At 51.3% G+C, this 68,646-nt stretch overlaps 1 protein-coding gene across 6 annotated transcripts; it reads right to left on the bottom strand.

Annotated features, from left to right (window-relative positions):
- Positions 1 to 11,292: 11,292 nt before the first annotated feature.
- Jade2 (jade family PHD finger 2) lies at positions 11,293 to 59,333 on the bottom strand. 6 transcript variants are annotated; one of them, XM_038326175.1, is made up of 13 exons: positions 57,663 to 58,022; positions 55,237 to 55,320; positions 49,381 to 49,442; positions 47,155 to 47,249; positions 35,536 to 35,693; positions 30,907 to 31,067; positions 30,056 to 30,267; positions 27,460 to 27,627; positions 26,012 to 26,128; positions 24,438 to 24,902; positions 19,560 to 19,677; positions 16,624 to 16,755; positions 11,293 to 15,876 (listed from the first exon to the last, which is right to left on the bottom strand). In XM_038326175.1, the coding sequence occupies exons 1-13, from the start codon at positions 57,788 to 57,790 to the stop codon at positions 15,062 to 15,064; spliced, it is 2,715 nt and encodes a 904-aa protein (XP_038182103.1). In that variant the 5' UTR covers positions 57,791 to 58,022; the 3' UTR covers positions 11,293 to 15,061. The 6 variants fall into 6 exon arrangements, with proteins under 6 accessions (XP_038182103.1, XP_038182098.1, XP_038182097.1 ...); XM_038326170.1 differs by lacking the exons at positions 55,237 to 55,320; positions 57,663 to 58,022 and adding an exon at positions 59,259 to 59,333 and having other exon boundaries at positions 49,381 to 49,438; XM_038326169.1 differs by lacking the exon at positions 55,237 to 55,320 and having other exon boundaries at positions 49,381 to 49,438.
- Between the last annotated feature and the right edge of the window lie 9,313 nt (positions 59,334 to 68,646).

The raw sequence follows: 68,646 nt of genomic DNA, 5'->3' as shown, positions 1-68,646 counted from the left end.
GCCCTCATTTATCATCTTGCTTGAGACAGGGCTTCTTGTTCACCGCTGCATATACCAGGCCAACTGAGCCTCAGACTTCCACAAATTCTCCCATCTCTCCATCCGTAGGAATTTTAGCATTATGGAAGCATGGTCTTACTGTGTTCTGTCTTAAGCGGTTTTGCCTCAGGTCTTCATGCTTGCATGGCAATCACTTTACCTGCTGAGCCACCCCCTAGCTCTCCTGACTGCTTTCTTGAGTTAAAGGAAGTTTAATATAACTGCTCAGTGGTGGACCATGCTTCTAACCCCAGCACTTGGGAGGCAGAAGCGGGTGGATATCTGGAGTTTGAGGTCAGCCTGGTCTACAGAGAGAGTTCCAGGACAGCCAGGGCTACTCAGAGAAACTCTGTCTTACAAGAGCAAAAAAGAAAAAAAAAGGAAAGAAAGAAAAGAAGGAAGGAAGGGAGGGAGGGAGGGAGAGAAGAAGGGAAGGAGAGAGAGAGAGAGAGAGAGAGAGAGAGAGAGAGAGAGAGAGAGAGAGAGAGAGAGAGAGAGAGAGGTAGTTTAATATGAAATTCAGCAGGACTACGCTCCTATTTCATCTGGCACTGGCCATATTGCAGAAAGCTGAGAGGGCATAAACATTGCCAAGCACTGGCACCACCTTTTAGGTCTCATCTAGATCTGGGATTTTCACTGTACCCAACTAGACCTTAAGTTTGAGTTGGTTTCTAGTCCCACTTCCTGATTAGGAAACCAGACAAGGTTGGTTGCAGTCTAGAGAAAAACATGTTGATTTTGCTCCTGTTTAGGGCCTTCAATACTGAAGAGGGGCAGGGAACGTCAGTAAGTCAAGGCAGGAGAGCTTTAGCCCATTCTGGCTGTAGAGAATCTAATGGTCACTTGCCTATGGATAAAACCCCATGACCCCAGGACCCTGCTCAACAGCTCCCAAAGGAAGCCAGCTGGGGCTGCTTTCCTTCCTGACTGCCTGGCAGCAGATGGCAGGACATGGAGCTATTTAGAGAACAGTCTCAGAGTTTCACCCCACCCCAGATTCTATTTGGGGCCAGCCTGAGAATCAACAGGCCCCTTGCATCTTCTGGCGATCAGGTGGCTCCAGAGGCCCCCTTGGATTTGCTGGCTGTCAGGCTTGATTACTATCGAGAGCCTTTGGGGTCCAGTCCCAAGGTACTCTTCAGGGTTCAGAATCGGATGCTACAGCAAGCAAAAAGGACTTTTTCCCCTCTGGTTATCTGAGGGCGAAAGAATCTCTCACTCTGTGCTTTTCTGCATCCGTTTCTTTATTGTTCTGCTTCTGTTCTAATTCTCCTGTCCTACTACTGACTTCTCCGGTGTGGGAGGTCCTTCTGTCTATGTGTTGCCACGTCTGTCTGCACACTGCCACGTTCCCCTTCATGATCAACCACGTCTGCCTGTACACTGCCATGTTCCCCTTCATGCTCAACCACGTCTGCCTGCATACTGCCAAGTTCCCCTTTATGATCAACCACGTCTGTCTGCACACTGCCAAGTTCCCCTTCATGATCAACCACGTCTGCCTGTACACTGCCATGTTCCCCTTCACGACCAACCATGTCTGCCTGTACACTGCCATGTTCCCCTTCATGATCAACCATGTCTTCCTGTACACTGCCATGTTCCCCTTCATGATCAACCACATCTGCCTGCACACTGCCATGTTCCCCTTCCTGATCATAATGGGCTGAACCTCTGAAACTGTAAGCCATCCTCAATTAGATGTTTTCTTTATAAGAGTTGCCATGGTCATGGTGTCTCTTCATAGGAATACAAACCTAACTAAGACTCTGTGTGTGTGTGTGTGTGTATACACATGTGCTACTGCATACATGTGGCCAGCAGAGGACATGTTTAGGGATTTAGTTCTCTCCTTTCCCCTTGTGAATGTTGGGGTCAAACTCAGGCCACCAGGTGTGGCAGCACCTTTACCCCTGAGCCAGCAGCCCTGCCCCGTTTCTTAACCACTGTGATAAGTTCTTTAGGCCCAGTGCTGATTCCAACACCAGCTCTGTATGACATGATCTTGTTCTCTAAGCTTAGAGCCATCGCCCACTGGGCTCACAGGCACTTGGGCCATCGGATCAAGAGAGATCATTTGAAGTCAGGACTGTCCTGAAGCATGTCCTTAAAATGGCACACTGGGCATCGAGCTTGTGTACCGACATGCGTGGCACTGTGGAAGGTTCTAGTCTAAAGGAAGGCTAGGATGCACCCTGGACTGAGCACAGCAGAATGAGAGCAGGTGTAAGGCCTTGGGGTCAATCTCCAGCACCACAAACAAACAAACAGCCAAGCAAGCCGAAGTTACTGAAACAGTGGGTACGGCTCACCCACGAAGCATCAGACTGAGCCCTGGAGGTGAGGCTCCTGAGACAGCCGAGCCTATCAGTCTGGTCTTCATATTAACCTCTGGCCTGGGGCTGGCTTGGCCTGAACAAGGTGGGTGGCAGAGTTCATCTGTTGAGTAGGACGTAGCGGAGGCAGAAGAGGGGACACCGTATAAAGTGCGACATTTGGAAAGTCAGGCTGCAACGCACCTCGACTATGAGAAAATGTCCCCACGGCGAAATTGAACTGGATTAGATGTCTGTGATGTGAGGCCCCAGAGGCCCATGAGCGGGTGTGATTGGGAGCTTGGCAGCTCACACTTGTAGTCTTGTGACCCCTAGCAGTCCCTGTAGGACTGAAGCTGGCCTAGAGAAGCGCCTGCCCCTCCATTCGAAACAAGGGTACCTAAGAAATCTGAAATTCTCCAGAAGGAAGAGGCTGACGCCCTAGTGCCAGCTAAAGGGAAACTTGTTTCCTAGAGAGAGATTTAATTCTGACAACTGCCAGCCCACCTTAAGAGGACAGACAATGGGTTGGAGAGATGGCTCAGTGGTTAAGAGCATTGCCGGCTCTTCCAAAGGTCCTGAGTTCAATTCCCAGAAACCACATGGTGGCTCACAACCATCTGTGATGAGGTCTGGTGCCCTCTTCTGGCCTTCAGGCATACACACAGACAGAATATTATAAACATAATAAATAAATAAAAAAGAGGACAGACAATGATGGGTCAGTGGTGGGCGGACTATACCTACACCGAGATGGCTTGGTTATGCACGCCTCTTGCCTTCTATTTAAACCTGAACCTCATGTCAGGACCTGAAGATGGATTTGGGGGTGGGGGAAGGGGGACTATTGTCTGTGTTGGTGTACTATGGATGAATGGCAGAGCCTGCGTGGTTAGCCCTGGCAGAGACAGGCTTTGACCAGAACAACTCTAGCTACAATCCCAGCACTCCAGACTGTAGAAATAGAGTCGACAGCCACAAGTTCAAGACCTGCCTGAATGAGACCTTACCGGGAAGTAATGATGGGTTTCAGAATATAATGTTACAATCAAGCTGCTAGGTCTAGAGAAAAGGCTCAGTGCTTAAGAGCACTTGCTACTCTTGCAGAGGGGCCTAGGTTCGGTTCCTAGCAACCACATGCCAGCTCATAACCAACTGTAAACTCCAGTACCAGGAATCTAATACCCTCTTTGGCTCTCAGGATGAGTACCAAGAGTTTCCTGCTAAAAGACTACACTTCCCAGCTTCCCTTGCGGCCAAACCAAGCAGTTCCGGAAGGGAGGGACTGCGTTGTGCTAATTCCAGTCCCGTAAGAGGCCGCGTCCCACACAGGTGGATGACAAAGGTTACCTCTCGCCATGAATAAACATGATCCCGCCTAAGGTCAGACCAATCCTACCACCCCCCGCCCCCCCCCCCCCCCCCCCCCCCCCCCCCGCCTTCGGTCTCTCTACGGTTGCCTTAAATAATCTAACGTCCAGGTGCGCATACATTCATGCAGGCAAAACACTCAATACACGTAAAATAAAAATAAATAATGCTACTTTAAAAGTTCAGCGGCTGCTCAGGCCACAACATGGCAGCCTTGTCCTCTCACGAGTCCTGATAGGGTGTCCTTAGCTGGACGCCGTGAGTCCCTAGTTAGGACTAAGTCTCACCTGGGGAGGTGAATTAAGGCAAAGAATGCACTCCTGGCCACTTAACCTGCTTCTCACTCCCTTTCCCTTCCTCTTGCCCGGAAATTGGAGAGCCTGGCTACAGGCTTGTGTTGTGTAACCTCCCTCCTCAGAAAATTGTAAGAAAGCTAAGCATGGTAGTGTGTGTCTTTAGTCCCAGCACTTGGAGGTTAGAGGCAGGCGGATTTCTCAGTTTGAGGCCAGCCTGGTATCCAGAGAAAGTTCCAAGACAGCCAAGGTTACACAGAGAAACCTAGTCTCAAAAAAAGAAAAAAAAAAAAAAAAAAAGGAAAAGGAAAGAAAGTATATAAGAGCCCCCCCCCCCCCCGTCACGTGGGCCCCGATTTCCTCTCTTTAGAGCCCTCTTATGGTCTTAAGTAAATCTTTTGGCATCCAGAAACAATCTCTGTCTCAGTGTCCTGTATCATCTGCGAGAGAATTTTCACCAGAGGGCTGGGGCAGGGGCTAGAAATAGTCTACCCTGCTCCTCATTAGGCCCCACAGACCATCCACCAAAGTTCACCCTAGGGGGCCGATGAGTTACTTACCGGGTAGGGGTGTGTGGGTGATTCCGAGCAGCAGCACTACAAGGTATACCCCCAGAATGGATGATGGTTTCTGTGCTTGTATGGAAGGAGCCCCCTTCTTTCAGGCCTCCCAAGCCACTCCCAAGCCCCCCGAGGTGTGGCGCAATTAGGAAAGAACGCAACATGATTGGCTAGAAAGAGTATCTGGATAATCAGGGAAGGACCCCATGAGCCTCCCCATCTCCTCCTATGAGGGAACCTAACAATCAACAAACCCAACTAGGATGATTTTTTTTAAACATAGATTTTAAAGGTTCTTTCTTGCTGGATGGTGGTGGCGCACACCTTTAATCCCAACACCTAGGAGGCAGAGGCAGGCGGATCTCTGTGAGTTCGAGGCCAGCCTGTTCTACCGAGCTAGTTCCAGGACAGCTAGGGCTGTTACACAGAAACCTTGTCTTGAAAAACTACACACACACACACACACACACACGTTTCCTTCCTTCCTCCCTCCCTCCTTCCTTCCTGTGATGATCTTTCCCAGGGAGACCCATCTGCATGTCTGAAGTTGATGACTCTCACGGAGGATAGTCCTGTATAACAGTATCCAAGACCTTTCAGGAGGCAGGAAGACTTCCTTGGCAAGGAGTGGGCAGACATGTTGTGACTGAGGCAGGAGCTACAGTCTTTGCAGCCAAACAACTGATACCAGAACTAGCTAGCCTCTCAGATCCCGGAAATAGCATCAGCCAGTGCCCACGGGTGAAGGGAGGTTTTTGGCAAGCTGCTTTTCTCCCTTGCTTTCCCCTGCACGTCTCTAGCTGACCTTCTGAGTCTCGCATTGATCACAACAGTCAGTCCAAAGCAATGGAACATTCCTGGGCGGGGTGGGTGGGAGAAGGGCCAATCCATATTCCCCTGCCAGCCCTGCTCTAGGGTTACAAGGTTTCAGGTGCGCTGGGTGACCACAGCTGAGGAGAGCCTGAGACACTCAGGAAGCTGGCAGCTGTGTCTCTTTGGCTCCAGCAGCTGACAGTCACACACACCCCTTGGACTTCGTCTCTGGTCCCCACCAGCTGTTTCCAACAAGCCCCTATCAGGGAACTGCCCAAGGCTAGTACCTGCCTTGACCCCAGCTTGGAGAGGCCCCTGAGAATTCATAAACAAACAGGGCTGGCTACCAGCTCTGATTCCAGGAAGTACAAGTCAGTAAACAATCCTAGCGGGCCACCTTGCCACTGGGCCAGTGGCCAAGCTTCCAGCACTCTATACCTTTGGAGGAGCTCTCTCTCTCTCTCGGTGCCTTTGGATCACCATCATTTTGTCTCCTTTGTAAGAATGTAATGTTAAAGGGGCTGGCAAGATGGCTCAGCAGTTAAAGACATGCTCTGCTTGTGCAGAGGACACGTTGGTTCCCAGCATCCACTTTGGGCAGTTTACAGCTGCTTGTCACTCCCTCTTCAGATGATCTAAAACCCTGGGAATCCAGGGTCTAGGTGCGCAACCCACACAGATGCATACGTTATGGTTAAAAATGAAACAAATATGTATTTTTAAAAAAGAATCTGAGCCCAGACTGCTGCTCAGATCACATGACTGAAACAACCATTTCCCCCTCTACCCCCATACCACTTCTAGCTAACAGACTTCAGGTACCCGGATTTCCCACCTGGTGAAGTGAGTATCCATCGAAGGGGATGTTGCTGACCACACATCCTGCTCTCCTCCCCTTCCCTGCCTGAGTCCTGCTAGGAAACGACTCCCACTCTCAGAACAATGAGAGAAGAGACCCCCCACTCCACTTGAGCTAAGCAGACCTGAGTCCCATCTTCAGAGCATGCTGTCTGTAAGTGGCGTGAAGTCTTTTAAGAACTTTGACCCCAACAATCCATTTCACTGTCCTCAAATCTACATCTAGGTGGCCTCTGGGTTACCCTGTGCAAATGGCCCAGGCAGGCATCTAGCAAATGAAGAAACCAGCATGCAGGCTGTTTCTCCAGAAGTTCGGGGCCCACACGAGTCTATTTCTAGTGTATTCCCACTAGAAATCCATGCTCTTCTTTCTCCGTGCACCCAAACACATGCTCTATGCTCAGATGGCCACGTATTGTTTGATGGAAGCGAACGAGGGAGGGAGGGATGGGTGGAGGGAAGGATGGGTGGACCTTCCTACCGAATACCAGCACCAGCCTACCTTGGAATGGAGGCCTCTCAGAACACTAGTGTCAAGACCTGCCAGAGTGGCCCAGGCCTCACAGGTGTCAGCCTTCCTAGGCTCTGTTCCCTGTTTTCCTTCATCCCTCAGACAGCCATACATGGCTTTATTTTATTGTAGTCCAAGCTGGCCTTAAATTCAACACCTGTAGAGGATGACCTTGAGCTTTTGCAATCCTCCTGCCTCCACTCCCCTATCCCCACCCCAGTGCTAGGGCTGGGACGCAGGGCTTTCTATACTGTCCTAAGTCCTGTCCCCAGCTGCTCAGATGGCTTCACTCCCCCTTTTTTGCAATGCGGAGGACGGAACCTAGGGCCTCATGCATGTTAGGCAAGTACTCTATGATCTGGCAAGCATTTCACTACTAAGCCTACGCTTTCAATGGCCCTTTCACCCAGCAACAGATGAGTCAGGACCCATGCAGTGTTTTGATTGGGCAAAGACCCAGGCTGCATGGATTAAAATTTCCCTATCTTTTTTTCTGCCCACGTCTACTTTGGAGGTTCACTTAGCTCCATCTGTTAGCTAGCCCTCACCCCGCTGGTCTAGGTTAAAAACCCTTCATGGGGCCTGGAGGGCTGACTCGAGCTAGAAGAGCCCTTACTCTCGCAGAGAACATGGTGGCTCACAACCTTCCGAAACTCCAGTTCCAAGGGTTCTGACTCCCTCTTCTGGCCTCTGTGGGCACCAGGGATGTGCATGTGTTTACGGGCAGGCAAAACACCCACACACACACCACACACACACACACATACACCTAAAAATACCTATAATGTTCTCTCCTGATATGGTGATTTGAATAAGAATGCCCCCCATAGGCTCGTGTATTTGAATGCCCAGCTAGTGATGACCATGGGTCAACCCTCTGAAACTGTAAGCAAGACACAGATTAAATGCCTCCTTTTCATAAGTTCCATAGTCATGGTGTCTCTTCACAGCAATGGGACAGTAACGAATACCTGGTCTCCCTGAGCATGGGCTCGGCCTCAGGGGCTGGACTTTGGAGAGCTTCTCGAGAACACCTGGGGCAGAAGGGTTTTCGTAAAACACTGCTCAGAAAGCCAGGTAGGTGGATATGGGGTCAGAAAAGAAAAGGGAGCCTTGAGTGGAAGTTGGGAGACCGTAAGGGAGTTGCCAGTGTGCTAGGAAAGATCAGGTTAATTAATTGACTAATTAATTTTAAAAATTTCTTTTTGGCTGGGCATGGTGGCTCAAACCTTTAAGCCCAGCACTCAGGAGACAGAGACAATCAGATTTCTGTGAGTTTGAGGCTAACTTGGTCTACATAGTGAGTTCTAGGACAGCTAGGAAGGGGGAGAGGGAGATTTTTTATTTGTACGTCTATGTGTGCATGGCTGTGGAGGTTTTGTATCCCTTGGAGCCAAGGTGACAGACGCTTGTGAGCTCTCTGACATGGGGACTGAACTTGGGCCCTCTGCAAGCACAGCAAACACACTTAACTGATGAGCCATCTCCCCAGCCCAATAGTTTTTTTAAAAAAAACATTTGCATTCTATTTATTATTGTGAGTATGCATGCAAGTCATATGTGTGCACCAAGGCACATGTGTGGAGGTGGAAGGGCAGCTTGCAGAAGTCAGCTCTTTTCTTCCTCCACGCGTCAGGGTTTACAGCAGCTGCCTTCACCCACTGAGGATTCTCATTGTCTGTGAGGTGCTGGGAGCAGAACCAGGGCTTCACACATGCTACGTGATTCCTCTACCTTTTGGCTACACCCCAGTCTCCGGGATGAATTCTTTCATGTTTCAGGATGGTTTCCTTTGTCCAACATGTATTTGTCGTTGCAGCAAAGTCGTTGTGTGGCATTATATGTAGCAGAGTACTTTTTCTGTATAACGTTATATTTTTGCCTTTTAAAAAATAATTTATTTCAGCATGCCTTTAATCCCAGCCAGCACTCGGGAGGCAGAGGCAGGCGGATCTCTGTGAGTTTGAGGCCAGCCTGGTCTATAAGAGCTAATTCCAGGACAGGCTCCAAAGCTACAGAGAAACCCTGTCTCAAAAAAAAAAAAAACAGTTAATAACAATAATAATTTATTTCATGTGCATTCGAGTTTTGCCTGTATGTATGTCTGTGTCAGATCTCCTGAAACTGGAGCTATAGGTAGTTATGAGCTGCCATGTGGGTGTTGGGAATTGAACCTGGGTCCTCTGGAAGAGGAGTCAGTGCTCTTAACCTCTCTACCCCCATTGTTTCTTTTTTGTATTTTATTTTATGTGTATCGGTACACTGTTTGCATGCAGGACCCACCAAGGCCAGAAGAGGGCATCGGATCCCCTGAAAGAATTGTCAGTGCTCTTAACTGCTGAGCCATGGCTCCAGCCCCTACAACTGCTATTTTTACAAAACCGTGAGACAAATAATATAAAATAATCACTTCTTGGTGTTTTGGCTAACATCGTGTGTAAAATAATAGAACAGAAACTCAACGAGAAACCTAACGGTTCCTGAGTACAGCACAGTATTATACGTACACACAGGTGCGCATCAGCTACTTCCTACCGCTATGCCCACTACACACATCCTCACTTTCTCCTCCCAGTCCCCGGCAACCCCCGGCCTGCTTCTGTCTCTACTCATTTTGATGATCCTTCATAAGATCCTATATAGTGGCTTGTCCCTGTGTTCCCAGATACAAGCTAGACCTGGTCTCCAAAGAGGAAAAAATTATACATTGTATGTCATTCCGCCTTCCGTCACTGTGAGGACACACAGAGATGGACAACTTATTTTGCCTTATGGAAGTTTCAGTTTGGCCAGATGACTCTGTTGCTCTTGGGCCTGTGGAGAAGCAGGGAGGGCATCGTGGAGGGAGCGCACAGCAAAGCCTCAGCTTACAACCAAGGAAGCAACGGAAAATAGGAAGGGTTGAGGTCTCAATGCTCCCTTCCAGGGGTGTCCCCAGCGACTCAATTTTCTTCCTTTAGGCCAGCTACCTTCCAGTAGGGCCACGTGACTGTAACATGAGTCAGCACTGCTGGGACTGGGTGTACTGGTCACACTAATCCCAGCACTGGAGGGTTGGGTTCAAAGTCTTCAACTGTACAGTTCCAGGGCAGCCGGGCTACATGAGACCGTCTCAGAGGGAAAGAAAGCGGTACAAAGGGAATCCTAACACACAATGAACCTCAAGGGCACTATGCTAAGTGACGTGGAGCCAGACACAGACAACTGTTGCGTGGTACCACTTACATGATGTCATGGTTTCAATCTCCAGTGTCCCCTATGTCCCATGACTTAAGCAGGACTAGGAATCTGTGCACGCCTTCTGCCCAGAGCTATGGCGCCCAATCCACACCACTTCTGCTGTCTGTGTCACCTTCGGTTCAACATAACCCAAAAATACTAAATGGAAAACTCTAGAAACAAACAATTCACTTTATCTCACTATTACAGCATTACTTCACATCATCTCAAGGACACTGGTGGCTATGATACAGTAAGTTTTGGATTTTTAATTTTTTTTCTTTTTTTATAACCCTGGGATAGCCAGGTAGTTATAGTAAAAACCAGTCTCCAAAAAATAAAAAATAAAAATAAAAAAATGTGGAATCATCAAATTGATGCTATTTTGTTGTTGTTCAGATTTTTTTCTTTTTGGTTTTTCAAAACATCATTTCTCTGTGTAATTCTGGCTGTCCTGGAATTCACTCTGTAGACCAGGCTGGCCTCCAACTCAGAGATCCACCTGTCTCTGCTTCCCGCACCACCACCGCCTAGCTGGATTTTCAGTTTTCAAAAGTTGCGCGTCTAACAGTGCCCATGTGGAGGTCAGCGAACAACTGTACTCAGAATTACAAGCACACCAGGTCTGTCTTCTTTAAAGCAGTTTCTGTGGACTGATCTCAGACAAGTACCTCCCAGCATCCGTCCTAAACTTGCTAAGTCTCAGGATGACCTTGAACTTCCCATCCGCCCACCTCCACCTAAGTACTGGGACCACAACTATGTGCTACACCAATTTCTACCAATTCTTTGGGTCTCCAATGGGAGGTTGGGTGGACACAACACCTTAGTAGTACGCAGTCAATATACTAACCACCAAAGGAAGGAGTGATGCCCTTCCTCGGAGGCACCCTCCCTGTGCTGTGTCTGTCCCCACTGGACTGTGTGTCCTCTCCGCTGGTACCGGAAGCCATTCCCTAGACCCTCCCCAGTTCGCGGCCTGAGTAGGGGCCGAGCAATCAAACATAAACTGAGGCAGAATTCTCCACGGATTTCTGAGAAGATCCTCCCACACTTTTCAGCAGGGGGTGTCATGGAGCAGCACAGCAGCCTTTCATGGGCCCCTGTACCTCTCACCAGAGTTGTGATTTTGGGTTACCCCTTCATCCTTAACCCTGAATGCCAGGGGCTAACACTGAAGATCAAAGACATCCCATGAAGACACAGCCTGGCCACTGGAACTTGGGACTCTTACCAAGCACACTGTTGGAGACATGCAGTGGGATTCCCAGGTCTCCTGCCCACCCAATGCAACAGAACCTCACAGCAGGCAGCACAGAAAACATTGCTTTATTAACTGAATTCGCCAACACACAAGGAGTGCAGTGGGCTCCTTAGACACAGACCCTGGTGGGGGCTGCAATCCAGAAGCCCCAGTGAGTGAGCAGGACAGGACAGGGCTGGAAACTATGCAGCAGCAGCAGCAGCAGCAGCAGCAGTAGCAACACAATCATGCAGGGCACAGTGGGCACTGGCCACGCACGGGTGACCGGACATTCTATTGCTCGTTAAGGGTTGCGAACAAGGACAATGTACAAAAAGGAGAAATAGGTCTTTGCGGTAATGAAAAATACATTTTTCTCTACAAAGGAATCTTCTCTAATACAAGAAAATAAATATTGCAACATAAGCCAAAAATAATTTAAAATTGCTCTTTTCAATATATTTTCAATATTTCTCTTGTATATTAACAAATGGCACATCACTTTCTTTGAAACAAAGACAGAAGGTGTCTCCTCCTGTGACATTCATATCGCCCTCCCCACCGCCACCCCCAAATGATTTGGATGGAGCACAAGTCTGTGTCCGCGAGGGAAGGCAGCAGGAAGGGCCTTAAAGAACAACCAAAAGTCCCCGACTCCAACACCTCTGGCTCTTTGGCCAATGTGGCCAGCTAGGCCAAGGGCGCGGGAGAGTAGCCTCAAGGACCTTACTACAGATATCACATATTGTTCTGCGGAGCTTCAGGCGTGAGCACAGGTTGGCCATATGTGGCAATGGCGAGGAAACCCTGTCTAACCTGCTGCCGAGGTTCCTATAGAATCAGATAGTTGACTCTTTAGAAACCTTAGCAAGTCCCATAGGGTGTCCGCGCATGCTCACATATGTGCACAGTGCTCTGCTGTTCACACACACACACGCACACGCACACGCACACGTACTCACTCACTCACTCACTCAGAGTCCAACACTGATGCCCAGGAACCTGGGTGGCTGGTTTTCCAGCGAACCTGTGGCCCCGTCCATTGCAGATTTTCACACCATGTACGAAGTCAGAGCCCATTTAATAAAGTAAATGAGCATCTATCTTTTCCTTTACTTGTTTCAAAACATACCTAATGATACACAAAAAAATACTCTCCTTGCACGTTAGCCTGTGTCCTGTGGTGAGAGGGAATGAGGTGGAAGGCAGCCAGGGTTGGTGGGAAGGGGACGATAGCCAGAATGAGTTACAGAGCCGTTTCTGCCCCCCTAAGGAGGGGTAGTGGATGCGGGCAAGGGAACTGCCTCTGGCCTGAAAACGGTGCCTTGGTCATAGTGTGGCAAAGCCATCTACACCATGGACAGTGGCCTGGGAGGAGCTAAGGGGAAGAGAGAGGCTAATGGGGCATTCTCATCCTCCCTGTGGCCTGACGAACATCTCAGAGGTGGAGACAGCTGCCTGATGAAGACTGCCTTAGGGCTTGGTCTAGTGAAGGGGGCCGCTCACCAGCCATAGTAACAGACAACTGGGCTTCGTGGCAGGCAGAACCTAGTGGACAGATTGTGCCAGCTGTCAAGAGGCCCAGAACCCAGAGGTCAAAATAAACAGAGGCTCTCTGAAGCGCCTCTCTTGCCTGCCCAGCCCAGGCCCTGGGGAAAGAGCGCCAGAGGCCCAGGAAAAGGGGTCGAATTCACCCCACTCATCACTAATGTCTACCCACAGAGCCCAGCCCCTGCGCTGGGGTGGAAAGGAGTGGTCAGGGCCATGCCCTCCCTCGCCCTACAGTGTTTGGTTGTTCTTTAAGCCCCCATTCCTTTTGCGCCCCAAAGGTCAGACCACCAGGCAATCCAGCAGACGAGGTTGCGACCCGAAGTGACTGAAAGCACAGGGTTAAGGAAGGTCTGTTCAAAGGCAGTAAACAAGAGACTGGGGTGGGGTGCTGACGCCGACAGTACATTGTCACTACTACCAAGATGGGCAGGCAGACTAAGTCTAGGTGGTAGCCGATGCCATCCCGAGGCCCAGGATCCTTGGAGTCCACCCCATGCCCTCAGAGTCCATTGAAATCAGACATATTTGTCCAATCCACCAAACGGAAGTCATTATCTTTGTTTCTGATTTTGCTCAAACTCACCGTCGTACCTTGATAGTTTTGGGAGTCGAGGTGGGTGAAGGTCCCGTGTATTTGCTCTTCGTGTATCTGTGCAGTGGCGATGGGGGAACCACGCTGGATTCGCAGTCAGGATTCTCCCCCCCCCAGAAAAGGGGGAGTCCTCAAGGTTTAGGACCATACTCACAGCGGCCCAGCCCAGGGACCATAAATCAACAGCAGCAGCAGCAGCGGCGGCGGCAGGCAGCGGTCTCCTCCTCCGAGGCCTTGGGCCCTTTTCTGTAGGTGTGTGCAATAACCAAGTCTCGGAACTCTGTTGCTAATCAACTCCTTTGAAACGGAAGTTCAAGTCGACAGTTGTCAGGTCCAGGCTGTGCTGTATATTATGGTCAAAATATTCTTTGGCATTCTCAGGATGATTCGACTGGTTCACTGGACTTTTGCAAGGTTCTGGTTGGAGAAGTTCTGGCTTTACCAGTGGTGGAAGTGACCCAAGAGTAATTCGTAAAAGAAAAAAATCCAATGTTTTCACGGAATTCCTTTGTTCCCTGAGCTATCACCCTGGGGCCACTCCATCAAAACTCTTCAGAACTACCTGGGGACTTGGAGGAGGGGGGATTGAAGAGGGGTAGGAAAGAGGGTACGTCAGGGAGGAAAAGGGGGTTAAGGCGCCAAGGGACAAAGGGACACAGGAAGATCCAGCAATACTTCAACCAGCCCCAGCAGGCCAATAGTGGCCTGCCCTGGGCCCCGGGATCCCACTACACTTGTTGGAAGGATGTTTCCAGAAGGAAACCAAAGAGGAAGCTCATCTCTTAGCAGGACTAGGAAACTTCAAAAGGCAAACGGTCTGGTCTGGCCAGCTCCATGTGGAGAGAGCAGACGGTGGCCAAGACTGGCCCCAAAGGAAGAAAGGAAGTTGAAGCCCCAGAGTGATTCTCTGCAGTGGGCTGATCTGAGCCCCAAGCCCCAGGCTGGGCACTGGCCCTCCCTTGGAGCCTTCCACCTAGATGGGTGGTTGGCTGTTTGGGGAGTCCCCTGAGTAAAAGCACAGCTCAGGAAGGATTCTGGGAACCACTTCCCAGAGCTGCTTGGGCTGGGCACTGGCAGGGACAGAGCAGCAAGGGAGGGGGGGGTTGCGGGTGGGCGGGCGGGCCTCAGATGTTGTGGGCTATTCGGGAGCCAGCGGGCCCCCTGCACCCCTTCAGTGCTTTCTCATAGAAACTCGTTGTGCTTGTGACAGTGAAGAGACTGGGTATCACCCCTTATTCTTCCTTAGGGATCAGTGGAGTGCAGCAGGACACCTCCCCCACACCCAAAACAGACCCCAGTGCAATCTGGGGGACAAGGCGGGGCAGGCCCTGGAATGGCTCATCTGCCATGAAATAATGCCCAAACGACAGTCTGTGTCACCCAGTGGCAGTGGGCAGGAGCCCTGAGCTCTCCCTCACCTTGTCTACATCAAGCCAGAAGCCCGGCAATGTTGCGTGGGCTGGGACAGGGTGGCACATAGAACCTGGCATAGTCCCTGGCCAGGGCCACGGGAGGAATCCTAATGTCCTAGGCCAGCACAGAGGAAAGACAACGGAGTGGAATTCAGAACTCTCGCTATATTAAAAATAAAACCACGACAGAGTGGTGGGTCTGGGACACTCAGCAGTTGGAAATGGCAGTTGTGATTGGGCTGAGACCCTGTGGGGGGGGACCAGGGCAGGGCCCTGGTGAGTTAGGAGGCCAGTACCCCCATGCGAACCACCTCCTCTGCTCCTGCCTCCCTGGAAGCCCGTTGCACCCCACCGTGCTCTGCCTCTATATCAGAGTCGCTCATCTCCTCGTCAGAGAAGTAGCCGTCAGCCTCGGTGTCAAAGTGCAGGCTGACCTTTGGCCTCTCGGTCACAGCAGATGACAGTCCCATCCCAGCGTCAGACCTAGTGCCCGGAGGTTTCCGACTGACCTTGATCTCTCGGGGTGGCCGGAGCCTGCCCAAGGGTTTGGGGCTCACTGTAGGGCCAGGCACTTGGACATTCAAGTCGGAAGCCACGAGGGCTGCCTCATCCAGGGTCTCGGAGGCCAGCGGTGGGGGGCTTTCCAGTGCTGCTGGAACAGGACAGTCCCCAGCTGGAGGGCTGGACGGCAAATGAGAAGAGTTCCTCCGTGGAGGCTTTCTGGTGGGTGGTCCTTGCGTGCCCTTGCCACTGCCAGCATCCTGTGCCCAGGGCTTCTTGGGTTGCTTGTCTGGAGTGGTCCGTGCACTGGGCCCATCCTGAAGCGGAGGTGGTTTCTTTTTGGCAGGCAGGCGAGTGCGGCCTCGGGCCTTCCTGGCAGGGTCACCAGGCCGCAGTGAGGGGTCCCTCATGAAGCTGAGTAGCGTTTCCTCGTCCTGCAGCAATTCCTCGGAGAGCAGACCTGGAGCGGGATCCTCGCGGTGCCCACTGTTCAAAGACCACTCGCTCATGGCCATGTCTTCTGCCGTGATGTGCACCGACTGTGCCAACCAGCTATTGAAGAAAGTGCCGTCGATGGGAAACGAGGTGGAAAGACCTGACAGGTGGGAGAACGAAAGCAGGTGTGTATCACCCTTTCAGGTAGCCCAAGACAACCAACCCACCCAGGCAAGTCACCTCGTTCTGTCTACCCCTTCCACCACTGCCATCACCCTGCTCGCCAAGGTGACCAACCCCAGGACTGGATTTGCAAATTGTGGAGTAGAGTGGAGGGGAAGGGAAATGGTGAGTTCCTTGCTCAAACGCTAAGAATTTCAAAGTGGGAAGAGCAGAGAGGCCACCAGGGGGCGCTGCGTCTTTACGGGCTGTCCCTCCAGCGGCTTGGAGGAAAGCACCAGTCAGAGATGTCTCCCTACAAGAGGGTGGCCAGATTCAGTTTCAGCTTTGGGACCTATTTTACTGAGGTCTACTGTGACAGGGTATAGGGGGGGTCTGCTGTCACTCCTGTTGGTCTCTGGGTGGCTCAAGAAAGGTTGACTGGGGTTGAGTAAATACCCCGCGCGTGCGCACGAGTGTGTAAGTGGAGCCAGCAGGGTGGAACAGGGAGGGTCTTCCCCTCCCAGCATGGGGCTGATTTCTAGGGACCTCTGGGAGGATCCAGCACTGTGGTCAGGGCAGCTGACAGAACTGTCTCCATCCAGCTAGAAGTCTTGGGATCTCAGCTGAAGGGAGGCTGCGATGGTGTGGGCACCTGGCCTAAGTGGCTCTTCTCTGAGGCGGCCAACTCTGCTTCACGCCACTGGAAAAGCTGGTGCCTGCCAGCTCACAAGGGCCCCTCACTTACCCAGCTGCCCCAGGACAGATTCAGGCCCAGCCTTCATTTTCTCTTTCTTCTCGGGGCTACTGCCCTTGGGACCCTCTCGGCCTTTCCTCTTTGAGTCACTCCTCTTGCCCTTTGTTCGTCTCCCAGGAGGCTCTGGGTTAGAGAAAGAGTTAAACTTGAGAGGCAGCCCAGGGGTCCTCCATCAATTGTGTCTGTCCTCCTGGACACCAAGGTCACATCAGGGTGCCAGACACAGGCAGAGCTGGAGGAGAACAAACTGCCCACGGCTCTAGGAAGGGCCTTGAGGTAGGCACAGGGAGTCCTTGACTTGGACTTTAGTATGATCTACAAAATGGACAGTCCTTGCTGAGTCCTGCGGGGTGGAAACAGTGACTGGATGTTCTATGGACAGGGTAGGGCCTTGAATGTCAGGACAAGGAGCTGGACACAGGGCAGAAGACCATCACCTGGGGCTAAGAGGCTTAGTTTTGGGCCTGACACCACAGCCAAGCGCCTCTTGACCTGCTTCTGCGGTGACACAGAGGATGGGAGGTTCCAGTTTTGTACCTGGTACTTGCGCCCCCTTGGTCTACAAAAGAAGGTCTCCAGTTCCTCAGCAGAGGCGGGAGGGTTTCCTGAACAATGTTTTAAATAGGTGCAAGGCGTGTCCTGAGATGGTCTCACCCTGAGAGCCTTTAGCTGGACCCCAGTTTGCTTGCCTGTTACACGGTCCCCAGGCATGAGACCTCCCATGTCTCACCCTGGTCCCCACAGCCTCCTCTAGGCACCGTCCCTTCCCTAGGTTCATCCATTTCAAGCAGGGGTAAAGCAGTCTCCTTTGAAGAGGCACAGCCCCAAACAATGGTGCCTTCTCCTACCCAGGACGAGGAGCTGCAGCGTCTCCAGACCCTAGGTTGGGGTGTAGACTCTGGTGTGTAGAATTCTGTGCTCCAAGGCGCCACTCCTCCTTGCTAATCTTAGCTTCCTTGAACACAAGGACTTTGTGCGGGCTTTAGGAGTTCTTAGGAAGACACGTGTGGCCTCCTTCAAGTGTTCCCCCAATATCTGTCCTTGAACCGCCACTGACGGCACATCCTGGGGACACTAGTGTGGCTCTCAATACTTCTGTCCCCAAACCTCCACTGACTGTACATCATGGGACACTAGTGTGGCCCTCAATATCTCCGTCCCCAAACCACCACTGACCGCACATCCTGGGACACTAGTGTGGCCCTCAATACCTCTGTCCCCGAGCCGCCACTGACCGCACATCCTTGAACACTATTTTCTCGCCGCAGAGAGCAAACTGTAAGCGGGCTAGAAAGGTCTGGAGGCTACAGAGCAGACAATTCCCCAAATCCATGACTTGCTCTGACCTCTGTAAAAGGCAACAGTAATTTCCTTTCTTTTTTCCTTTGATTATGCTGGATTTAATTCCTAGCACTCATAGGTGGCTCATGACCATCTTTTAACTCTAGTCCCAGGAGATCTGACACCCCCTTTAACATCCCCAGGCACCAGGGATACAGGCATGGCATGTACAGATATGCAGCCAAAACATTCACACACATAATAAATATAGGTAAGAAAATGGTTCTTAGCCTGGCAGCTGCGCATGCCTTTAATTCCAGCCCTCAGGAGGCAGAGACAGGAGAATCTCTTGAATTCAACGCCTTCCTGGTTGACAGATAGCCAGGGCTATACAGAGAAACCCTGTCTCATGAAACAACAAAGAAAATGATTCTTATATAGTCAGGGATGGCCTTGAACTTACTACGTGGTTGTGGATGACCTGAAACTCCTGATCCTTCTGCCTCTACCTCCCAAGTGCTAGGATTACAGATGTGCACCAGAACAAACATCTGGTTCTATGCAGTGCTAAGGATCAAACCCCAGGACTTCATGCATGTTAGGCAAGCGCCCTATCAAGTGAGCTATACTCCCAGCCTCTGAGAGACCAGAAGAGGGCACTGGATCCCCTGGAACTAGAGTTACAGACAGCTGTGAGCCAGCAATTGAATCCAGATCTTCTTAACCCCTGAGTCATCTATCTCTCCAACTCCTCTTTTCTTCTTTTTTCTTAATTTAAATTTTCTTTCTTCCTTTTTCTTTTCTTTAAAAAAAGGAGCTCAGTATGTAGCCCAGACTAACCCTGAACTCAAAATCCTCTGGTTTCAACCTCTTGTGCACTGGGTTCACAGGTATGTTCCACCACATACCTGGCTTCCACGAATGCTGGTAATCCCAAAGGCTAAAGGGAACAACTCAGCTACTGGCAGAGAAGGGGGCAGCACTCCCTCTAATGGCACCCAGCAGCTCTCCTCCTCTTCCACTCGAGTCCCAGAATGACCCACAGGCTGAGTGGGCCGGGGAAGTCCACGTCTCCAAAGCTGTCTACCCAGTCATTTCTGCTGCATATGTTTAACATTGCTAAGCGCGTGATGGCATGTGTATGTGGGGTGCTAAGCATGTCTTCCTTAACGTGTCCAGAATCCGTAACTAACCAATGCAATCAACATCCAGACCTTGGCCCGTTTTCTAGATTTTGCTAAATGAATGTTATACCCAGAGAATGAAAGAGGACGAAGAAAATATAGCTGATTGGAGCTGCAATCTCATCACACGAGACCAGAGAGAAGAAACGCAAGGCCTCATCTCTGTGCAGCTGCCTCCCTGCGGACTGACCCCCAGGCATGCCAGGATTCAGGGAAGCTGGCCAGCCCCTGCCTATCTTGAGCCCAGCAGAGCCAGGAAAACTGTGGATCTGCACCTGTCCTTATGCAAGCAAAGCCACTGTTGATAGAACTGGGCTGTCCCAGGGAGCCAGTGGTGCCCGAGGGAAGCTTGAGAGCCACAGCTCCAACTCTGGCTCCTGGCCTATTCACACAACCAGGGCCGCGAAAGGTTCCCACACAGGTCTGATGACTGCAATGGAGGAAGAAAGGCGCCGCACCTACCTCGACACAGGTCTTGCTCCATAAGCTTCATCTGCAGGTGGAATATCTGCTCCTGGAGCTTGCAGATGGCATGTTTCGTCCTCTCGCGCCTCGTCACCATGTAGCACAGGTTCCTAACCTGAGGAGATGGAAGAGAAGTTCCTCACCATCTCAGACAGGCCACCGCTGCTACCTCCCGTCTGCCCAAGACATTTGAGAATTCACTACCACACCCTGAGTGTGCAGGGAGTATCTGGTCTCTCCGTCCCGTACCTTTCCCAGCAAAGCAACTCCTCAGAGACAAGCATCACTATAGAACTCAGCACCCGCCCCAAGGTCCCAGAGGCACTGTACTTTCAAATGAGCACAATCTGGCAGAATAGCTTTTCCAAGTCTACCTGCTACACCAGGACCTGAGCCAGGCTCCTGCCACTTCCGCCAATGCTCATGTATCCGCAGAGACACGATGCCTTATTTTATAAAGGACAGCAACCTCTTAACTCTTTCAAGCTGGCCAGGAGAGTCCCTACAGCAGGCTCTGAAGCCATCTCGCTTAGCCTACAGGACAGGGACACAGTCTTCAGACTGTCTGGAAGCATCTAAGGTCAACCTGTCAGTGCCTGAGGAGGGTGCCCTACGCCCACCCCTCCCCCCACTGTTCTCTCACACACTTCTCAGGCTGCTGAGGCCAGGATTCAGCCCTTGAGACACTCCCTTAATCTGGCATTTCCTTTGGGCTCATATGGAGCTTTCCCAAAACAGGGACAGCTGTTCAGCCTGAATCCTATTCCCACCGAGGTCTTCCTCCATCTAGTCCCACGTTGGTCTTCAGGTCTGACTCAGTTAAGTCTCTCTGTCCTTAAGCTGCCTGGGGTGGCCTTTAATTCAAACTCCTCCTTCTTGGCATGAACGCCTCCTAGCTCAAGGGAGCATGGCCAGATCTCTGTCGGGTATGGCTTTCCCCCTTTCCTTTCTGAGACTACTAGTAGTGAAGAAGATTCTAGAAGATCAAGTCAGCCTACAAGCATCAACAGGATGGATTCAGTACGGACTCTCCTGGGATTTCCCATGTGTGTACTCCCAATCTGCACTGTGAACACCAGGCCACCACGGTCCACCCATCACTGAACCCAGTTCCCATGTTCAGTCCCTTCCTCAAGGGACAGCCCGACTCTGACCACTTGGCCCACCTTCCAACCATCCGCCTTCTCCACAGTCCTGCATACCAGCCTGGCTCTGTGCCTATTGTTTGGGAGGAATTTGGTCAGGTTCTCTCTTTCCAGAGCAGAGGAACGCCCAGGACCAGGGGATCCTGACCCAGGACTAGAGGGTGGCAAGGCTTCCTGGATCAAGGGACAGCTAACCCCAGCAGGAGGCCTAGCTAGTCCTTGTGGTGACAGTGTCATGGAGGGGGGGGGGAGGCACAGCCAACCAGCAAGGGGTAGGGTGGGGAGCAGGCTCTGGGGGTACTCTTTTGGGCCCAGGACAGTTGTAGAAGTCACGCCATGACTCGGTCTCGGCCTCCACCCACAACTGACCCATCAGTAAGTTTACACCAGTCTGTCCTGGTGACTGACACCTTCTCCCTTCTCAGCCTGGTTCCACCCATCCCCCACCCCAGCCTTTCACAGGGACAGTAAAGCCATCCCTCAGCAATGCTCTTGAAATGCAAATCAGACCACTTCCTGGCGGACTTACACCTTCCAGGGCCTCTATATGGGTTGAATTCCCCAAGATTTCCTGCTGGGAACCTCAGAATGGGACATAAGGGCTCAGAAGATAAAATTAGCTAAGATGAAGTCATCCTGGGTTAGGGTGGGCCCTTTTGTCAATTGACTGGTGTCCTTAAACAAGGCTGAATGAAGACAAAGGGCCAGAGGATGGAGTGGTGACAGAGGTAGAGAATAGAGTGACTGTCCACCAGCCAAGTGCTGCTCAGGATTTTGGCAAGAGACCCCAATCTAGGGACTGACAAGGAGTAAAATGGCAGGGTCCAAAAATGACAGGATCCACCTCCCACTTGTCCTCTCCATCCCTCAGAGGGCAACAGGGGCGGGGCTCCCACAGGCTCCTGAGCGCCCCTGCCACCCTCCTGGCTCCCACACAAGGTCCGTTCAGCCTCTGGAAGAACTCATGTAGCAAGAACCACAATCGCATCCCTGCAGGGCCTGACAGCCAGCGTGGTTGCTAGGGGACATGAGCTGGCATTTGCAGGGCTGATGTCCACTACTGCAATTTTTCTGTCAGCCATGAATAACTCTGGAGGCTGCAGCGGCCGTGCCCATCCACACAGCGCCTGCCAAGGTCCAGGCCTGCGGCTGAAAGGTGGAGGGAAGCGCATGGTCTGGGTTGGCCATAAAATCAATTTCATGCTGGTGGCAGCCCTGCTCCTGAACCACCAGCGAAGACACCCATGCTGGAGCTCACCCACTCTGGGGACACAGAGATGAACTGCTTCCAGGGACAACACCGACAACTAAGAACCTGCAGTGGGCTAGGTAAGGGGCCTCACATCCCTCTAATTCCAGCACTAGGGAGGGTGAGGCATGGGTCTGAGGCTAGCCTGGGGTACAGGCTGAGACCTAGCCTCAAACATAATAAAACACACAGGCCACTGTCCTTGTGTGACCCCATGCCCAATTGGATCCTTACTTCCATTTCTCGGAAAAGGAAACAGAAACAGTCATAGAGCTGGGAGATGGGGGGGGGGGGGGGACTAGAATCAGTAAACGGCCAGACCACCCAAGACCTCCAACTCCAACTCACTCTAGAAGCAGGCCCGAGCTGGCCTGGTGCCAGGCAAAGGCGGGGCACTCTCAGCTATTGGCTCTAAGCCATGGTTGGAGACTGGGCCTGTTGGCCAGGCCACTGCCACCATGGGGCTTTGCAGAGACCACCCTCCCCTGCTTGGTGATTTTCATTGGTCCTGGGAGGGCCCAAGGTTGGGTGTCTATGCTATCTGATAGCTTTGTTCCACCCTGAGGCCTCTGGGAAGCAGTTTAGAAAAGGGGTTCCTGTCACAAGCTCCCAAGAGTCCCAAGTAGTTCCGAGTTCTCACACCTCTCTAGATGCTCAGATAGGTGTCACTCTGCCCTTGGAGTTGTCTGTGGTAGCCCTATCTGCTCTGAGCCTTTAGATCCTGACTTCTCAGGCTGCTGGCATACCAGGCCTCGCCAGCCTCAGACAGTAGCCCCTGTATCAGTTGACACCGGGGTGGGGGACTGAAAGGGTAAGGGGACACGCTTGCTCAGGAAAATCTACACAACTCTAACAGCCAATATTGCTTTTCTCGACTCCCATCCCCACCCTCAAAGTCCAAATCCAAGGCCAAGCTCCAGCCCAAGGAGACTGAGGCTTCCTATCAGTTTGCCCTCTTGAGCCCCAGTGGCTGAGCCTGCCTCCTGGACAGGGAAGGACTTTCTCAGGAAGTCAAGTCAGGTGGGGGCCGTACCCAGGCTGACCAGCGCAGATCGGCGGGGGTAATATCTGCTAGGTTCTCTGGGACAGTGATGTGCCTTGGAGACCTGGGGGTGGGGATCTGGAGAGGCCTAAGGACAACTTCCGTAGGAGCTGTGATCTCCTCGTGACAGGAGGCTGAACTGCCTGGGTAACGGTGGCTGCAATGCAACCAGCTTTCCCCTCTGGCCTGGCTGAACCAGGGACATGTGATTCTTACCACACGGCCTCCTGACCTGGTGACAGACTTAGTGGCTGTTAGGCAGTAGGGTTCCTCTCAGGCCACCAGGGCAGGGCATATGTGTAAAATGGGGAAGCCGAAGACAATCACTATCACTCTGTACAGCGTACCACCCATCTGATGGGTTCACTGAGGCACAGAGAGAAAAAGCCACTCCACAGAGCACTGCACCCATCTGAAAGACCGGCTCACTGAGGTGCAGACAAGAAAAGCAGTCAATAACAGAGTCCCTCTGAGGCTTCCAATCATGACTGTTTTCTAACACAGCCCAGGAAGAGATGACATGTTACCTGGGCCCATGAAGGACACCGTGACATGATTCTACAGTTCTCCGAACCCTAGAATTTAACGTTCAGAAAGGGAACGCCAGAGCAGCTCCTGGGATTCAGAGGGCTGCTCTACGGATCCAGATATGTTCACCTCCCTCAGCCCCACAGGTACCACCAGGGCCCAAGCCACACCTCTATGCTGTGTCCTAGAATGAAGATGAAGTGTTTGTAGCTCTCTCACTCAGCCGAGGCCTGGAATACCTCTGTGGGGGAATGTCTGATGTTAGGTGTCACCCATCCCTTGTTCCCTGTGCTCTGTCTGGCAGTCACATCCACCATTCACCCCTGCCCGCCCGGGTCCAGCCAGGACAAGCTTGCCTGGCAACCAGACAATTACGGCTCTCAATGCCTCAAGACAGAGATATCCCGGGTAATACTGACGCCTCTAGTCCTAGTCACCTTTCACAGATGTCAGAAGCGGGACTAAAGGCAGTGGTTACTAGAATCCTTCCCTCCTGTCCCCATAGGCCACCTTCACCAAGGCCTGGGAAAAGGCTGGAACAAGAGAGACTCAGAAGCCGGGTGGTGGTGGCGTATGCCTTTAGTCTCAGCACTCGGGAGGCAGAGATCAAGGCCAGCCTGGTCTACAGAGCATGTTCCAGGACAGCCAGGACTGTTACACCGATAAACCCTGTCTCAAAAAACCTCTCAGAGAGAGAGAGAGAGAGAGAGAGAGAGAGAGAGAGAGAGAGAGAGAGAGAGAGAGAATCAAAGACCAAGAGTTGGCAGAGTGGGTCTCTGTGAAGCACCTCATCCCATATTGTCTTCTAATCCTGGCAGCCTTCCTGCCCGAGCCCTGGCTGCTCCAGGCAGGGCACATGGAGTCTTAGACAAGGTCTTAGGCAAAGCCTCTGACCCACCAGAACCACTTACCCTCTCCAGGTCCTGCCGCAGATGGGTAAAAAGCTTCAGGCGGCGATAGAGGACATCCTGCTCCTGTTGGGCCAGGTTGTCCACCTCATCGGTCTTGGGTGTGAGCAGCGGTTGGTTGGCATTGGCTCTCCTCTTCAGCTTCCAGTACTGGTAGATGAAGTCCACGAGCGCTTCGGCCAGGTCCAGCCGTTCGGCTACCTCAGCCGGCTCTACCAGCTCGTAGAAGTTTTCTTCTAGCTGCTGCAGCCGCTGCTTGCGTAGGGTCACCTTTTCCAGGTCCTCGACGGCCTGGCCGGGCTCCACGGGCTCAGAAGTAGGCTCGTTCCGAGGGCCCCCGTCACTGTGCTCCTGGCAGAGTGACTTGAACTTGACCTCATCGTTGTCCGCTAATATAGTCCGCATTTCCAGGCCTCGGTCAAAGGCGCACGTGACGTGGAACGCTGTGATGCAGGAAGGCATGGAACACTGGAGAGGGGGGAAGGACAGTGTCAGGCATCAAAGGAGCCCCAGGAACCATGTAGAGGGCTCCATCCAGGCACGGTGGGTGCTGGGGAGAGCCTACATAGAACGGCATGGGCTCCAACATCTTAATGTGGAAGGAGCTTTGGCAGGAGAAACCCAGGAGCCCTGGGGCAGCTGGAAAGGTAACGGAACAAATCTCAGATACCCCAAGGGAGCCAACAACAAGAAGGTGATGACTCTTCTGGGGACAGATGCGCTGTGCTGTGGGAAAAATGACTTTATGATGGGGGGAGGGGGCTAAAGAGGGGGAGGCCTTCTTTATTACATTGCCATCAAAGTCAGGAGTCTGCCCCAGTTCTGCTCTCTGGGAGCAGATGGAGCCCTTCCTTCTCTTGTCCAAACAGTCAAAGGGTGGATGGACCACTCCTCCCAGCCTTGGATGGGGACTGGACCACTGGAACCAGTTCATCAAGAGCATACCCAACGTAGGTACCACGGTCACAGTGTCCAGAGTCCTTCTGGAGGGCTGATAAATGGGGTGGGGGCCTATCTGCAGGGTTCCTGGGGGAGATGAGAGGGATAAAGGAGGCCTTCCATCCCCACAGCAGAGACCAGAAGCACCACAAACCCTGCTTTGTGAGAAAAGCAAATCCACAGCTCCCTCCAACATCTGAAAACCTTGGGTTATCCTAATGATCACCAAGAAGGGAGCCATCGTTACAGGTAGACCAGTAAGCCTGTCTTTTGTCAGAAAGGCCCATTTGCTGAGCTGGAGAGAAGCTAGATTTCTACTCCTCTCATCTGTCAGGGCTGCAGTCTGAAAGACCAATGTATTTTTCAAGTCCAGAGACACTTGCTCTCGTAGGGAAAGCAAAGTTTTTAGCACTCCACGGGTAGGGTCTGTCCCTATTCCTTGGAAGCCTGGGGATATAGGGAATGTCCCTTCCTGATGGGTGAAGAACCAAGCATGGCCCCAGTAGTGACCCTCTCAGGCCCATCAGTGGTGCAGCCACAGGCGACAGGCAGTGGTAACGACTGGGGCCTTAGGTCCCCCAGGCACATCTGTCTGGTGTAAGAAGTTGGCTTGGGGTAGCAGGAAGAAGGCCACATACCTGGATGCAGGTGCCTGTGCACTCTTTGCAGAGGCTGCAGGACAGGGCCCAGCGGCTGGCTGGAATATGTGAGATCTTGGTAATGGGCTCCATCTTCTCTGGACAGCCAATGCTGACCTGGGCAGAATACATGGAGCTGCATCAGTGCCAAGTGGGAAGCTGTCTGTTGTAACCAGATAGCGCGCAGACATAGCCGTGGTTGAGCACCCAGATCCCAAGTCCTCCCTTACTCGACACCGGCAAAGTTTGAGGTCTGGGTTCCCTACCCTGGCCCAATCAGGTACCTGCTCACTTGGATCTTGTCCCTGAGTGTGTATGTGTAAGAATGTAGCTGGCTAGAAGTATGTTCCTGGGAGAGCAGGCTCTGAGACAGAGGTACACGCGTGCCTGTGTATGTTCATGGATGACCCAACACAGGTGTGGAGGTCAGAGGACAACTTGCAGAAGTTAGTCCTCTCCTTCCCCTATGTAGGTCCTGGGGATTGAACTGAGGCCGTCAGGCTTGGCAGCAAGCACCTTTACCTGCTGAGCCATCTCACCAGCCCGAGGATGGGGTTCTTAATAGGTCAGTCTGTCTCTGTTGTAACCAGGAGAGAGGGCACTGTGCAGCAGTCCTGGCAGATCTGACACAAACAACCACTACCCCAAGAATGGCAAGGTGAACCCCAGTGGTTTGGAACCTCTGTATTGAGAACCAGGAAGGGAAGAGCTACATGCTAACAGGGTCTCCTAGCTTGCTTCTAGGCACTGTCAGCAATGGACAGGAGTTTCAATACAAAAGAGCTGACCAAAACCCTGGGGGGATTTTAGCATCTCTCGTGTTAAAGAAATGGATGGCTACTGTGGACCCGGCCTGATGTCCAAGGCCTTCCCACATGACCCCAGCCTCTGCACCCCAATCCCAGCCAGAGGGCAGGCCCACCCACTACCTGACTCCCGGCTGTTACCCTCTAGACCAGGGGATTATCTGTGTACCCTTGCTTGGTTTTGAGACAGGACGTCATATAACCCAGGTGAGCATCAAACTCAAGATGCAGCTAGCTGATGACCTTGAGCTCATCATCTTCTACCTCCATCTCCCAAGTGCTGGATTTGCAGGCATATGCCAACAAGTCTGGGTTCACTCTGATTTTAACCAAAGCCTTCTTTCGATGGATCTCATAATCTGAGTCCTTCCTGTTTGACTGAAGTCTGGACCTCAAATCATCCCTCCTGAACGTCCAAGTAGCTGGTCACCTGACTTCCCAATAGACATTGCACCTAACCTATGACCAGGTCCACAGACAATATTCCCAGTTATCCCCTGTCACTGAGTCTTCACGGGAGCCCAGCAGCCCCTTCTTTTCCTATACGCTCACCTAAATTCTGCCAGGCCCACCCCGAGCTCTCCACACACCACTTCCCCATGTTCTAGTCATTGAAAGCTTCTAGGGCTCATGGTTACACACCTCAGGAATCCACAGGGCACAGCTAACGTGCACCCACTTGGTCCCACTTCTGGTGGGCTTCAAGGCTCCTCCTCGCTTGGGGCAGAGCAGGCACTTGGGCTGGACTCCCAGGGCACATGTCCGGCACAGCCAGCTGCCCGTAGGCACCTTGAGGATCCCATAGCATGCCTGGGAAGAGAGCAGATCGTCATGGGTCAGGGGCACTGGCAAGCTGGCTATGTCTGGTCAGCAACTTGCCAGTGGTGCCAGCTCTGTCTCCAGGCAACAATGGGTAGCAGAGCGTACCTGAGGGTGTACTCATCCTCTGGTAAAAAGGTGGGGGCTGCTCTCTGCTGGAAGACCCGTGTTAGCCACAAGTTCCTAACCAGCATGGGCTATAGGGAAAACCTCAACTGCTTCCTAAATTGACCACTCCCTACTTCCCCTGTCATGCAACAGTGTAGGAGAGACATATTGACCCAAGAGTTTCTGCGTAGCTCAAGTCCCTGCACCCCAGCTCCCCAGGATCTGTCTGGTTCAGCTGTAGTGGGTACATGTGCCTCAAAGTTGGGGGCCAGAGTGGGTCCCCTGGCTACAAATCTGGTCTGGGAACAAGGCCACAGATACAAAGGACCTAGACCTCAGGACCTGAGATTGAGAAAGGGGAACAGGTTGGAGAGATGGCTCAGCAGTTAAGAGGGTTTTTTGCTCTTGCAGAAGATCCAAATTCAGTTTCCAGCACCCACATTGTGACTGACAAGCACATTTAACTCCAATTCCAGGGGTTCAATGTCCTTCTCTGGCTTCCCTGGGACTCAGGTACACATTGGGGAATATTATTTTCAGGTGTGTGACTTTAACTTTCTCTGCACTTGTTTTTACTCTGTAAAGTTGTGTTACTGTGCCTGTCTAAAACACCTGACGGTCCTAATAAAAAGATGAATGGTCAATAGCGAGGCAGAAGCAAGGATAGACGGGGCTGGCAGGCAGAGAGTATAAAGAGAGAAAAACAAGCACACAAGGAAATGAAGACACGGGGCGGGGGGCAGCTACCCAGTTACACAGCAAGCCATGGAACAAGAAGTAAAGAAAGGTATACAGAATAGAGAAAGATAAAAGCCCAGAGGCAAAAGGGAGTCAGGATAATTTAAGAACAGCTGGCAAGGAACAAGCCAAGCTAAGGCCGGACATTTATAAGTAATAATAAGACTCCATGTGTGTGATTTACTTGGGAGCTGGGTGGCAGGCACCCCAAAACCAAGAGTAAAACATCCCACAACAGGCACACCCCTAATTCATTCACATACATGATGCAAAACACCCTACACATGTAATAATATAAAACGATTTTTAAGAAATAAAGAAAGGGTAACTGTGGGCTGGGGAGATGGCTTGGCAGTTAAGAGCATTTGCGGCTCTTTCAGAGGCCCTGAGTTCAGTTCCCAACACCCACATCAGATAGCTCACAACCGTCTTTAACTCTAGCTCCAGTGGGACTGGCTGCCTCTGGCCTCCACAGGGACCCATCTATACACGCATAAATACCTACCTATCCCCACCCTACCCCCCCAAAAAAGAAAAGTCTTTCTTAAAGAGAAAAGAGACCCTGGCTTGCTCTGTTACAACAGTAAAAAACACTCTAGTACAGTTGTACTGTATGCATTTCCTAATTTATTGGGGACAGAATATGGCAAGCCACAGGCTACACGTGAAGGCAAAGACAGTTTTTTTTAATATTTATTATTTATCTATTATGTATACAATATTCTGTCTGTGTGTATGCCTGCAGGCCAGAAGAGGGCACCAGACCCCATTATAGATGGTTGTGAGCCACCATATGCTGGGAATTGAACTCAGGACCTTTGGAAGAACAGACAATGCTCTTAACCACTGAGCCATCTCTCCAGCCCGCCAAGACAGTTTTGTGAGTCAGTTCGATCCTTCCACCTTATATGGGTACTGAACTCACATCACCAAGCTTCTAAGCAATTGTCTTTACCCACTGAGCCATCTCACACGCTCGGCCCTACTATCTTTCACTAAGCAAATAACTTGCCACAAACAATTCACATTTTGGGGGGTGCTTGGGGTAGTGCTGGGGATGAATCCAAGGCCTGATGAATATTAGGCAAGCACCCTACCAGTAGGTCATCCTTGCATCTCTGCTCTGACTGTTCACATTTGTTTGCAAAAACAGAGCCCCCAGAGAAGCCAGGAACTTCTTCCTGAGCCTCCTGAGCTGTGAAGGCACAACCATGCTGTGAAATCAGGCAGTTTGGCTCCCTCTCCATCACTACCTGATGCCGCTGTCCCTTTGCAAGGTCAGCATGGGAGGAGCTGGGGACAGTTTTCTGAGGGGAAGACCCGGGAAAGACACAGAGAAGACAGACTCCCCAAAGGACACTTGCTTAGGTCTGGCTAGCAGGACTGAGCCAAGGAGGCCCTGGATGTCCCAGGGACTGCCAGGCATTTGTGTTACTAACTTCTCTGTCTCTAGTCCTCCTTAAGGCTCTTGGTCCACAGTGCGCATGCTCCTATAGCCAACTCAACCAGCCTCATCAGGGCTCAGGCAGTGTGCCCGCATTCAGTAAGGGAGAGGGCGATAGGGTCCACCCACCTGGTGCACACAGACGTTGCACTTGTCACAGAAGACCATCTCGTTGCCATCCTCGCCTTCAGGGGAGCGGCACACGTCACAGACGACGTCCTCATCGTACTCGATGCCCAGCCCTTCCTGTGTCTCAATGGCCTGTGCCATATTCTGGTGGCACAATGTCTCTAGCTCTTCTAGAACGCGCTCTAATGTTAGCTCATCCAGCTCGGGCCTCTCTGTGGGCGGGACAGCAGAGGACACCATTAGGAGCTTAGCAGGCTTTGCGGCAATCAGGGCAAAGGTATCCGTGGTGTCAGGGGGAAGGCTCCGTCCAGCCATCTACAGTACGACGAGGCCTCAGCTCCATCAAGGACAAGCGAATCATCCAATCCCAAAGGTTCCTGCCCATCACGGCTGCTTCACTGTCTACTCAGAGGGCCTGTGACCACTCCCTCCCACTATATGGGAACAATGTAGGGTGTTTGTGGGATGCAGCTGGCTTCATGAGAAATCTGCTGCTTACACTGTGTGTATATTATCTGTGTCCACTCAGATAGTGGCCAGGCTGATCTTTCCCGGGGACATGTCAACAGGCTTCATCCAGGAAGCTTCACGCCCATTAACACTGTTTCTACCAGCACGCTAACTTCATGTGTCACTGAGCCCTGTGAATTACTTCTTATTCTTACCTCGGCCTGACAACTGTAGATACCTGGGAGACAGAGACAATGAAAGACCCACAACACAGGAAAGCTGTAAGGATATCCCCCAGTTACAGCCACGGCCTTTCTAGAGGCGTAGACACTATCCGGGGCTGGGAAAAAGAATATCCCTGCCGTTTGCAATCATACACCCGGCGTGGAAGGATCACCTACCCATCTCCTTGAGTTCTGAGTTGAGGAGTTCCAACCAGTAAGCATCGATCTCATCCAGGTCATAGCGGCTGCCTCCTGGCCAGTCAGGATGGGTACCCTCACCAAGTGTGGGGCTGTCTGGGGACTGCTGTGTAGGGGGACCTTTCAGTGGTGGGAGGAGCCTGTGAAACCAAGAGAGGGAGTGGTAAAGGGAGGGGCCTTAGCTGGTTCTCCTCAGTCAGCCCGGCTTAGGAGGTGGTGACCCCAGGTCCATGAGACAGATGCTGATGCCCCACGGGGCCCACCCCTTGTATCCATCCCCTCTTTCCATTTTTTTCTATGTTGCCAGTCTGCCTTACAGACTCAATTAACTATGCATCTACAGGAAGAGCAGACCCTACGGGCCATAAGGCAGAGTGAGGTCCATGTGGGAATGACATGTAGTCCCGGCCAGTGTAATATCTGCCCTGCCCAGTCAGGGCCATTCTCACCCTGGACCAGCCCCTGCCTGGGGCTCCAGGTGTCCCAAGCGCCATCCTGGGCAATGCCCTGTGCCAACTACTTGGGGACAAGTGAGATAGAGCCAACTGGACTCTAGACATTTTGGCATACCCCTCCAGGCTAGGACCAAAGACTATCTATCTCCATGGCTTCATAACCCCCGGCCCCTCCTCACCAACAGCCCGGAGGTGTCATGGTCATAAGTTAAAATGAGTCTGCTTTTTTCAGAAGTTGAATCTCTGTACAGTTCCACTGTGCAGTCCAGGAGAGGGCTTTCTGGATTAAAGGTCTCTTGCCACAGTGAAATGCTAGCCACACACCTTGACCCTCCCCATAGACCACATAGGCATCCTGCTTCCTACTGCTTCAGCTTGCCTCCCTAAACCTCCAAACACTGTCTCAGATCCCACCCCAGATCAGCTTTGCCTCGGGGTCAGGGACCTGTTACAGGCACCAAAGCTCCATCTGACTCCCACTCGGCAAACAGAATCCCACTAACACAATCTACCTTAGGTACTTGGTAAAAAAGAAAGCCCTTAGCAAAGTGCTGGGTAATGAGGGAGGTGTGTGTGTGTGTGTGTGTGTGTGTGTGTGTGTGTGTGTGTGAGTGAGAGAGAGAGAGAGAGAGAGAGAGAGAGAATGTGTTAAGATCTCTAGATGTCAACCATCTCTCTCCTCCCGAAATGGGAAGGGGCATTTGGCCTCAGATGGGTGGGGTCCTCTTCATGTATCTGTGTGCTACCACCCATCAAATTTTGAGGCCAGTTCAAAATGCCAGCCCTTCCCATACCCCACTGGTTGCCATGGTTATTGTCTGGAGCCTGGCCTCCATCTGGCCAGCCCTGCCAGGCCTGAGAGGCCTCACACTTGCCTGGGAGGCCTCCTGGGGTCGGAGGCAGGGCTTGCCAAGGGCTGTGACTCAGCTCAGGCTGGGTAAGATGGCATGGGGACAGGGCTGAGTTTCAGGGAGGGCCCCTGGCTTCAGGAAATGCCCTGGTGTCAGCAAGGGGACAGGAAGGATGCTAGGCACAGGGAGGCAGGGGTGCAAGCAGGGGGAAGACTGTAGGCTTAGAGGTCATTCAGACCAGGGACAGGGAAGGGGTCAAAAGTTAAGAGTCAGCACCACCATCCCACTTCAGAAGCCCTCATGAGAGTCTTAAGTTACAATGAAGGCAGGACCCTCCTCCCACACCAAGTAGATGATTCCAAATAGAAGCCAACACTATGCCCTTGGTCTAACCAAATGCGGCCTTTCCCAAGAAACTGTCGCTCCAAATGAACATCTCTTAAAAACATAGCCTAGCATTCGGTCACACTCCAGCTTCGTGTGCCTGAAGCACACGCTTACTCAAGCGTCTCAGCATCCTTATCCAAACAGCCACCTACTGTGTAACACACCTGCCTGCTTCACCAGTGCCACCTGGGGATCCAGGGCTGAGGGACACACACGAGAAAGAGCATCCCATAGCAGTCATAGACTGACCTGACCCTAAGCCAAGGCTTCACCCTCAGACACAGCCGGTAGCCATGGGCTGGACGGGGTGGAAGAAAGTGCTAAGAGCTACAGGGGAGAGCAAAGACTCGAGCCCAGAGAAGCAGACAGACACCAGAGGTGGCGTTTGCCCTGGGCCAAGTCTAAAGGTCAGTGCAAAATCCTCAGCGGCAGATTTTAGTCCACGAGGTAGGCAGAACCGCCCAATGGACTGTTTGGAAGGGGCAGAGAGTCGGGCTGGGATGTACATGGGCGAGAGGAGTCAGGCTATGCTTCTTGCTCTCACTCTAGGCCCTCGCAGGGACAGCCCAGGGTTTGTCACTGTGGTCTGTCATTTCCTGGCCCAGCGGCAGACTAGGCCCCATAGGAAATTCCCCAGAGTTTCCCAACTTCCTCATCTATAAAATGGGGACAATACTGTATCTACTCTACAAGTGCGATCACCGGATGACGGGGAGAGGCTTGACTTGGGAGGCTCTCAGTGTCCCTCCCAAGGTAGCTGTCACAAAGGCTTCCAGGGGGCTGTGCAGTGGGGAGGCACCAAGGCAGGTGATCTCGGGAGACTGGGAAGCAGGGATGTGGTACACCTGAGGACACATTTGCCCACTTCAATACATCTTCCCTGAGTATGGGGAGGGATATCACTCCTGTCAGCCCAGTACAGCTGTGAGAATCGGGGCTGGAGAGACAGCTCAGGGGTTAAGAGCACTGACCGCTCTTTCAAGGGACCGGGGTTCAATTCCCAGCACCCACATGGTGGCTAATACCATATGTAACTCTTAATTCCAAGAGGATCCAACACCTTCTTCTGGCCTCTGTGGGCATACACATTCATAAAACAAAAATAAATCTTTCTCTCCCCACATCCCCCAAGCAGAATGCTGTGGGTGTACTATATCCTTGGATATATACTAAGTTCAAGACTGGCATATGAGACCACGTATCATGAAAAAAAAAAAGTGGGCTACACCAACCAGATCAGATGAAGGAAGCCAGGAGGTCAGGACAGCAAGGCCCCCCTCCATGGCATCAGATAAAATACCCCACACAGAAACCGAATAAAGCCAAGTCGCAGGGGGTAGAAGCAACCGTAATAGACGGTGATCCCAACAGATGTTCCCAGAAGCACCTGTCATTGACATCAGGTGCAGAGGTAACGCTCCCGGGTGACTCCAATCAGGACTTGCTTCTCTGTTTGAGCAGCTAGCCTGTCCCTCTTCATCCCCCTGGCCTTGGCACATAAGGGGACAAGCTGGAGTGAGAATTCTCATGAAATCCTGAGTCCCACATCATTAGGTGGCCACTGGTATTAATATCATCCCAGTTTTAGAGGAACAGACTGCCTCTGAGAAGTCGGGCCATAGTTCTCCTGACTGAAAAGGTCAGGGCAAGAAACTTACTACATTTTTGGCCTATGTTACAGGCCCCAGACGGGATGAAGATAGTAAGAATGGATTGATTCATCCATCTACCCACCCGCCCACCCACCCACCTGTCCGTCCATCCATCCGTCCACTCACCTACTCATCCATCCATCCATCTGTCCACCCGCCTACCCATCCACTAACCCACCCAACCACCCATTGTATACTCCCAGGCACTCCAGATGGGCCCAAGCTTCCCGACACTGGAGAGCCCTAGACTAATTCACGTCACTGGAAGAAAGGCCTTCCCACATCCATTCCTTTAGAGTTGGTCTGCTTCTCCACTGCCTGCAATCCTAGCACAGGACTTGCATGAAGCAAGCTCTTCATAGATGTGGTTGCCAGGAAGCAATGGTTTCAATGTCAAAGGAACGGACAGCTGTGACTTATGCCCCCAGCTTCATCTCTCAAAAGCCATGAAGCTGCCAACACCAGGAAGGGGCACTCACAGAAACCGCCCAACTCAGGTTAGCTGGTGGGACAAGGAGGCCAGGCCACCAGTCCCCTCAGGTTCAGAATGGAGCACTGGAGCATAGTCTGTAGTTTAAGGCAAGACCATTTGTGGTTACACCCAGGCAACAGTCTCTGCCCACAAGACCAGCAGGTTATGAAGCCCTAGAGAACTCTAACCCAGCCCTACAGGACAGACTCCTCAGCGGGTGACACCAGCGAGTACTTCCTAGGCCCCTACTGGGTGATGGGCACCAGGCTCCTCCCTGTAAGAGCTGCTTTAAAGGGTAATGACATAGAACAATTTTAGGCATGGCCTATTCTCATGTAAGGGATGGTCAAAGTCTGGAGATTTGCCTGGCCCGCTCTGCCTGCTGTGCAGAATGGCAATGTTCTAACCCTAGCCGTATCTGTAACATCTGCTATGCACGTTTACTACACCTCCTCCAACCACAAGGAATGCAGCTTTCACCCTTATTCAGAAGCAAGAAAAACGAGGCCCAGAAAGATTACATTTCTGGTTCAAGGTCCTACTGAAGATAAAAGGCAATTTGGACCAAGGTACTCTGGCTTCAGAGGTGACTTCAAGCCCAAAGCCTCAAAGGTAACCCTACCAGTATTTCTGAACCAATGTATATGCTGTTGTTATTTTTATCTGGCAAGAGAATTAACCACTAAGAGAGACAGGCTGAGAAGGAATCCCAGAACAGATATGTCTCTTACCTAAACCAGCCTCCCCTTCATGCCCTGCCCCGATGGTCCTAGCCTGGCCACCTGGCTCACCTCACCACAGGCTCTGGAATGGCCTCCGCTCCAGCAGGTACCTGCACACCTTTCTCCCATTCTTGTCGCCACGGGTCCGCCAGAATATAGTAGTCATCCGGGCTGAGCTGGTACGAATCTGGGATCTTCATGGCTGTGATCAAGTCTGTCCGGAAAACCTGGCAGAGGTGAGAGGGTAAAGTCTTCATGCTGCCTCGGAGAGGCCAGTTTCACAGGTTAGGGCAGCGAGCAAATACGGCAGCTCAGAGTGGGACCAGTGAACGGCCAGGCAGGTATTGGACCTTGCCGCCAAGCCTGGTGACCTGAGTTGATGCTCACACGGAAAAGGAGAGATTCCTGCAAATTATCCTCTGTCTTAAAGAATGGAAACAGACAACAGAGATATAGAGAATAGAGAAAGAAAGGCATGCCTGGCAGGCCCCTCACCAAAACAGTCGCCCCTTCATTTCCAGGCCTGATGGTCTTGACCTGGCCTTCTGGCTCCTGTAGCCAGCCAGGCACGGACGGACAGACAGACAGACAGACAGACAGACACACAGAAACTCCAATGGCTACCTGCAAACACAACACACTCCCCGCTATGTGAACGTTCCAGGGCTTGCCTGTGGAAGTTTAAAACTGTGCTACAGACTTGCACCCAGAGGCACAAGCGTATGTATAATATGAGGTACTGGTCCCAGGAAGGAAGACGTGGGCCTTCTATGAAGGGTAACGCTGGGGCCTGGCGCAGCCCAATGAGAAACTTCCATGAGCTGTGACTTCCAAGTTCTCTCAGAGACACTCTGTGTCCCCCACAGAGCTCAAGTGCCGCCCTTCACTGGTATACGTGGCGGGGAAGAAGACTTTTGTCTTCGGTTGTCCTTAAGCCTGTCTGGGAACTGCCACGAAGTCATGTTTTGGGGTTTCTTCTGCCACCCGTCTGCTCCCTCACTAGGAAAACTGTTCTCTGCATTGTTCTATCTGTGGCTTCTCAACCTTACCCGGAATAACTTCTGAACCCCCTCCCAGCTGGCAGCGTCAAAGCCTCCTGCCTCGGCACCCCACCCACAAAATGTGGCTACGGAATACAGTGGTACCTCTAGACACCACGTGACTTACTCAAGTCCCAACCTTCCCAGCGGTCATCACTTGAGAATCACAAGTTAAGGACTAGCTCGAGTCAATGAGAGAAGAAGCCACTTCAAGGACACTTGAGGCCTAAGCCCCGCCTCCCACCCCAGCCCTTTCTCGAAGTTAACACCCCCAGTTGAAGTTAAGTCCTGGGGCTCAGTCAGTTCACCTGGCCCTCTGGAGGCTCTTGACAAACCCGTTCAACTGCGACCCACTGCCTGCTGGGGCCAGCTCACTGGCTGTGTATGCTTCGTGGAATCGAGGACCATAACCACAGGAAAACAGCTGAATGGGTTCATCAATGGTCCTGAAGCAGCATCTCGCAGAATCTAATTAATATCTGCATCTAGCTGGAGAGGGCTCTGACTTCAAAAAAGGTCAAGTTTCCTGAAGACTCTATTTGCCAATACAATTTAATTGTTAAGACTAACACCCTAACATTTAATTAGGGTGCCAGTGTGAAAAAAATTAAAACCAGATTAGATTAAATGCTAATTAAACAGAAGATGGAATGGGTCTAGGATTTCACAGCCCTGATAATTTGCATATCTTATTAGCAAGCAGCAAGAGACCTAAGACAAGAGTGCAGACCCAGGCGCGGCACTTTCGAGAGGCCTTCGGCAGCCTGTTTTACACTAGTGAGGTTTTCCCCACTGGGGCTTCTGCTGACTGCGTGTCACAACAGTGCTGTGACTGGGTTATTTCCCTTGGGGCTTAAGCCCAGGGTCTGGGCTGATATAGAGCCCCCTCAAACTTCTCAGACCCCGCAGCTCTGAACCGCCCCATCCAGAATCAACCTCTGAAGAGACCATGTGGTTAGAAATGTCCCGCTGGGACATGGCTGAGGTCCCAGTTGTCAGGAGGACTGCCTAATTTCCAGAGTGAGTTCCAGGCCGGCCAGACCTACACGGGGAGCCTACCTCAGCATCAACCAACGGGTTGGGGATGTAGGGAAGATGCTTGCCTCATGGGAATGAAGCAGCCCTGGGCTGGATCTCCAGCACCACATAAAACACAGGTGTGGTGGGAGGTGCTTAGAACCCAGCATTGCAGGGTGGGGATGGAGGCGGGAGTCCATTCAAGGCCATACCCCTCTACAAGGTTCAAGGCCAGCATGGACTACAGGAGACCTTGTCTCAAAAATAAAGCCACCCTGCGGTTGGTTTCCTCATCCTGGCCTCTACCTTAACTGTTCCTGCCCCTGGGACCTTTACTCACAATCAGCCCTGGGACTGCAGGACAGGACACCTTCCCCGACCTCCCCACCCCAGTCACTGTCTGACCATTTCCACACACAGGAGCTGTTTGCTCTTCTTGTGCAATGTTTCTTTCCCTCTCTCCTGTCACACGCTGTCCTGATGTCAGGTGTTCCCAGTGCCTGGTTCCGGGCACAAGGACTTTATAGATAAGAGAGAGGCAAACGAGAGAGACCCCAGGGGCAGAGACTCTCAACCACATGGCCCTGCATGAGGCTTCTGCGTGTTAAGCTGTGCCCCCCACCTTGCATTCCTTCAGGGCCTGATGTCTTATGGTCAGTGAGGACCCTGTGCTGCATTTGGAGTGACGTGTGCCAGGTCCCATTGGCAGAGAGGCAGCCCTGACTTCAGACTCTACAGTCCTCAGAGCAGGGAGGGATCTGGGGTTCAAGTTGGGGTCCTTTAGCACTGTGGGCCAGGTTCTAAGACAACTCTAAGTTTTTTCCCTGTCACTAGGGAAGAGGTGATGGGATACCAGGGGCCCTGTTAGGCAGGACTCGGGAGAACTCAAAAAAATAACCCCGCCTGTTATCAGTCACCCCACAATAGATACAGTGATAGTTTAAGAGTTGTGCTTGGATGTCTGGTTTCAGCTGGGGATATAACTCAATAGGTAGAGTATGCACTTAGTACACCTACAGGCTTGGGGTCAATTCCCAGCACCACTAACACCTGTAATCTAAGCACTCAGGAGTTGGAGGCAGGAAGATTAGAAGTTCAAGGTCAGGCATAAAAGGTGGCCCAATGAGTAAAAGCACTTTTCCACACGGGCCTGATGACCTGTCTTCAATCCACAGGGGAACGAGTAAGTGATTCACAGAAGTTCTTCTCTGACCTCCACATGCATGGGGTGGCCCGTATGGGCCTGGTGTACACACACCTGCACACACTTATACCCACCCACCCACCCACACTTCAAGGTCTTCCTCAGCTACAGTAGGGCTGCATGAAAAGCTTCTGGGTTTTGAGACAGACACTTCTCACACGGGTGAAATTGGTCCCAGCTTCCAAAGCCTCTTGCTCTAGCCTCCCAGACTCCCTACTGATGGATGTGTGCCATCACACTCAGAAAGCACTGTCTTATACTCAAAAGATGCAGCTGGTCAGCGGTGCCCATAGGGCCTGGCACATGCTAGGTGCCGACTCCAGACGTCTGAAGGAATCCAGGCTCTAGCTGAGTACTCAGTGGCCTTCCCAAGTAAGGTGACCCCTGACCACCCATATGGCGGCCTGTTCCCTAACCTACATATTTTCTGTTTGAACAGCCAGAGGTTAGGCTTGGAAACAAGCTTAATGATTTCCTAAAACGCCTCTGAATAACTTATGAAAACTAACTATAGAATAATACAGACACTGATGACCAGAAGTCTTGCTGCGGCGAGAAAAGTTGAGGGGGCTGGAAACAAGCAATTTTCTTAGAATATGAATGCTTACTACTCGTCTCTCTTCTGGTTGTCTTTAAAGGCCTGCTGCCTAGCAACCAAGTTCTGCCAAGCTGCCAAGGGACATAGACTATAACTTCCTCTAACCATACAAAGGATGCTCAAAGCCTTCAGACTATCAACCAGTTCAAGGCCAGTTCAAAAGGCTACCCTAGAGGGAACCAAAGACCCTTGCTCTTCCCACACTTATAAGGACGTCAACCTGGGGCTCGTGACGTGATCCTGACGCACAATTCCTTTTTATGAGACCATAGGTTACTTATTTTCTGTATCTGCTGCACAGGAAAGGTTGAAAACAGGTTCCAAGGGGTACCTATGCAGCTAGAGTGACTTCCAAAATCCAATAATGACAATGGGCAACTTTCAAAGTACACGGACACCAGGCAACTTTCAAAGTACACGGACACCAGGCCAGGAGGCACAATGTGTGTTCTGCCGCTTGAAACATCTCACCCTGGAAACTTGCTTCTCTGCTTCCTTTCCTTCAGGGCTGAATGGCTGAGGAAGTCCGTTTAAAGACAGCACTGAAAGACTCAGCGCGTTACATAATTACAAAGGGGCTAGGGGTGTAGCTCAGCAGACGGAGCACTTGCTTAGCACACAGGGAGCTCTGGGTTTGATCCCCAGCACTACATGCCTGTACCTCTCAGCACTGGAGTATGGAGGCACAAGCCTAAGTTCAAGACTGCCCTTGGCTATATAGTTAAGTCTGAGGCCATCCTAGGCTACGTGAGACCATTTCAATAAACTCAACTAAACTACACACACAGATTTAATGTCAATCTCATGTGACAAGCCACATAAGACAAGTACTGAGTGTATCCTGTATGTCTAGTCCTTCTTGTGTCTGTTCTGTAGCACCAGGCCGCCTCATCCTCGCAACTTCGAAGGAAATGCTTGTGGAATGGGTAGGGTAAATAAGCAAAAAGCAAAACAAAACACCGAAACACCCCCAAGAATTCCCTGAAGTTCGGCTAACTGTGGAAAAGTTCTTATCAGGCAGAGAGCTTTCGTATGTGTGTAGGGGGTGGCGGGAAGAACTTGGAAATGGGTCCTGAGTACCGCCCCCAAAGCCAGCGTAAATGGGTCTGGCCAGGATTAATTCTCCTCGCTTCTATCCTTCTGTCCAAGAGAGCTTTGACATCTGTCCTGAACCTCATTTTATTTACTTATTTTATTTCTTTTGAGATAGGATCTTATGTAGCCCAGGCTGGCCTGAAACTTTCTTTGCAGCTGAGGATAATCATCAACTGTCCATCCTCTTCCCTCTACCCCTTGGGTTCTAGGATTATAAGTATGCACCACATTTTTATGGAGTGTCAGGAATCAAGCCCGGGGCATGCTAGGTAAGGATTCTATCAACTGAGTTTTACTCTCTGAAACTCGTATTTTAAAAGACGAGTACACACACACACACACACACACACACACACACACACACACTGTGAGCAGGGGCCCGTAGAGGCCTGAGAGAGTTAGTTGCTCTGGAACTGGAGTTCCAGGGGGCTGTGAGTCATCCATTGAGTGCAAGGGACCAAACTCGGAAAAGCACACCATGCTCCTATTTGCTAAGCCAGCTCACCAACTCCAGGAACCTTAGTCAGTTGTTTCCTGAGACTCCTATCTTGTCGGAAGTAACACTTGTAAAGCTAAGGCACAGTTCATGTGCCAAACACTCTCCCTACACAGTCCGCTCTGGTGTCTGCTTCCCCATTTCACAGCTGTGGAGGCTAAGACCCAGGAGTTAACAAACCGCTTGTTTCAGCTCTGTCTTCAACCACCCCCGAGCCAGCCAGATACTTCATCTTTTCAGTAATCTTTCTAAGCTGTACCTGAGATGGTTTTTCAGTCAAGAACCAATTTATATATTGCTTATTAGGTACGTAATCCCAGACAAGGGTTCAGGGAATAGTCACCTCTACCCAGCTCCAGCCTCAAGCTACCACGGAGCCAAGCTGGTCAGGTGCTCAAAAACATTGAAAAAAAAAAAAACCACTCAACATTTCTTTCTCTTATTTTCATGAGGATAACAGCGCTTCCTGCTCTTAAAGAGAATTTATGACACACATTTTGCTTGCAAGACAAGTCCCAGAGGCCGGGAGGCTTTTCCAGCTGGCGGCAAGAGCTCCATTTCTGCCTGTACGAGAAGCGGGTCTGGCCTTAACTGCCACCCCAGAGTGGAGTCTCAGAGAGCAAACGCCTGGCCCTGGAGGAAGCGCACCTGTAGCCACCCCCCACCCGACTGTCCTGGACAGCTGGATCTAATAGGGATAAGCAGGGGGCTTCTTTGGGGCTCTCCTGTTTTACTGAAGTGTGTGGGCCATGCTGCATGTGACGGCTCATGACACTGCTGGTTTTGTCTGTTGAATCAGGGTCTCAGGATCAGGACCAGGCTGGCCTCCCACTTCATTACATAGGAGAAGATGACCTTGAATATCTGATCCTCCTGCCTCCACCTCCTGAAGGTGCCACCATGCCCAATTGATTCAGTGCTGGGGATTAAACCTAGTGCTCAGTGCATACTGTGTGGTCATTCCACTAACTCTACCCCAGCCTGTTTGTCTGACTGTTTTCAGACAGGGTCTCATGCAGCCCCAGACTAGCTTGGAATTTGTGTATGGTCAAGAATAACTGAATTTCGCGTATGTTTGTGTATGTGCTGTGTGTGGAAGGGGTGTGAGTGTGCTGTGGCACTTGTGTGAAGGCCAGAGGACAGCATTTTGCATTTGATTCGCTCCTGCTGTGACTCAGGTGGGCAGGTTTGCCTGGCAGCCACTGGAACCTGCTGAGCCATTGAACTTCTAAACTTATTGCCACTGTAACATGTATGAGGTACCAGGGGTCAAACTTGGGACCTCAAGCATGCCAGGCAGATGCTCTACCAACTGAGCTGTATCCCCAGCCCCCACTGCTGTTCTTCTGATACAGACTATCTTATTCCAAACATCTGGGCATCGTCTCTGCATCTCCAGGATTATTTTCTGGTTTTGACCCAACAAATTGTTACTATCTTTCTCTCAGGGTAGATCTAATCTTTTATGTTGTTTTAAGCAAAGCTGCAATTCTGGGACGGGGGGGGGGGGGGGGGGGGGGGGGGGGGGGAATCCTCACACAGCTCTTTAGGAAACATCTGGGGAATCCTATTGCTGATGGTAGAGGTTGTTTTCACATTCTCGGCCAGACCACGTGTGGACATGAAGCAGGACATAGGGAAAAGACCTCCATAGAAGGTGTGAAGCCCCCTCCCCACTCCCATCCTCTCTTCTAGAAACATTCACTTCTCAGCAGAGCCTATAGAGGAGGATCCCAACTTTTGTCTTCCCTGTTCTGGGACCATTCCAAGTGGCCAACTTCTCCTGACATCCATCCATCCCACTATCTTCTGGAATCTTCCCCTCTGTGATGGTTTGGATGAAAACAGTCCCCCACAGGCTTGTAATTGGATACTCGGTCCCTAGTTGTGAATTGTTTAGGAAGGATTAGGAGGTGTGGCCTTGCCGGACGGGGGCGGTCACTAGGGGTGGGCTGAAGGTTTCAAAAGCCCACAGGAGGCTCAGTCTCTCTGCCATGCTTGCAGATCAGAGTGCTCACCTATGCTCTAGTGCGGTCCTGCCTGCCACCAAGCTTCCCAACAGATGATCACGAACTAACCCTCTGAAACCGTAAGGCCCTAATTAAACACTTCCTTTTGTAAATTGCTTAGGTCATAGTGTGTCTTCACAGCAGTAGAAGAGTAACTAAGACACCGTCCCACAGGGGCCACAGAAAAAGATCCAGGCAGGGGTCCCTACAGATGTTGATCTTGAGACTCAGAAAGAAGAGTCACTTGCCAAGGGTTCCAAAGCTCCTCAAGAGGCAAAGCAGCCTGTACTTGCCCCAGCAGACAAGCCCTGAAGTATCCATATCTAGCCAGGTTTCCCAGGGCCCCTCAGTGCTTGCTCATCTTTCTCTGATCAGTCAGTGAGCGGGGACTCACTGACTGACTTCTGTAGGTGCTGACTTCCTGGGGCGCCATTTCACACCTCCAGGGGACATCCCCACTGCTCAGGTTGTCTTTCAGCCACAGGGCATGAGGAAGACACCAACCACAGGTCAGGCCTCCAGCTCTCCCAGAACCATCCTTAGCACTTAGGTAACCCCTGTCCATTGTAAGTGTGTGTGTGTGTGTGTGTTGGGAACAACATGACACTAGCCAGGGGGGAATGTGCAGGAAGGCCACTTTACTGGCTCTCAATTAGATGTTGTCTGCTACTTAAGAAGCTTGCTGGGAGCAAGAAGCCTGGACCCCTTATCCTGGGGGAAATTTAGGTTCAGCTCTCAGCTTGTTCCCCAGCAGAAAGGTTCTTAACTGCCTACATACTAGCCTCTAGCTGGGGCAGATCGCTGGTGTTGGAATATCAGATGATCTTGGGCTGTAGCTGGTATCTGATTCTACGAAGTCGCTATGCACAAAGGGAGAAGCAGTAAGACGCCAACGTTATCAGGTGGGAGAGCACGAGCCAGAACTCCAGACTCTAGCAGAATTTACACCAGTACCGTAAGTTTCTCAGACTGGGGTTCCCCTCTCTCTGAATTTAAGGCCCAAGGGACAGACTTCAGCTTTGCGGGCATTTACCTCACAGACAGGCCTATGAGAAGGCTGAGACACTGGCCCAGTCCCCACTAAGGTAGATTCTAACTCAGCCTGGAACTCCCCTTTCCCTTCAGCTCGGGGAGAGGCCTGGGTAAAAAGCCCTAAGGGAAAATTCGCTTCAGCTCTGTCCAGGGTCCTGACTGTTGTTGTCTGTGCTCTTCAGCCCCTGGACCATGTTGGTGTGAAGAGCACCCCCCCAGACAAACAAGAAAGCATGTCTGTTTTTTTCTAATCCTAGCCCACAGCCCAACTTACAGCTCACTCCATTCTTCCACAATTTGTGCGATGCTAAGCACCATGGTTCCTCAAGCTCCCAACTCTTACTACTGGACACACAGGAATAAAAACGGAGTGAACACAGCTTCCTCAGCTTGCAGCCACGGGCAGTGGGGGTGGGGTGGGGTTGGGGGGTGTTTCCTGTACCTCTCTGCCACAGTGAGAGCCCTGATGTGACCAGCCTGGCAGTTATCCCACAAGGCGCCAGGCAGTTGGGGCTCCCAAGAACCTGTTTTGTTAGGGTGCCTGGAACCTTTGCCTTTTAAACCAGCTCACTAGCAAGGCCCTTGCTTCCAGTTCATTCACCCGAGCATGCGAATGTTCTTGCAGTCAAGTCCTAGCTCCTCTTCCTCTCCGCCCTCTCACGCGCCAAATCATTTGGAAGCTTTCATTGATGCTTTCTTCTCTGCCCCACCATAACTCAGAATTTATACCGGCCACGGCTCAACCCTCTCACTCAAGAGGACGGGGAAAACCTCTCAGGCTGTTCTCCAGCCTGCTGTGGGAGGAAAGGCTTGGCTGCAGTTCAAGGCAGGGAAGACTCTTCAGCCCTCCTGGGTGGACATCACAAGCCACCTGCAGGGGCTCCTGTTCTGGGCCTGGGCTGTGCACAGCTAGTCCCCCAGAAAGGGCCTTTTGAGAGGTTCAAGTCTATTTTGGGTACAAAGCCTCTGGGCTGGAAAACCCAAGAGGCAGGGGAATTTTCTGCCCCCATGCAAATTGCTCTTTCTTCTCAGCCTTGCTGAACACCTGTTTCCTCCTAAGGTTGATCCAGCCAGTGTAGAAGGTTCGCCCCATCCCCCACGAGCTGGGGAGGGAGGCAGGGGACGAGTTTCCTATTTCATGGCAATACATCTCATGGCAAATACACACAGAACCACAGGGAAGCTGGAGACAGGCAGGATTCTCAGAGGCAACATCCTCAGGGTCCCAGAGTGCATGGTAGTTCCGCCTCCCAGGGCCAGGAGGGCCAAGGAAAGGGGACTACAAAAGGTACTCACTCCATGAAAAAGCAGAACCTTCCAAAGTCCTACCCTTTCTTTTCCTTCCCACTGTGTTTGGTACAGCTCTGTCCTCCCAAGTAGCCAGCTAAGAAGGAGGGTATAGACGTGCCCACAGTGTGCTCTTTAGCCCTTCAGCCCCCACATCCAATTCCATCCTTCACTATCAAACACCCAGAACACCTCCACATCGCTTCCACCCAACCCAGGTGTTGGAAGGCATGAAGGCTGGTGCGATGGCCCAGCAGGTGCGTTGCTTGCCAAGTCTAAGGGCCTGAACTTGACCCTGGTAACCCAAATGGCATAAGATTCAACTCCTTCGAATTGTTCCCTACCCTTCACATGCATGCCATGACATAGACATGTACTCACGTGTACCTATGGGTTAGCTACATACACGAAACGAATCACTGATAACTTGACATGGTTCCTTCACCCACAATCAACTGCAAAAGCAGGCTGCATGCATAGCGACCAGGTTGGAAATGCAGACCCCCAAAGTTCTCCCAGCCACTTTATTTATTTGTTATAAATTTATTTATTTATTTTCAAAACAACAGGGCTTCTCTGTGTTAACAAGCCTTAGCTTGCCCTGGAACGTGATTGTAGATTCTGCCCTGCCTCGGCCCTCACAGAGTGCTGGGATTAAAGGGTGTACCACTATGTAGTGATGAGGTGGAGCAGGCCTGTTTTTTTTCATCTCGCCCGGACTCAGCACGGGCTTAGCTTAGCCCCGCAAATAACGCATGTAAACGCAGGAAAACTGTACTGTTTAAAACATGCCTGGCCCATTCATCTCTAGCCCTCTTCTTGGCTAACTCTCACATCTTAATTAACCCACTTCTAATAATTTGTGTATCACCGAGGTGGTGGTGCTTACCGAAAGATCCTAACCTATGTTCGTCTCGGGTCGGAGGATCATGGCATCTGCCTGTCCCTGCTTTCTTCTTCCTCCCACGATTCTGTTCTGTCTTCTCCCCGCCTACCTATGTTCTGACCTCATCAGGCCAAGCAGTTTTCTTTATTAATTAACCAATGAAAGAAACAGATAGATAGAAGACCCTCCTACATCACCCACTACGTCTGGCTGGCATATTGTAGCCAGCATTTAAACCAAGGGCCTCTTCTCTGCCCAATGCATTGCCAGTGAAGTCCTCAGAAGGAACAGTAGGGCCCCGGCATGCAATTTTTCATAGGCCACGAGGAGAGCAAGGTCTTAATGCCAGTTCATGAACTTCAAGGACTCCTCCACAGAAGCACTAAACATCCTTGCTACGGTCAGCAGGTGAAAGCATTACCCTGGGTCAAAGCAAGGAAGGCTTAAAATGTAGGTAACCACTAAATATTGCCAGAAGCATCCAGAGGGTTCTGAACACTTCTATCCCTTCTGTCTAGCACCAGCAACCTTGTCACCCTCAGTTCTGTTTGAAGCACCCGAAATCCCTTTACTCTTTAATCTGTTGCCACCAGCTCTAAATTACAAGCTGCAAGTGATCTACTTTCTTCCACAGCAGCCAGTGGAACCTTTTTTAAAACTATCAGATTATGCCTGATGTGGTGGCACATACCTTTTAGCGCTCGGGAGGCAGAGGTAGATGGATCTCTGTGAGTGTGAGGCCAGCCTGGTCTACACAGAGAGACCCTGTCTCATGACAACACAACACAATCAGATATATCACTGTCCTATTATGACCTTTAAAAGGATTCTCTCAGGTCAAGAAGAACAGCTCAGATGAAACTAGTCCCCCAATCATTCCATCCTGCCACACTGGTCACCTCTGACCCTCTGCCAAGAACACGTGGCCTTCATACATCTGCTCAGCCTGCTCTCTCACTCCCAACAGGTGTCACCTCCCTACCTCAGCCTCACGCGCTCCAGAAACTACGCCATCACTACCTACCTCGGAGGGCTCTTTTCGTTCCTGTCGGGGCCAGCCCAACTTGGTACTGCTGGGCAGTTTGGACACTCTTGATGCTGATGTGGATGTCACGTGACATGCAGATAGCCACAGGCCATGAAGGGTCCTGGAGGGTCAGAATCAGCACCCAACCACATCAGAGGATGGCAAGTCTCGAGAAGAAGCCCCAGCTTGAAAGGTCAGGAGCAGGAAGCACTGTCCCTGTTCTGGGCCCCAGCCTTTCCACAGACCAATGGAACTATAAAGGCCCCCTTCACTCACCACTGAAAAGGGGCTGAAGAAATCAAAGGGCATTTTTTGTGGCTCCAGAGAAAAGTCCCTGGACCTTCTGAGTCTCTGCTTCCTACTTGTCAAGGAATGCCCCTGTCCTCCCATGTCTGCCCCAGGGTTAGGTGTAACAAGGTATTTCTGCAGGTCCCAGTAAGATACAAAAGTCGGGTAGGTGCATGTGAAAGTAGCAATCTGGGCAGACCCAAGTTAGCCTCCTACTTACTGGTCACCACAGGCAAATGATTGATCCCTGTAAGCCTGGAAGGGGTGAAATGGGTGATGTTAGTGTTAACTACCACGGTGATAGAAGCCAGAATCACCCAGGAGGTAGGTAAGCCTCCAGCAGACCTGTGAAGGACTGGTTAACTTCTGGCTAAGAGCCCAGAACTATTTTGACTATTCCTGGGTTAAAGAGAGAAGACCCACACTAAAGAGATCACACACCCCAAGCTTGGGTCCTGGACTGTATCTCTCTCTGTCTGTCTCTCTCTTCTCAACTGCAGAGACAACCTGTGACCCTGCGCTCTGAGCTCTTGTCACCAGCCTTCCCCGTCGTGATGGACTGGACCCTGAACTGTGAGCCAGAATAAACCCTTCCTTAAGCTGCTTTGTCAGGGATTTTATCCCAGCAACAGGAAATGACACCAAGACAGGCTGGCCTCGAACTCATGCTTCTTCTTCAGCCTCCTCAGTGTGGAGATTAGCTAGCTATCTGTTCGCTCTTCTGTAACATGAGTGATGATTTAGGAGATCCTCAAAGGTCTACATGTCAAAGACTTAGTCCTCTGGCTAAGGTGAGAGGCAGCATGACTTTTTAGAACCTGGAATCTCACAGGGATTGTCACTGAGGACAATTACTCATGCATGGTGAGCTAAGCAAACCTTTCCTTTCATAGGCTAATGATTTCACATATTTCATGACAGTAACAAGAAGCTGATTAACGAGATACGGAACGAGGGGTCCTCGAAAGGCTGACTGAAGGATACTGTTATGTATAGCTTTAGGATGGTGCAAAGGGATTCCTCAGTTGGCCACGACTGTAGGGTCTGAGGCCTTTGCTAGACTAATGGCCTCCACAAGAGGGGTCAGGAAGACGCAAGGCTTTTTCTACTTTTGTTTTATACAGAGTCTCACTAACCAGCCCTAGTGGCCCTGGAACCTACAACAGGAACCCTTCTTCCCACTTCTGAACATCCTCCCAACACACCCAGCCCTTATCTAATCAACCTCTGAGAATCTACTGCCAAGATTCCATGAAGGATGTGCTTTTTAAAAAATATTTATTTATTTATTATGTATACAATATTCTGTCTGCAGATCAGAAGAGGGCACCAGACCTCATTACAGATGGTTGTGAGCCACCATGTGGTTGCTGGGAATTGAACTCAGGACCTTTGGAAGAGCAGGCAATGCTCTTAACCACTGAGCCATCTCTCCAGCCCCCAAGGATGTGCTTCTTCATTAATTTCTTCAGCCAACATTTATAAAATACCTGCTATGTGCCATACTGAACACCATAGGAAATCCTCTGATCAGAGTCTGCCACTGGTTACAAAGTTAATTGTTCTATTTTAATAATTAACTAACTATAATAAAGGGCTACAAAGCGTCTGTTTTGGAGAGACTTCTAAAAGGATCCCTACTCAACAGGAAGCCAAAGGATTAATTTTCCCCCCTCTATCAGCCAATAGCAAATGCCCTGAGGATCAGAGTTGGTTTGTTCCGATCAGAAGGAAGGCATACCTAGAGGGTGAGGCTCTGGTAAAGGCAGGGCCTGGCTACCTCAGGGGCAGAGAAACCTGACTTGAATTGGTCTCACCCACGTGACAGCCCTGGGCTGAGCTGAATGGAGGGTCAGCCTCCTCCTACCAAGTCTTTGGGCCTGCCAGTATTCCTTATAGGCTGTCCCTCTAGAACCCCAGGTGGGAGGGCCTTACTGTCAGTGGTATCGGAGTTCTCACTGCTGATGGAGTATTTTCGCCTCTTCTCTTCCATCTGCAACAAAAGGCAAGAAGGGTCATTACCTTCACAGACACCCGGGGAAATCCTCAGTCTTTCTGGAAAACACCCCATCAGCTGCATCCTCGACCCACACGTCCACGCAGAGAAGGACAAGGGCAGCCTCATCCTTCCCCGACCCACTCACAGGGCCAGCATTTGTTAAAGGTTCTGACAAGCAGAAGTCTGTCCAGTGGACAGGACTGCAGGGAGACCAGCAGGCACAAACTGAAAGGTGACAATGACCACTCAAGTCCCGGTTCCCAGTCAATGAAATGAGCAGGCTAGAAAATAACACCTATTGCAGATACCTCCTGAGCATCCCTAGAGGGAGGAGGGAGAAGAGGGAATAAGGATGATTCTGCCAGGACCATGCTCTCAAGGTAAGGCACAAACCATGATTGAGGCCCAAATCCTGAGCATAGTGGCTATTGGGGGTGTGGAAACAGGGTAGCAGGTCCTTTCTCAGATAAAATGTAATCCTACTTTATCTCAACCACACCATCTAAGCTCTCAGACACTAAGGGTGGCTCCCTCACACGGCCGTCAGAACCGCATCCACAGGGCCGAGTGCCGGACAGCTGGTGTAAGATGTATCTTTACATTTACAGATGATGCCTGCCTCATTCCACTCCTAACTAACTGGCTGGATGGAGATGAGCACTGAACCCCAGAATCTGAGGCCTGATCCCCAAGGTTGCCCTGAGCTCCTTTTGTGCAAGGAATCAGCTTCAACCTGGAAAGCTGTGCCTATCCATTTCTTCCCCAGGTCTTGCAAAATGAATGGTGGAGCCTGCTTGGTTACTACCTGGCTGGTGTCAAGGGACTCCTACCTCATTCCCTCTCAGTCCTAGAATGGCCTCACCACAGGACCTCCCCACCACCCCTTCTTCTCTCTAGCCAGTTCTTGTCAAACTATGGGGTGCCCCTGCCTACCTTCCTGTAGTGCCACAGAGACCCTGGAACATCCACTCACTAAGTGGGGAGGATGCTTACCCAGATCTCTGGGCCAACCACAATGACCTTCCTGCTTTACCCTTGACCTCAAATAGGTGCCTCTCTTACCCACTGTCCCCCAAGAGAATGGGAGGAGCCCAATGGGGCTGCTTGTTTGCTGTCCAGTGTTTCCTAAAAGGCAAGAGAATGAAAGACACCTGCCAGAGCAAGCAACCCAAGAGGCAGGAACAATAAAGACCTGTTTCTTTATGGCAGACGGGGATCTCAGGACAGCCCTTGGTTAATAGTGTATATGGCAACTGACTTCCCCTCACTCTTAGAATCTAAGGGATGAGGAAACTGAGGCTCAGGAATTACCCAAGGTGACAATGTTTGTACCAGACTTCGCCCTTTGTGACATCCAGGAACCGAGGAAGGCTGGCTTTCTAAAAGAACTCTGGCCTTGGCCCACATATGGGCCCACTTAGCCCTGTCGCTGGTGTGGCAGTAAATTCACCCTTCCAGCTCCTCCATCAACCCTGCCCAGGAACTGCTTACATTTCCAAGGAGGGCAACAGTACTTCTAAACTAGGAGGTCCTGCAGCACTAATAGCTGGCTGGGGCTGAGGGCAGAGCTCAGCAGCCACCTGCGGTGTGCTTAGGCACAAGTCCCTGGGTGTGACCTCCAGTCCAGGAGGAAGAGGAGCAGGAGTTATGGACTTAGGAGTGTTGGGTTCAAATTCTAGCCCTACCGGTAGCTCCCAAGGCCAGAGGTCTTGGCAAAGACATACTTCCCCCAGGAGGTAAACTGGATCTGATTTCCCCATACATTTGAATTAAAAAAAGCTGGGACTGAGTCAGGATTTAAAGAACACCCTGAAAGGGCCAAAGGAAACACATTTGTTGGCTAGAATCAGCTGGCCAGACTAAATGAGTGAGAAGCACTCTCAGCACAGCGGCTGGAGGCAGCTGAAGCGCTGCGCGGGTACTAGCTAGTAAATGCTCGCAGAGCGGCCTTGAGCCAGAATGAAGAGCCCTACCAGGGCCAGCCCTTTGGAAAGAACAGGCAGTGACCATGGGTGCCCATGCCCTTCTCATAGTGCTGGGTCCTTGTCCAGAGACCAACAGGTGACCGGTCAGCTTGCAGACATACACCCGGCCTCCTCAATGAGGCAGCCCCTTCGTTTTATAAATCACCTGGCGCACTGGCGAGAATGGGGACAGTTAACAGGTGGGAATGATGGAGCAGCTCTCTCAGGTTTTCCCTCTAACGACCCCTCCCAGCTCTCCCCAGGCACGGTCTGCTCCCACAGATGACTTCAGTGGCACTAGGCACTTGCTTCTGAAGGAAGTAGTTAGTCCTGAAATCCTATCTGTAGAGGAGAGTCTGAGCAAGAAAGATCTTCACTTGATTCTTCTGGGTCCACTGCACTTCCCATGCCACCCCAGGATGGCAACACACACAGGGAGCTCTCTGGACTGTGGGTGACCAAAGGGCCATCAACAGAGCAGTGGCCCATGGCCTCCGTGCCTCCTCTGCACCTGTCAACCTCTGGCCAGTCCTGCGCATGCCCACTCCAACTCCGCGATCATCCCACTGGGTCACGCCCATCTCACCTCCCACCTGGTCCATTCACTTCCTTGCTCTCGCTACCATGTTCGCCGCGGACTCATAACTCCACACGGCAATCAAAGAAATCTTTAAAGCTTAAAGCCTATATCACACTGCCAACTCCTGCCCCCTCCACCCCCAAATTCTTACACAGGCTTTCAGCTGATCCAAGGCCAAATCTCATCTCCTCCCCAGAGCCAACACCAATCTGGACCCTGCCTACCTCAGGTTGACAGTGACTACCCCCTTCCTCACTACATCCCAACACAGTGACCTCCCTTTCGTAAGACTGGGGACCGAACCTAGGACCTCGTTCACAAAAGACAAGAACGCTACCACTCAACCACAGCCGCAGCCCCTGCCTCTTTTTGTTTCCTCTTCCCAGTCAAAGGTTCTCGGTGCTTCCAGACCCGGCACAAGCTGGGTCAGCTGTCAGTGTCAGTTACTACCCATTACCCTATTGAGAGAAATTAGCTGCCCCGTTTCTCTGTCTTCAGAGAACCCATCAGTGTTGAGCTACCTGCCATCCGTCCTCCTTGGGAATGAGTAAAGAACATGTCTGGCTAGATGCTCATGTGAACGCCAGGAACTCTCTCAAGGGTTAAGCCCAGCGCGGGCTCCTACCTCCTCTGCTTCTTTTAGCAGAATTGGGCCCAGGATCATGGGGAGTACTGAGCAAACTCTGGTCCCTCCCTCCTGGAGTGTCAGGACCACACAGCCCAGCTGGTCGGCCTGCTGCTGGCAGACACCAACACCCCAGCCCAAGATTCCCTCCTGTTTCCAGTCCTCTTTCCCAGTCTTGACCCCGCACATTTTCCAGGCAGCTTTATTGGGTTGGGCTCCTGGCTAATAACCAATGTCAACTCAGTAACAGGGTAGCAATTTGGTGGCAGATGTTTTCTTGGCAGCACAGGGCCATCGGCTTTAGTGCCCACTAAAGTTCTGGCCCTGGAACACCACTGCCCAATGCCAGTCTCTTTTAAAGATGTCTCTGCAAATAAATTCAAATAAACACCCTGGGCCTCCATTAACGCCCTCCCAGCTGACCCTGGGAACAGTGGGTCTTTCAGGCTAGCTACTGAGGCCACTCCCTGGGGCAATTAAAACACCCCAACCTGGCCTCCGGCCTCTCCTCTCCAGAGGCCACTAGGCCTGCCCTCACACACACACAGCAGGATTCCGTCCTCCTGAAAAAAAGTGGGGGTGGGGGGAGACCTTCAAGCAGGCAATTTACCATTCCAGACACAATCTCTCAGAGAGAAACAAAAACTCTCCCTGTCTGAGGCAGACCGCGAAGGCGTGTGTGTAATAAGATGCTAATACAATTTAATGATATTTCGGCTGGAAAACCTGTCCTCAGAGCCTCCTTGTGCAAGGAAGGCCAGACATTCAGAAAACAAGAGCTCGCGCACTCCTTAACCGCTTCAAACGGGGGTCACAGCCCCACTCTTTCCCATCTCTCATTAACTTTAATGCCTTCTTGGGGACAATAATTGCAGATACAGAAAGTGCTTTTGTGCGCACAGAGCAGAGGGTTGCTGTCTGTGACTGTCAACTCTACTTCTCCAAGCCCTCGGGGAACATGAACCCTCTCCTACCACATCATTGCCTACCTGCAATAGTAAGAGTCCCCACCAGGCTCCAGTTTTCAGCGCCTACAGCTTCCAGCGCCTACATGCACTGTGCAGGACAGCTCTAGGGACTCAACCAACGAGATCCCACGAATGTGATGGGTTCTGTCTAATCTGTCATTTGGTACTTCCTCAACCCTACCCCCAACACACACACACATACCCAGGGGAAAAAAAATCAGTGGACTGCTCTAAGTCTAGCTGCCCATGGGCACCTGTTGGATGCTTCTCATCTCTTCTTCACAGAAGACAGTTGTCTTGCTGGCCTAGCCTGGAGCTGACAGCAAAGGCCAGGGTGTAGATAATGAACTGGCTAGCCTAAGTTCATTAAGAGCAAGACTGGTTGCTATGGTGCGGACGCTACCACACGCCTCACTTTGGGCTTTTCTCCCTTCCCTTTTCATTGCGGTGACAGAGACTGAACCCAGGGCTTTGCACTCGCTAGACCAACTACATTCTCAGTCTCAGGGTGAGTCTTTAAGACAGTCGTTCATTTTCTATGCTCACCTAGACATAGGAATTATCATCAATCCCACTGGCTGATAAACTGAGATTCACAGTGTCTTTGCCATTGCTGAAAACTCCATTCAAACCTAGGCCAGCTGGCTGCCCTGTCAGGTCTGTAGGGAGACCTTCAGTCCCTAGCATGGATGGAAGTTTTCCAAACTCCAATGGGATGGCTGAGTGGAAACTGAGAGGACTGCCTAAGGCCCCAGAACCAACCTCCCTTAGTGCCTAAGCTTTGAGCTTAGACCCACCACTTAAGAATTTCAGGAGCATGACACAGGTCTCATATGGGGACAAGACAAGTCAAAGTTATCTCCCAAAGTTATCTGGCCTCCTCTCATCCAGGTTAAACATCCACGAAATTTCCAGAGAGCCTGTTGCACACTCAGTGAAGCACCCGATGGGTGCATCAGACAACCAGCCACCTTCTAGTCTAATAGAAACACTGGCTGTAAATAACCAGAACACGCTGCCCACCACCTCAAAAATAGAGGAGTCAGTGTCAAAGGCTTAACTTGGATATTAAGGTACACTAGGGAGCTGGAGAATCACATATCCAAACTGTCAGTGAGAGCTAAGTGCCGAGATACGATAGACTCTGGGGTAAGTGTCAGTGGCCATTTAGCCAGGCAATTTGGGAAAAGGAAAAGCATGTCGGATGGGAAAACATTTGCTGTATCCAGAGTCCAAATAACCCTGTCCTTAAACACTTCATCTGTGAAGAGTGCTGGGAAGACCCTTGGCCAAATAGTTTCAAAAGCAACATTCACTGGTAAGTCCTGCTGCGCATGGTGAGGACTTCCCTCTACCAAGCATTTGCTGTGGAACCAAATGCTTTTCCACTTCAAACAACAGCCAACAGCACTTGGAACTACAGAGGAGAGGGCTCCAGATCAAACAAACATCCTCCCCCCCCCCACCACCACCATGCAAACTTTCTCAATAAATTATTCGCCCACTTCGGATCAAAGCCTGTTTTTGCAGCCTGTGACCTAAAAAGCAAATAGCATAGCCTAAACATGAAAGCCTTCCTCCTTGACTGGGTCAGTTTTATTACTCATCTCCCCCCCCCCCCCTTACAGTTTATTCTGTTATTTTCCTCCTCTGCTTTAGTGGATTGCTCTGCGAGTCCCAACCCGCCCAAGGAAGATGGGACAATTGGACCTGGAGGTTTGGTGTGTTCGCTTGGGGCACTAAGGGGAAAAAAGAAATCAGGCTAGGGGAAAAAGAAGTCAGTACCCTGGGAACCCAGGAAACAGGGCCAGGCCCGGTTGGCAACCCGCGGCCTGGCCCTCCTGCCAAATGTCCTACTGGGAATTTTACCAGGGAGATGAGACAGTGCCACTTTGGGAGGAGAACCCACCTCCCAAACTCGGGCCTGTCTCAAATATAAATGTTTAAGGGTACACCCTAACTGTTTTTTCTGGCTCAAAACTCTTCATTTCAAAAGGGGCTCCCTAACCCCTCTGGCACTTCTCTGAAAACAGTCATAATCCCTCCCACTGACCTCTTGCAAACTACCTCTTGGGTAAAACTTTGTATCTCGGAATTCTGCAGATGGGGGGGGGGGGGGTAGGGGTAAGGGTGAAGTTTGGAAATCTTCAGAGACCTGAGACGGCCAGTGCTATGTACTGTCGGGCATAAAGAAACCTGGCGCCCCTCCCCCGCCCCCCAGCAGGAGGCCTGAGGCCAAGCTGGTTTAAAAAAAAAAAAAAAAAAGTGCCCAGGCCGGCTGCTAAGGGGATTAGAAGAAGGTTACGCGCCTCCAGCCTGCCCCTGGTGGCGGGCGATGGGCACGCAGGTTGAAGGCGCGCCGGCGTGATTCCGACCGCGGGAGCTGGGAGGAGGAGCCGGAGGTGGCTGCGGGGGGCTCCGGCCCTGGTGTAGGAAGGGCAAGAGGCGGTTCGGGCCGGGGACGGTGCCAGGAGGTGGGTGGGCTTGGCGCCCGAGGCGAGGGAGGGCTCTAGGGGGACTCAGGGAAGGGCAACTGAGCCCCGGGTGGGGGCAGGGGTGCTGAGTTGAGTAGAGGTGTGCAGTAGGGGTACCGGGTAGGGTTGGCTGGGCCTCTCTATAAGGTAAAGAGAAGCCTCCAAGCCGGTTTTGCAAACGTCTTCACCCTCCGGCAGAACAGCTACGAGTCGCCAAGCTGACCCAGGATAAGCTCTTGCCCGGAGAAGGGGGTGTCTCGGGACCCAGGGATGGGCGGGAAGGGACCGTGGGGAGCTACAAGTCTGCACCCTGGCTGGGAGTGGGCGTGCGAGAGCCGCTCCGCAGGCGCAGGCAAGTGGGTGGGAAGGAGGGAGGGAGAGAGAGGAAGGAGGTGAGCCGGGAAGATGCCACTGCCGGGGGCGGGGCGGGGCCGGGGATCCGCCGGAGGGACTGCAGCAGTGCTTGGTGGGGGCGGGGGCTGCAATGTCACTCATTTTGGGGTCAGGTGCGTGTGTCCTAGGCAGGGCCCGCCACTTGCCCACTGCCCCTAGGTACCACCCAGAGTGTAAGGGCGGAGGGCAGGGAGCTGCAGAGTACTCCCCAAAGCGGGACGCGAACCGGCAGAGTTGGGAGAAGGTAAACAAGGGCCACGCCCCCTGCCGTCGCCCCGCGAGCGCGCACCCGCCGCTCCGGCCGTCGCCGGTACATTTCCACTCTAGCAGCAGCGCCTCTTCCCCCGCCGGACTCCCGCGCAACCCCGAACGGCTTCTGCCCCTACCCCCAGTACGCACCCTAACTACCTGGGTTGCGTATCTTGCACTCACCTGGGAAGGTTGTCCCCCGCCCCTCAAAAAGAAAAAAAACTAATTTGTGCAATGCCTCTGAGCCCAGAAACCGAGCATGCTGCCCCCGCGTGCAGCGCCCGCGTGCACCCAGCCTGGAAAGGGGGCGCAGGGCGGAGGCGGTGGCCCCCGGAAGGTGTCTAGGACTGGACCGGCTGCACGTGAGCCCAGCGCGGGGTCATGTGCATCGGCTCAGTCCGGTTCGGCACCCGGACGTGCTGCGTATCAACAAAATGAAACTCGGGGAGACAGAAGGGCAGATAGCTCCGGGTTTCCGTGTCCTGCTTCCCAGCTGCTCGGCCTCCCCACCCCGCACCCCGGTCGCGCCGCAGCCCCTCGGGCCGGCCGGAGCCCGCGAGGCAACTTGCAGCCCCAGCACCCCCACCCGCCCGCGCCCCCTCGCCGGCCCAGGGGCGCTTTGCCGCAGTCATTAATAAAGAAGGTCGCCAGGCTCACCCTTCCAAAAGTTGTTGCATGTGCCCCTCTCAGCCTCCCCGCACTGTACTCTTTAAAACACGGCTGACCAACATGCGCAATCTCTCTCCCCAGTGCTGTGCGTTCCCCCCCCCCACCCCCCGCGCTGGCTTCCTAGAACAGGCAGCCAGCAAGAGAGAGAGGGAGCGAGTGAGCAAGAGAGAGAGGGAGCGAGGAGCACTGGCAGATCTGTTGCAAAAAAAAAAAAAAAAAAAAAAAAAAAAAAAAAAAGCCCACAAAATAATGCCGTTGAGATGCGCAGGGCCCATTCGCAGGGGGCTGGCTCTTACCTTGCTCCGCGGTGCCCTCCCGAGGGGCGCTGCCCTCGGCTACGCGCCGCGGCGGGGGCCGGCGCGGGAAGGATGCTCCCGAAGCCAGGAGCTCCTGGGGCCGGCGCGGGAGGGCGGGGGGCGCGCATCCATCCGGGGTCGTGGCGAGGGAGGCGACCGGGCCGCAGCGTCCCCAAGCCCCGCACCCCTGCTGGGAATACGGTCAGCCCTCCATCCCTGAGCTGGTGCCTCTAGGAGTGGGCGCAAAGTAACTCCATGGACGCTACTCACCCCCCCAAAAAATAGCCTCCAACTGCGATGGCCGCGGTCGGCACCATTCACCAACCCCCTGTGTATGTTTCTGTTTCTTTTTAAACCAAGACTTCCTTGTGATCTCTTTAGAGGAGAAAAAAAATGTGTTGGGGTGGGGGTGGGGTGGGGGCGGGCAGGAGGAGAGGGAGGGGGAGTAGCCACTTTTTTTCTAATTCACTCGGATCTCCGCTCCCGGCACCCCCCCCGCCGTGTCCCCCCCCCTCGCCCAGTTGTTTGGCTCCGGCGACAGTCCCAGGTAGCGTTGCGGGCCCCCCCGCGGGGGGGTGCCCTGCATGGTCCCCCGCCCGCTTGCACGCGGGCCCGGACTCCTCGTGGACTCCGGGGCGCCCCCAGCCCGCCCTGTCCCCAGGGCCAGGCCCGAGCGCCGGCTCAGCCCGTGCAAGTCCCATCAGGTCGGCTCACACTTCACACACTCACACACATACCCCGCCCCTCCACTCGCTCACTCACACTTTCTGCTCACACCCCGCCCCCTTCGCGCCCCAGACCCAGGCGGAGCCCCCCACAACCTTAAAAAAAAAAAGCAAGCTTATACTTAAAAAAAAAAATCTTTTGGCGCCATATTAATGACGTACTTAAAATTTGCCATTTCTCCCTGCGTCAAAAAGACGTTTCTTTGCAAATAACAGCCTGGAGGCGACACTCGCGGAGGAAACGAGGTTTGCACGGAGTACCCCCCCCCCCCCCCCCCCCCCCCCGGGACTCCGGAGCTGGAAGACCCTAGCCCTCCGCTAGGTTTAGGAACCACTGGCTTTAAAATCGGAATCGAATAAATAGCGTGGCGTTTTTTGCAGCCCAGAAGTGAGCAGAAAGTGCTGGCAGGAGTGCAGGGGAGGGGCACGCATGGGGCTGGGGGAGGGGGCGCGGTCCTCCTCCCCCCACCCACACCAAATGCAAACTAGCATCCCAGGCAGGGAAACTTGAAATTGTGGGCGACCTCCGGTAGAAAGGGGCTGCTGTGGGGGGGGGGTCCCTTCTTGGGCTCGTTGCCCCCTCCCCCTCGCGGTGCCTCTTGGCGCCCGGTGCTGCCCTGCATTTCCGGGGGGGAGTAGTGAGGCGCGCTGTGATGGGTGGGTGGCTAGGAGGGTGGCAGCGCGTCCTAGCCTCAGGCGGAGTTTGCCCCCGGACACCCCCTTCCTTCTGCCTCGTGCCTCTTATAACCGCAAAGGGTTAAAAACCGAGGGGCAACTTCCCAGGGCTGGTACTTGGCGGTGAAGCGGGGCGCCCCTCTCCCCACCCTCTCCTCCTCGCCCCTCCTCCTCCGACTCCACTTCCCGACTTGACCTTGTGGTGCACAAACAGTGCTCTCCAATCCTCGCAGTTTCTGGAAGAAGAGCCTGCGCTCGCCAGGCGGGCGGGCTGTCGGGCGGCTAGCCGGCAGTGGCGGAGCCTTGGGTCGGTTCCCTGAGCTGCGGGCCACACCCACCCAACCCGCTGCGCCCGGGGAGCTCACCTTCTCTCTAGGAAGGAAAAGGGCAGGCCTCCTGGATGGGTAGGCACGTGGGGGGCAACCTTCTGCCTCCTGGGAATGCTCCAGCTGGGGTGGTTGGTTGGCTTTGGGCTGAGGTTTGGAGAAGCCTGGCCCAGCATCCCCAAACCATCTCCTCCTTGCCGAGGTTTTCTGCCCCCTCCAAGATAATCCAATGATTTTTTTCCCTTCCTTCACCTTTGTTTTTGAAGGCAGGTGGATGAGTTTTAAATCCCTTTCCCTCTCCAAGACTGAAGGTTGTTTATTTTTCCTTTCCCCTCCACTACCCCCTCTTGCATGGAAAGATAAATATTCAATTTACATAAGATGACATTTATGTGACAATTAAGAAGATTCCCCATGGAATGTTGTGAACACATTTGCTTATAGGAGAAATAAATCTAATAATAAACAAACTCAGAACAGCTCAAATCCTCTGACAGGGAGGGTGTCTGTGCAACAAAGAGGGGCATGATGAATGCGGAAAGAAGCGCTTTCTGCAACAAGAAAGAAATATGAACTCAGAAGAGAGCCACCAGCAGAATTTCTTTTCTTTGGCCTTCATTCACAAAGTTTGAAGAGGCTTGTTTGGCAAGAGGAGGGGGGCTCATTATCACCTCACAGTTAGCCCTGGCTAGGCTCTGGCTCTCAATGGTCCACTGAGAAGATTTTCCCAGGCCAAGGTCACTGTCTGCTAACAGGTGTTGCAGGCTGGGGGTGCCTAACAGCACGGTTAATGGCTACTAATCCTGGCTTTCCTTTTCAGAAGGCTGTGTGAAGCAGCCACGGAGTATCTCTCTCTGGATCTGTTTTTCACCTTTGGTGAGCTGAAGGTTCCAGAGAGCGCGCGTGCACGCACACGTGTTTATAAATATGTAAACTGGCATCCTGGATAAGTAAAGCAGGACGGGGTTCGGAGTGCACGGTGGTACCTGAGGGCTTTGCAACTGTTTTCTTTCTTAAAAACTCTATTTATTTTTAAAATTATTCTTAATTAGGTATAAGTGTATGTGCACCTACTTTTTTAAAAATTTATTTTCGGGGGCTGGAGAGATGGCTCAGTGGTTAAGAGCACTGGCTGCTCTTCCAGAGGTCGTGAGTTCAATTCCCAGCAACCACATGGTGGCTTACAACCATCTGTAATGAGATCTGGTATCCTCTTCTGGCGTGCGGGCATACATGGAGGCAGAATGTTGTATACATAACAAATAAATAAAAATCTTTTTAAAAAATTTATTTTCATCTTATTGGAGTTTTGCCTGTGTGTATGAGGGTGTTGAATCTGGAGTTACAGTTATGAGCTGCCATGTGGGTGCTGGGAATTGAACTTGGGTCCCCTGAAAGAGCAGTCAGTGCTCTTAACGGCAAAGCCATCTCTCCAGCCCCTGCATACCTCCTTTTAATTGTGTGTCAGCATGTGGGCAGGTGCACATGAGTGCCAGGTGAGGCAGGCCAGAGGTGTGGGAGCCCTGTAGCTGGAGTTACAGATGGTTGTGAGCCACCTGGTGTGTGTGCTGAGCCCTGAACTTGGGTCCTTTGGAAGAGCAGCAAGTGCTCCTGACCACTGAGCCATCTCTCCAGCCCCTGCTTTTTGTGTTTGCTGTTGCTGATTGAAACCAGGGCTTTGCCCATTCGGGGTGAGAACAAGAGGATACTACTGTCTATCTTTCCTGAGGATACAGACAAGAATTCCAGTGTGGGCAGAAAGGACTAGAGGAGGAAACTGGGAAATAATGGGCTACATGGTCAAGGTCCTGACAACCGTGCCAGCCATGAATTGGGATGTAAGTAGAGGCACACTGCATAGAGACAGTCTAAAGGGACCCACAGGTTTGGTTTACCCACAGGATAGAACAGGGCAGGTTGTTTCCCCTGGTCAGCAGGAACCCATGAACTGGAATGGGAAAATGTCTTGGCAAGGAGTTATAGAATGACCTAGAGAGATGGTAAAGACAAGAAATGAGCGTTTCATGAGCGTGTGCTTCTTGCTGTGCCCTGTACAAAAGCTGTTCCATTTCACCCTCACAGAAGCCCATCAACCCCATTCAGAAAGACTTTAGCAACTCAACAGTAATCATATAACTGGCGGTAGAGTGGACACGTAAGTCCAGATGACCTTGACCACAGTGTGGCTGCCCTTTGCTGCAGTCTAGAAATAAAAGGTAGCATTATTATATAGTCTGTGATTGATTTTAGCAAGAACAACTGCTCTATTTAGTCCTTGACCAAGTTCTTTAACTTGAGACCAGATCTGGCCCCCGTAAAGAATCCTTAGGAGGTCAGGCAGTGGTGGCAAATGTCTTCAATGCCATCACTTGAGAGGCAGAGGCAGGTGAATCTCAGAGAGTTTGAAGCCAACCAGGGCTGTTACACAGAGAAACCCTGCCTCGAAGAGAGAGAGAGAGAGAGAGAGAGAGAGAGAGAGAGAGAGAGAGAGGGTGAACCTTGGAAGTGTCAACAAAATGATAACAACAAAGCTAATTTTAATTCCATAGTCATTATAAAAAGTTTCACAAGTCATTCATCACTCATTAACTTTTTTGAAAAAAGTGAGAAGAGAAGGCTTGTGGAGAAGGCATCGCCTGTTTGTTAGGCACCTGTTGGGCACAGGCTCAAGTGAAAGGACCATACATGCCTGGTCTCTCTGTACCTCCTTCCTGGTGGACAGAGACACCCGGCTTAATTAAACAAATGTGCAATTGGTGTAGCCAAGCTTCATGACTCACACGTGTAATCTCAGCCCTTGGAAAACTGAGGCAGGAGCATTGCCAAGAGTTCAAACGTAGCCTGGCCTGCACAGTAAAATGAGACAGCAGATTGAATGGCACAGAGTAGCCCTCGCCCAAACACATGGAAAAGGAGAAAATGTTTAAGTTACATTCTAGTTTTAATTATGGTGTGTGTGTGTGTGTGTGTGTGTGTGTGTGTGTGGGTGGGTGGTGGGTGGGTGGGTGGGTGCAGATGCTTGTGGAGGCTAGAAGAGGGCGTAAGATGCCTTTGAGCTGGAGTTACAGGCTTTGTCAGCCACTTGACCTGAATGCTGGGGATAAAACTCTGGTCCTCTGCAAGAATAATATGAGATTTAACTGTGGAGTCATCTCTCCAGTCCTGAAAACAAACAAACAAATAAGTTTAAGGTAAGATCTCATTCAATAATCAAGTGTGAGCCCAGACTAGCCTCAAATTCACTGCGAAGCCCAGGCTGGACACAAATTCTCTGTAATCTGTGTTTCAGACTCCCAAATGCTTGGGTTACAGGTGCGTGGTGATGTGTTCGTAGGTATTTTCTACAGTGAAAAATTCAATTGGAAAGCAAAACATTATAGAATTACAATTGTAATATTTTTGAGATTTATTTTTAATTTATGTGTATAGATGTCTTGCTTCCATGTATGTCTATGTTTCGTGTATGTGCATTCCCTGTAGAGGCAAGAAGTCATCAGATCAAGGGGTACCATTTTAAACTGGATGATCTGAGAATATGGCTGGTGAAGAGTGAGCTGTAGTGCATGTGTGTGTGTGTATATATTTGAGGGTGGAACATTCTGGAGTTTAGGGACATCCCCCTACAAAGGTCTGTGGATACAAATTAGGGGTCTTAAATTTTGATGGGAAAAAAAATCACATCTTCATTTTCATCAATACAACGTAGCATGTTCTTCAGTTATGAACAGGAACAACAAATCTTTGCTATTAGCTACACCAGTGGCATCGTTGCTGGTGAAAATCACAGGTATTTTCATGCTCCATTAGAGTTGTTACTAATACCCTAAAATACGATTGCACATCAGTACTTTAAATTATGTTACTCGTCATTTAATAAAGCACACGTGTTGGTATGGTACACATTTTGAAAATGTCTTGAAAGTTACATTTTAAGATGATCAGGTTCCTCCGTAATTCATAGGACTTGCTGCAAGGGCTGCAGGACGGTGGCTCACACCTCCTACCCTACTACCTAGGGGGTTGATGGAGGAGAATCAGGAGTTCAGGTGCATCCTTGACTACATTGCAAATGTGAGGTCAGCCTATGCTGCCTAAGATCCTAGATTCAACTCTCAGTATTGCAAAAATAATAAGGTCTTATACTCCAGGGGAATCCATAGGTCTCAGAGTACTTGAATCCATGGCTCAAACGAGGTTAAGGGTCTGGCATGTGGATGCTCTTGGACAAGAGTCTGCTGCCTTTAAAGGATGAGACTTTATAGGGCCTTATGCAACCTTATTAGGGACTAGGCCTTTGGTGGGGTGGCATGGAGAGTTTTGAGCAGAAGAGTGTCACAGTCTGAAATTGTGATTTTACAGGTCACTTGGCGTCATGTGGCGAGCAGACCATAAACTCAAAGCTGAAGCAGGAAGAGCATTTAGGATGGCGGATGCTACCTTAGACCAGAGTAGTAGCAATGATAATTCATGAAGTGGGTGGGTTCTGCATATATTTAAACAGAGTGTGCTGGTGGAGCAAGAGAGAAGTGCTGATGGGGAGGCTTACTGGGGAGAGGCACTTCCAGCCACCCCTCACCACCCAAAGTCAATTTCCTAGATGTCACTTGGTGGAGGGAGAGAATCAACTCCTACATGTTGTCCTCTGACTTCCGCACACATGCTGTGGCACATGCATGTCTATGCATACCCACACATGCCCATATACATACAAATAAATAAAATACAATTGAAATTTTGTTTTAAATAAAGGAACAGCTATAAAAGTTTTATCATAAGTCAATGAGAGGAGTTGCTGTTTCCTAGGATGGAGAAAATGGAAGGAGGTTTGAGGAGTAAAGGGGGCTCCTTTCTGGACATCCTAAGCCTGAGGTACCTGTTGCAGGTCCAACTTTAGGGTTCTTATAGGCAGCTGGATGTGGCAGCTTCAGCTTGAGCAAAGTGAGGGCTGATGTGTGCTTTTTAAAGCAGTAGGGCTCTCTGAGATCATCAAAGAAGTGTGGGAAGAGGGTCATAAGGATGATGCACTTGGGGACTGTAAGGCAGAGATCTGGAGGAGGAGGAGGACGACGCAACAAAGCTATCATTAAGAGAAAGGGTCAGGGCCGGGTGATGGTGGCACATGTCTTTAATCCCAGCAGTTGGAAGGCAGAGACAGGAGGATCTCTGTGAGTTTAAGGCCAGCCTGGTCTACAAGAGCTAGTTCAGGACAGACTCCAAAGCTACAGAGTAATCTTGTCTCAAAAAATCAAGAGAGCGAGAGAGCGAGAGAGCGAGAGAGAGGGAGAGGGAGAGGACCAAGGCCATAGCTCAGGTGGTAGAGTGCTTGCCGGGCACACACAAAGCCCTAGGTTCGATCCCTCTCCTCATATAAACCAATGAGGTGGTGAGTGTCTGTAATACCAGCACTTGAGAGGTGGAGGTAGAGAACCAGATGTTCTGCGTAATCTTCAGCTGCATATTGAGTTTGAGGACAGCCTGGGCTACATGAGACCCCCCACTCATAAATAAAATAAATCAAATAGGAAAGTAAACAAAACATCCAGAGAGCTGGGAGGAAAGTGTGAAAGCTCCACATACCAAGCTGCTGAAAAATCAGATGACATTTGATCGTGAACCTGGGCACGGTCATGCAGGTCTTTAATTCTAGCAACACACTTTACATGTCTGAGGCCAGCCTGGTCTACCTAGGGAGACACTGTGTTAAAAAAAATCCATAAGTAGTTATGCACACCTTTAATCTCAGCACTGGAGAGGCAGAGGCAGGCAGATCTCTGACTTTGAGGGCAGCCCGGTCTATAAAGAGTTTCAGGACAGCCAGGGCTACACAGAGAAACCCTGTGTTAAAAAACAAAACATAAAAATCTTAAGGTTCAGAACCATGGAGTTCACTGGTGACCTTGACAACAGTATAGCAAAAGTCAAGCAAAAACTTGACTAGGTTGTCAGGAGAGAGTGGCTGGAGCTGGGGGCATGGCTTAATGAGAAGCAAGAGGATCAGAAGTTCAAGGTCAGCCTGGGTTAAACAACTGTCAAAAAAAATTGCAAATTTGGGCTTGATTTCTGGCGCACACACACACACAGAGAAAGAGACAGACCGGCGTATTTCTGGCCTGTGTATTAGCTCTGCATTTTCAACAATCACTTAGTTGTTTTTTTTTTTTTTTTTTTTTTTTAGTTTTTCGAGACAGGGTTTCTCTGTGGCTTTGGAGCCTGTCCTGGAACTAGCTCTTGTAGACTAGGCTAGCCTCGAACTCACAGAGATCCACCTGCCTCTGCCTCCCAAGTGCTGGGATTAAAGGCATGCGCCATTACCACCCGCTCACTTAGTTGTTCTTTCTGGTTTTTTTGGGTTAGAGTCTTACACTGGCCCAAGTTGGCCCAGAATCCACTATGTAGCCCAAGATATCCTTAAACTTGCAGCAATCCTCCTGCCTCAGTCTCTCACGTGCAGTGATTATAAACCACACTTGCCTTACTTGGCCATTATTTTCTATTATTATTATTATTATTATTATTATTATTATTATTATTATTATTGATACAGGGTCTTGAGTAGCCCATGCTGACCTTGAACTTGCTATGTAGCTCAGGATGACCCTGAACTTTATATTTATTTATCATTTTTAAAGAAATTTTTATATGAATTGACCTTCAATTTCTGATCCTCCTGCCTCTACCTTTGGAGTGCCTGGAATTGCAGATGGGGCCATCACACAGGGCTGGAAACTGAACCCAAGGTAGCATACATACTAGGCAAACACCCTAACAACTGTATTATATCCCCCCACTCCACCCCCCACCCTTACCTAGTGGTTCTTTTTTTTTCCTCCAAGATTCACTTATTTTATGTTTGAGTATTTTTCAAGCATGTATTTATGTAGACCATGTGCCTGCCCACTGAAGCCAGGAGAAGGTATCAAATCCCTTGGAACCAGAGTTTCAGATGGTTGTAAACCACCATGTGGGGACTGGGAACTGAACCCAGGTCCTCTGCAGGAACAGTGGGTGTTCTTAACCCCTGAGCTGTCTCTCCAGCTTCCTTACCTGGTCATTCTTGATGCTCTTGCCTTTATGAAACAGGGAGTTTGTGCACATGGTGTCCAACACTGGCTTGGCACTCAGTAATTGCTCATTAGATGATAGATGTTCTTCCAGGCATCTTTACTGAGAGCACAAAAATCCTTTAAAATAACTTGCGATTTGTGTCCAGAAGCCGAGGTCCCCTGTACCATAAGTGCTTTAATTGAAAAAAAGCCTAAGATTTGTTCAGCATTCATGCATTGAATATTTATTGAGTGCCTGCTATGTTCCAGGCAATGTTAAAGGGCTGGAGAGACAAACTATGTGACTCAGACGTTTGTCTGAGTCATCAAGGTAGGCAGAAAGAAGCCCCAGATGTGCCAGCCACAGTTGCCAACAGTCTGCCTCCAGAGGACCAGGTGGGGTGAGAAGTCCTTCTGCAGGCTCCAGGCTAACAGTCATTCATATGGGCTCAGTGTCTGTTCAAAGATAGCAGGCACACAGATGACCGGGTGGCCAGGAGCTTCTTCAAGGGGAGATTCTGATTCATGAAGCCTGGGATAAGGCTTGAGAGTCTGTTTCAGATAAGCCTCCAGCAGCTCCCTGCAGCAGCAGCAGCACCGGACGCCCTTGAAACTGAATAGAGGTTAGGAAGCCAGGTCAGAACCCTGCTCTTACCTTAGGGCTCCTGAAGCATTTGTGGGAGTCCTGTGGGGAAAGGAGTCTCCCCTGTGGGGAGTGAGTCTGTGAAGATGCTTGTTGCACAGATACCAGTAAGCTTTGCTCTTCCTTCTTTCCTTCTTCCTTCCTTCCTCCCTCCCTCCCTCCCTCCCTCCCTCCCTCCTCCCTCCTTCCTTCCTTCCTTCTTTCTTTCTCTCGCTCTCTTTTTTTAAGCTTTAAGATAGTCTCACTATGTAGCCCTGTCTGGCCTCAGGGTTGGATACAGCCTCCCCCTGCTCCCAACTCCTGGAATTAAAGGCACAGTCCATCACTTCTGACTTTTTTTGTTCTTGAGGCAGGATATCATGTAGCCTAGATTGGCCCTGAACTCTCTGTGTATTTGAGGATAACTTTGAACTTCTGATCCTCCTGCTTCTACTTTCCAAATTCCCAAGTGCTGGAATTTGATGAAATAGATGAGTGTCACTATGCCTGGTTGTATGTGCTGGGGATCAAACCCAGAGCCTTGTGCATGGGAGGCCGATGCCTTGCAGACTGAGCAACATTCCCTGCCCTCAGATTTGCTTTTATCAACATTTCTAGAATTCTCTCTCTTCCATCTAGGGTCAGTAGTATGAGGTGACTTTATCTTAATGATGGCTGTCATTCAGTCCCTTGCTCATTCACTGGATATCTGCAGAGTACATACTGTGTGCCAAACAGACCTTCAGAAGACGACAAAGCCAAAAGTTTAAGCCTCCTGGACACTAACAAAGAAACTTCAGCTGGGTCTTGGAACAGAGTGAAAAGCCACTCAGGGCTGCTTGTGGCTATGGATTCTACTACCTTGGCAAGATCTGAACTTGGCTGTGCCTGGGTATACTACAGTGCACGGTTGGGAGAGATGCCCCTCTGCACCTACCGTCAGTCAGTTCAGACATGGTTCTGACCAGTCCCAAGAGATGTCTGGATAAAGTGCCAGTCGGGCCACCTGTCCCTTCTCATCTTCTCAGACCCAGCCCGTTGGCCACAGATGGCAGAGGGCAGTGGAGATCCCTGGGGTTTCCAGATGCCTCTCCAAAACCTGGCAGCCGCCAGTCACTCCTGGCAGATCAGTGCCTACCCAACCAGAGTCCAAGTGTGAGATGCCCCACTCTGAGCTGAGGGAATCAGCCCCATCCAAGAGCCACCAGGAACCCAAGGTACTGATTCTAAGTCAAGCTGAGTACTGTAAGCAAGTCTTTCACCACTCCTGGGTGAAACAAACCCCTCCCATTGCCAGACCTCCAGTCTCTCCATCCTCAGTCGCAGGGCAGTGACTGGCCTTCTTAGAAACAACACCTGTAGACTCACAGGCTCAGGATGCAGCTGGTTGGAACAGTAGTCACATAGCACACACAGCCGTCACATAGCACACACAGCAGTCACATAGCACACACAGCAGTCACATAGCACACACAGCAGTCACATAGCACACACAGCGGTCACATAGCACACACAGTAGTTATGTAGCACACACAGCAGCCACATAGCACACACAGCGGTCACATAGCACACACAGTAGTCACATAGCACACA

Source organism: Arvicola amphibius, chromosome 4 (genome assembly GCF_903992535.2).
Source record: "Arvicola amphibius chromosome 4, mArvAmp1.2, whole genome shotgun sequence".
Lineage (NCBI taxonomy): Eukaryota > Metazoa > Chordata > Mammalia > Rodentia > Cricetidae > Arvicola > Arvicola amphibius.
Note: the sequence above shows the minus strand (reverse complement) of the source record. Positions and strands in the feature narration are given on the sequence as shown.

Coding starts and splice junctions, on each gene's coding strand:
- Jade2 (XM_038326175.1), bottom strand. CDS start 57,790: ATGCGCGCCCCCCGCCCTCCCGCGCCGGCCCCAGGAGCTCCTGGCTTC. Junction 27,628..30,055: donor GCAACGTCTGTGTGCACCAG/GTGGGTGGACCC, acceptor CTCTCTTCCCAG/GCATGCTATGGGATCCTCAA. Junction 19,678..24,437: donor TGCGGCAGGACCTGGAGAGG/GTAAGTGGTTCT, acceptor CCATCTCCTCAG/GTTAGGAACCTGTGCTACAT.